General features: G+C 41.7%; 2 protein-coding genes across 8 annotated transcripts; both read right to left on the reverse strand.

Annotated features, from left to right (window-relative positions):
• Positions 1 to 8062: 8062 nt before the first annotated feature.
• On the reverse strand, positions 8063 to 50225 carry LOC125014756 (septin-7-like). 7 transcript variants are annotated; one of them, XM_047596095.1, is made up of 14 exons: positions 49915 to 50225; positions 46277 to 46373; positions 31060 to 31166; positions 25122 to 25222; positions 23890 to 24024; positions 21390 to 21507; positions 20643 to 20735; positions 20060 to 20156; positions 17957 to 17968; positions 13418 to 13469; positions 12896 to 13021; positions 11973 to 12108; positions 10982 to 11127; positions 8063 to 9948 (listed from the first exon to the last, which is right to left on the reverse strand). In XM_047596095.1, exons 1-14 carry the CDS (start codon positions 49951 to 49953, stop codon positions 9909 to 9911), a joined length of 1299 nt encoding a protein of 432 aa, XP_047452051.1. In that variant the 5' UTR covers positions 49954 to 50225; the 3' UTR covers positions 8063 to 9908. The 7 variants fall into 7 exon arrangements, with proteins under 7 accessions (XP_047452051.1, XP_047452050.1, XP_047452046.1 ...); XM_047596094.1 differs by having other exon boundaries at positions 46277 to 46376; XM_047596090.1 differs by lacking the exon at positions 49915 to 50225 and adding an exon at positions 46876 to 46940 and having other exon boundaries at positions 46277 to 46376.
• A 3011-nt stretch (positions 50226 to 53236) lies between these two features.
• On the reverse strand, positions 53237 to 55195 carry ccl35.1 (chemokine (C-C motif) ligand 35, duplicate 1). The gene is made up of 3 exons (XM_047596755.1): positions 54974 to 55195; positions 53905 to 54022; positions 53237 to 53788 (listed from the first exon to the last, which is right to left on the reverse strand). The coding sequence occupies exons 1-3, from the start codon at positions 55038 to 55040 to the stop codon at positions 53680 to 53682; spliced, it is 294 nt and encodes a 97-aa protein (XP_047452711.1). The 5' UTR covers positions 55041 to 55195; the 3' UTR covers positions 53237 to 53679.
• Between the last annotated feature and the right edge of the window lie 5026 nt (positions 55196 to 60221).

Here is a 60221-nt window from a genome sequence, read left to right on the forward strand (position 1 = left end):
TATCAAAGGTTTTCAATTGGAGGAAGAGGAGCGGAGCCCATCATCACCATCCAGGGCCTGGAGGTGGAAGTAGTAGACCACTACAAGTACCTGGGAGTCCACGTGAACAACAGACTGAGGAAGTTCATGTCTTTTAATGTGTGCAGAAAGTTGCTGGAGACGTTCTGGTCTGTACTTCATGGCCGTAAAGGAAGGGAGGAAGTAAGGCAGGAAGGAAATGAGGAAGGAGGGAAGGACGAAAGGATGATAATATGTTGTTATATGTTGAATTAAACATGTTCATTTAAATAATAATTAGTTTAACACTTTATGTGTTTGCAAAAAACTGATTTAATAGTGAAATTTATTTTAATTTTGCATAATTATTTAAATTAAATACACTTTGTTACTGTATTTTGCAGTGGTTTATAGTAGGGGAGAGCACATCCTCTGCATTAATATTTTAGAAGGTAGTTGGATGTGTTACATGGACAGGCCCTGACGCCCCCCGGGTTAGGGAGACCACGGGAAGAGGGACCCCCCCACCCGCCACAGTGGGACCCCGGCCCCCCACAGAAGGGAGAGGCCCCCAGGGATCCACCACGGACCCATCGCCATGTGGCGCACCCCACCCACAGAGGACCAGGTGCCGTGGCAAGGGGTAATGAAAAGTGTTTCCGTGCTTCCTCAGTCCCCGATGTGGAAGCACAACCCTATATGTGGTGTGGTGCATTAAGAGTCGGGGAAAGCGGGGGGGGGTCAGAGGACTGCAGGCTACCCTGACCCATCCTGGGCAGTCCCCCATGGGGAAAACTTGGGGTGGGTGCATGTGGTGCACCTAGCTGTGGCTGTGATAAAGTGACGTAGTGGAGAGTGGAGCGTGATGTGAGTGTGATTTATGGGGCAGATAAGTGAGGGCCAAACGCAGCGGCGGGGGCCGCAGGCAATCAGGAAGTCCCCCAACCAGACCCCGACAGGGGCACAACAGCCCCCCAGAAAACCACCAAGAACCAACACCGAGGAGAAGAGTAATGGAAATGTCTGGAACCCCCCCATCCACCCGGAGGCGGACGGTGACCCCACCCACACACATATATTCACATATATTCACATATATTCCACACTCATATATTAATTCTGCACTTTTATTTTGCTTATACTATTTTCTATTTTATTTGAATAGGTATTACTTATATTTGTTTTATTTTAATCTTAAATTATCTTTCTCTCTACTCGTTGTTTTTATCTGATGCTGAGCTGCTGCCATTGATATAAAATATATTATTTCACTAGATTTTTATTTGTATTTCGTTTTATTTTATCTTTCTTTTTTACTCGTGGTTCTCAGGAGGTTTTTTTTTATGTGCAACTCAGCTATTTGTAACCAAGAAATTTCCCTTGTGGATACAACACGAGCAAAAAAACAGCCGAGATAAAAAAAAAATCTACCAACAACCCACATTTGGTTTTAGAAACCTGATCTGACTTCTACATGACATGTGGTGTAATTCTAAATGGAGCAGAGCTGCAGGGTTTAAGAACAATATTAAAGGAATAAAACAAAGAAATTAAAGTTACTATGAACTATAGAATAAACAGGTAACACACGCTCACCTTGTCTGCTCGTATTTTCATTTTTTTTTTATAATTTCCACAGACGCCTGCACCGTTCTTTCATTTAGTTTTATCTCGTTGTCATTTTAAATGTTACTGTCTCGTCCTGAAGGATGTATCTCTGTAATTTGCATGTTTAGTATTTATTGATTTGAATAAACCCCCCTTTCCTTTTCTGAGGCCCGGCTGCAGAAATATGCACCAGCACCAGGTCTAAATAGGTCACCGATGCTTTTCTGCGAATGTGAGTTTGTGAAAGTGGATCTGATAAGATCTACGAACATCTTGTTTTACCACATGCATCTGCAGAAAGAAGAGAACCGAGTCACATTAGTCACGCGTTCGAACCCCCTGAGGAGGAGGAGGAGGTAGAAACCTGTGGCATTTCTTACAGACCTTCTCCCCTTCCATTATAGTATTCTGTAATTTCCCAAAGCTTCATGTGGTCCCTTTAATCACCTCCAGAGAAGTGACCTTTGAACGGAGCCGTTCAGCTACATATGGACTGTTACACCTCAGTGTTTAAGTTCATGAAGGTAGAGAATGATTCAACGAGAAAACTGTTTCTGGAAAGACGGGAGAATTTTTTTTTAAAAAAGTATTTCATCAGTAATCTTTACATTTAAGTTTCTAGAAATGTTAGAAATGAATCACGACACATCGGAAACTATGTTCTTATCTTTTAATTGTATGTATAGGATGGAACAAGATAAATTTCTGTACTTGGTTTCAAGTTGATAAAGGATTTTTACCGTTAGCTAGAGTTACAGTTTGAGATTCTTCTTTTCACACCTGATCCATCTATATGATATAAACCTGGTGTTAATGAACTAAGCTGTGTCTCTTTATGTGTCACTGAAGATCAGGGACCGAATTTATCAAACTTATTAGAATTACGCCTTCAAACACTGTTCAGACTTCACTTATGAGTAAAAAGTTACGTTCTCACAGTTGCTCTTTAAAGTTGCTGATCAAGTGTCTCATTCACAATTTTTAGTGACGCGAATCTAAAGAGTCGATCTCTTTGATTTACGACAGAACTATGAGTCGTAAATGTTTTAGATGACGTCACTTTTAAGTCGGTAGAAGTGACCAGTCTGAATGAAATCATTTATCTGAGGCGGTTACCTGCTGCTGTTACTTCTTTCAGTGTGTCTCTATGTTAGTGTGTATTTTAACACGCTGTTGTTTAGCTGTAGTGGTGTGGTCATGTTTAGTTTTGCCGTTTGTGCGCTACCCTGGAACAGTAGGCTAACCGATTAGCCTGTTGCCTGCTAACAGGTGCAGCGTTGCTACGTGTTTGTGTAAGAATCTCCGTTAAACATATTATTTTATTCAGAGCTCTAATGCTCGTGGTTTGAGCTTTTATCTATTAATATACGGACTAATGGAGCTTCAGAAGCTGCATCTCCTACTTTTTACCGATAAGATGAACGGTTGCCGAGGCAACCATGACACGGACGAGTTGTGGTGCGTTCCATTTCCCCTCAGAAGTCGGAATTTCCAAAGTTCCAAGTTGGAAGTTTCAACTATTAGCTCTTCTGATGAGCTTTTCTTGTATTAAATCGGTCGTACAGACAGTATTTTATATAGTATATAGTATATTTTTCCCATACATATGTTGACATGTTGTTACAGTGTTATTTAAGTTTTTCTACAACTACAAGCCCAAGTCGCGCTAACAATGGCTAAAAACAAAAGCCCGGTGAAACCAAAGCTCAGCCAAACACCTCCATTTTTTTCTACTACAATTAAAACTTTTGAATCTTTTTGTAAATTTCTGCCTTGTGTGGTCTTTTCGATTTCATTTAAATTAAATAGTAAAATTTAATAGTTTAATGGTAAAAATCTGTAACTTCCGTAACTGGGACGCCGATAATTCACGTGTGACGTCATTCGCAGTGACTGGGAGGTGGAATGGAACGCGCCATTGATGCCGGTTCAGCTAATGCAGTCTGGGATTTGTAGTTCCAGTGGTGCGCACGCAAAATAGGCTTGAGTTTGACATGTGGACCAAAGGATGTGACCAAACAACTGATACTGGTAAATTTGTACAAAAATAAATAAGGAAACAAATCCAACAAATAGTTTGGTTCGCTGCCACGTGCATAATCAATATTATTTATTGGTTTATTGATCGTGTTTAACTTATAGAGCCATCACAGTGTGTGGTTCAATGGACAATGGGAGTGTATGTTCTGACAATAATCCACAAAATTATAGAAATTATACACTGTCAATGAATCAAAAGTAAATGTTTCCTAATTTAATTCCCTTTTTTAATTTATTGTACTATTTTATTTCCAGTGTAGAGTTTTTTTAATTACATTTCATGTCTTTCAGGCCTCTTCCGAGACGTTGTAGTTTGCATCAGTAAGTGTGAAATGGTTGTAAATCATCAGCGTTTCACTGTAACGAAGCGTCGTGATGACTCTTAATCCTGGTGTGACTGGTGACTGGTGAGATTAGATCCAGACATAGATAATATATCGATTTATCAGCTGATGGATGGACTGACACCAGATCTGGGTTCACACCTGGTCTCTAGAAACCAGATCAGGGAGGATGGATGAGCGACGTCTGAAGTTTATTCGTCTCTTGGTTCATTAACACGATTTAATTTAACTTCACATTTTCCTAAAGTGGCTGAAGCTTGTTTCCTTCTTTATTCAACGCGTGATTTCTTCCTTTATTTTAACGTTTCTTCCATTAAAACTTGCGCCAATTTCAAAAATCAGTTTTGTAAATTTGTAAATTTGTAATCTGGGCGGATCAGTAGACCTGTTGTTTTTTTGTTTGTTTTATATTTTCCACCACAACCTGTTTTTGTAGCTGATAAAAATCACTGAGGTTTTTCTTCCTTCTTTCTTTTTCTTTTTCTTTTTTTTTTTTTTTGCTCTTGAGGATGTTGCAGCATCACGTAGCATCTGCTCTTTCTTTTGTTTTTTCAGTGAAATGTTTGATAAATATTGCAGATAGTCGATTTCGGGGTCACACACATGCTTCACACATTACACTGTATTAACCCACAAAATGACACCAAACATTTCCTTTTGTTTCAGTGCAAAGAAGAACATTATGAAAAAGTTTAATGAACAACGGGACATTTCTCGGGAAAAAGAAGTCGCGTACGTTTCTTTTCTACGTCTCAGTTTTGCATCTCGTCCACGTCTCTTCGTTCCGTCTGTGTAAAACCCTTGAAAACTCGTCTTTTTCGTTAGAAAACCTCCAGTTGATGTAGTTTTTAATTGTTTGCACCCAGCGTGGGCCCGATTGGACCCTCGGAGGGGCTGCTTCAGGCCCACGGGCCTCATGTTTTGCCACCTGAGCTCTATATGGTGCAGAGCCCGGTGGTTCACGTTGTCCACGATAACATCAATGTCACATCAGATGCTTCTTCACCACTTCCTCCCATAACAGAGCGATGACCTTCTTTTAAATCCAGCGTTCACACACACGTATACACACACACACACACACACACATAAACACTTATAAACAAACACGTACACATCTCTAAAGATCAACTCAAAGGTTTCAGAAACTGCATCGTGTCTAATAAAACGACCTCTGACGTCAGCGCGAGGAAACAGAAATGAGATTTTATCCTCAGAGGTGAAGATGAAGAGAAGAATTTAAGAGACGACAAATAGACGAACTGTGACAAATGGATCAGAACCAGAGATAAAAGGAGGAGGAGGAGGAGGAGGAGGAGGAGGGAAATAGTCTTTCATCTGTTCTTTTCTTTTCACCCACAATGATCTGATGGGCGGAGCCTCTGGGCCACGTTTCTGACTATAAGATGCTCAGACGTGTTCAGTCTTGCTCATACCTCCTCCTCAGACCTGTTGAAACCTCCTCATTCCTCCTCAGACCTCCTCAGACCTCCTCAGACCTCCTCCCATCATGAAGACTCTTGGACTGATGCTGCTGCTGTTCACCATCTACTACTGCTGCGCCATGCGTGAGAATCTAATGTTTAATTCTGTCTGATTTTAATCACCTTTAATTATCCGACTTTACGCTGTGAGAGAGAAAATGTTACTGATCTTGTAAAAGAATTAACAAGTTAAAATTAACTGAAATCTCAGCAAGTTTTAAAATTATATTATTGTTAAAATGAAATAATTATATATAAAAAAGTTCCTGTAGATCCTGTTTAAGATTCACCACCAAATTAATAATTAAATACTATGATATAAATACACACATTCATAGTGTAACAATAGTAATAAATTATTAATAACGATGCCATTTAATATATAATATAATTTGCACTATTATTAAATATTATACAGAGCTTTTCTACGCAGAGTTTCTCAAAGTGTCGACCTGTTTTCTCTGGTTGTTCAGTTTCTCGCTCAAGGAAACTTCAGCATATGAGACAATCAGGGGATTGAACTTCAAACCCTTCGCTTAATACTAATAATAACTGTAATAATAATAGTGATTATTATATATTTGACTCGTTCTTTAATCCCTCATCTTACTTGTTGTACATATTCTGCTGTGACTTTATATTTGTGTGTAATTTGTGTGTAAAAAGGAAAAACTCAAACCTAGTTCAGTTCAGTTTTAAATATTTTCATTTATTGTTGTGGGTCGTGAAAGATGAGGTTGATTAGATTTTAGTCCGATAACGTTAGATAAGTCAGATACAACCAAACCTCAAACCATCCAGAGTGTGAATGTGTGTGAGTGTGAGTGTGTGGGTTATTGTACAACTATCTTTCTGAAACCAGTTTAAGTTTTATTCCATCAGATTTAGGACATTTTGGCTTCACTTTTTGGCTGTTTTGAAGGTTAAAACTGTGTTTTAGGGTAAATTAGGTTATGGTTAGTATTAGTGTTAGTGTTAGTGTTAGGTTTAGGTTTAGGCATTTAGTTGAGATGGTTAGGGTAAGGGGCTAGGGAGTTTATTATGCCAATGTGTGTGTGCAGCCTGACGTCCTGGGAAAGTTTTATTTTCCAACATGACGTCGACAGATTTTTAACTCACCGACATTATATATATATTTATTTCTGTTATAGAATCAGTTTTTACTTAAGCAGTGAAGAGTTTATTTTCAGAAATGTATTTGAAAGAAGAAGTTAAACACGACTCTTTTGTCGTCTTTGTGTGTTTGTGTGTTTGTGTTTGTGTGCAGCGTACGGCGTGAACAGCGCCCCCGACCAGTGCTGCTTCGTGTTCTTCACCAGCCGGATCCCGAAGACGGAAATCCGCGGCATCAACAAGACCTACCACGGATGTCCGACGGCTTCTTTCCTGTAGGTTTTCACTTCATCGTCTCAAATGTTTCAGATGTTTTTCAGTGTGAACGCTCATTTCTCTCTGTTTGCTGCAGGGTCGACACTCCCAAAGGGATTTACTGCGTGAAACAGGGCGTGAAATGGGCCGAGGACACGTTCAAAAGACTGAACAGCGTCACACAATGAGCCGCTGCTGCTGCTGCACCTCCTCCTCCTGCACCTCCTCCTCCACCTGCTGCATCATCAACTGACCCTATGAGCCCTGTTTATATTCAGAGTCCAGAAAGTCTTCAATCAGAGGAACTAACTCATGAATTCATCAGATTTTTCTCCACATTTCTGTTTCCACTGCATCTAAATATTAACTTCAGCTTCTCGTATTTACTCCGCTCACATATCTCATCTTATCTTATCTCATCATGAATTGTCTATTTTTATATTTGTAATGCATTTTTAATAAAGTACAATTTCTCTTTGATGTTTGAAGTTCAGTCTCTGTGGCAACACCTTCATGGTTTCAGGGTTTTTTCCCTCGAAAGAGACAAAATCAAACCGGTTCCCACCCACAAACCGAACCTTTTAGCTTTTTCTATCCATCACATAAACGATGAAGTTTATATTAACGTGCACATTGTAGAATCCGTAAAACGTGGTATTTTTCACCGGTTAGTGTTAGATGAGAGTAAATCACAGGCGACTGGTGGAGGCCTGAGGTTTAACCTGTGGAAGGTGTTAACCGTTAATGACCACACGCTCATGTCGTCGGTTTTGGATGTTGCGGCGCGACACGTGCATTAATCTGACGTCTAGTGACGAACACGCGCTCTGGCTGCAAGTTGTTCTCGTGATTTTACCAACTTACACACGGTTTCACACCCACGAGCGTTTAGAGTTTATCTCCTGAGACGATCAAAGACGACTTCCTGTTTCCACTGCAGCAGCAGCAGCAGCATCAGCATCAGCATCAGCATCAGCTCTCACTGACCACAACCTGCTGCAAACTCAATTTATTCCGTTTGCAAATTAGCACAAGTTTTTCCCAAGTTCTGCTTCAAAGAAAGTTCTTCTTTCCAGAAAAGTCCCATTTTACAAACGGATTTTTACACATTTTTGATGAAGCATCTGGTTTTTGTGCAACTGGAGAAAATATTCGATTGTTGATCATATTAGAGGATTATTTGCTAAATAAATAAAAATAAATACAGATGCACGGACACAGTTGAGAGTTAAAGCATAACCTCGTCATCTTTAATATTAACCATGTACAGTTAGAGACAGAGACATGATAAAAACAAGAAGAGAAGCAGAAAACAGTGTGGATATAGACTTATATATATTTATATATATAAAAAAAAAAAAAGAAAATATTACAAAAACAAAAGAGGAGGTTTAACATTTGGGAGGGCGACAGGCTCAGTCAGTTTTTTTTTTTAAAGTTTTATTTTTATTGGACCACAGAGTTTGATCCTGGATGAAACGATGTCGGGTCCTGAGGGCGACAGTTAATTAATTATTAGGTTTAAAAGGAAACGAAAAGGCCTCAGTATGTACAGAATATTTAGGCATTTCCCCCACACAGGTAACATCAGCATTATTATTATTATTATTAATTATTAATTAATTAATTAATATGTGCAGAAGGTTTCAGGTTTGTCCCTTTGCCTTTTTTTTTTTTAATTTATGTTTTTTTTTTATCTTTAAACAAAGACTGAAAACTAATCTAAAAACAACCGAGAGAGAGAGTTTAAGAAAACCACTACGAGATACAATATTAATATCATCATATGAAAATAAAACATGACAACTCTGGGTGGGGGGGGGAGGGGGGTGAAGGTGCAGCCTGAACACATCATACAGAGGATGGAGGGAGGGATGAGGGGATGGAGGGATGAGGGGGGGGGGGGCTCTGTGGTCACCATTGGCTTCGTTGCATAAGGTATCGATGAATTAACTCCTTCTAACCTCTGGTCACGTCCTCACACTCACATTAATAATTAATTAACCCGTCGTCTCTGAAGGAACCGGAACAAAAACCAACAAACAAACAGGCTCAGACCTGGTTTCAACCTTTAGTCCAGAAATAAAAACTAGTTTTAATTAAAGGAAGGAATCAGATTCAGAGAAGATGTTCTCGTTAACAGAAGATTTTTATTCAAAGTGTTTTATTTGAAAGTTATTATTGTTTCATTTTAAATGGAGAAAGTGTTTGTTTTATTTATTTAAAAGATCTAAAAGTCGAATTTATTAGAGTTTAAGAAGCTTTTTAACTGAAAAGACATAAGTTATGAATCTATTCTGAAAGTTACTTTACTTTCAAATTTTTCTTCCTGGAGAAAATTTAATTCAAACGTGACGTTATTATTTATTTTAATTTTGTCCTGAGAAAGTTCCAAATCTATTTTTTAAAGTTAATTTATTCTATTTGCAAAATGACTCATTTATTTATTCGTTCGAGGTTTTAACAAGAAAAAAAGTTCTGTTGCAAAAAAATGAATAAAACTTGAATGTTTTTATTTATTTTATTTAATTTAAAAGGTGAATTTCACAGGAATTTAGCATGTTAGCATTTTGTTAGCTTGCGCGTTGCTACCAAAGTTGAGCTACTTCCTGTTGAGACCGGACCTCATTTCATTTCATCTGTGACTGATTCAGAAACCGTCTTCTCCTGAGTCTCTCTCTTGTCAGAAGGAGGTTTGTGGGGGGGTTGGTTTGTGTTGGGGGGGTTTGTGTTGGGGGGGTTTGTGTGGGTCGGGGGGGGACCTAAAGGGACGACTACATGTCCAGGTGATGGTTCATGGTCCCTGACATCGTGTGTTGACTCTGAAGCTCGGAGGAAACTCTGCGTCTCCTCGTTGTCGGTAAATGTAGGAAAATAGAATCTGACGAACACATGAGAAGAAGGTTTGAAACCTGCAGAGACGAGTGTGTGAACGTGTTAAACAGAGGGTGTTGTCATGTTGAACGTTACTTATGTCTGTGTGTGTGTGTGTGTGTTATGAGTGTGTGTGTTTGAGGGTGGGGGGAGGGGGGGGGGGTGAGTTTGTGTAAAACTGAAGCGTCGATCTTCAAAAGATTTTTCCTTTCTTCTTGTTCTTTTCCATCGTCCTGTAAAACACGAATAAAAAAACGATAATAAAAGACGTGTTGTTTTATTTACTCTCAGCTGATGCTAACGGTTAGCGACGGCTAACGGAGAAAACAAGCAGCCATGTATCACGTACCAGGCAGAATATCGGCACATACGATACGTATCGCGATACACGATACGATACATTACTGTGATACTATGATATATTACAATATTCTACAAAGTTCATTGAGAAATTTTAAATGCAGCTTATGATAAAAGTTGTGTATTTGTGCAGCAGATGATGATTTATTGGACAAATTGTATCGCGGTATATTATAATATATATTGTCGATATTTTCTCCCAGTCAACACGATTCTCCGTCTACATCTAGAGGCTGAAACATGAGAAACGTGAAGAACTTTACTGTGACACGACTGAAGGACCAGTTTTATCTGGATCCTCTGGAAATTTGTAATAATATCAGTTCCTCTTTGATATTTTGATCTTAATCCCGTGAGAATCGTCCATGTCAGTAATTTATAAAGTAAAAGTTACACCTCTTCTTCTCCAAACACAGACGTCCTGAGATAAAACTAACAGAGAGTAAATCGACATCTCTGTGATTTCACGTTTGATTCTTTTTTCTCTCGTCTTTTAACAGTTATAAAGAATAAAGAACGAGCTGTAAATACGTCCGGATAAATGTCAGGAAGCAAAGTGGAGACTGAACGGACCCATTCACCTGTTTAGACGAATGAAATCATTAAATCAAGCATTAATGTTTTCATCTGTAAAGGTTCAGGCTGATTTAAACACTGACGTTATGGATTCTATAATGTGCACAATGGTAGAACTTGATCATCTAGAGGTTAAATCAAAATATTTGCTATATTGTTCTTAATATTTCCTCCTATTTATCTTTTACATAGAACTTTCCAGAACTGTTTGTTTTATCTGTAGCGCCTCCATACGTCCACTAGGTGGAGGTACAGAGCTCAGACTCTGCTGGAGGAGCTGATGCTAACCGTTAGCTCGTGGCTAACGCCCACTAGAGGCCGTTCACTCACTTGGAGGCGTCGAGTTTCTGCTGCTCCAGGATCCTCTGCTGCGCCTCCCAGTTCGCCTTCTCGTCCTCGAACACTCGCCTCTTCTCCTCCAGCTCCTTGTACTGAGCCTCCAGGTTCCTCTTCATCTGCTCGTGGCGTCGCTCCAGCTGTCGGTTCAGAAAGAGACGCGGGAAAAGACTCAAACAACAAGGACGGGACGTGTCTCATCTCATCTAAGAAAAGAGACGGCGTCTCCCTGACGTCAGGTCTGATTTAAAGCTTTAGAATGAAACCGTGACCTGGAGTCATTCACAAACACACAAACAACTACTTTAATTCAGACATTTAGAAAAACACAGTGGGGAAATTAAATAATGACGCTGGGACGTGATTGTTGCTGCAACATTATTAATCAAACTCGTTTCCAGCTCCTCTAACACACAGAGCTGCTTAAACAACAGCTGCTCCTCAGAATTTCTACATTTCTTCATAAAAATGAGTTTATACGTGAGTTTGGAAGCTACAGAAAAGCCTCACATATCTGTAATATTGGCTCATTTTAGGTCTAATATTCCTCTTCCATGTGTGTGAGTGAATCCTCTTTGTCTAATTTCACGTACCGAGTCATTTTTATGCCAAAACGTATTAAATTCTCAAGGCGTTCAGACGCTTAACTAACTTTGACGAGTCGCCATAGCAACAACAAGCACAAGCCGCCCACGTTTGTCGCTGTTTCTTTGTGTCAGAAACGTTTGTGTTTATTCTAAAGGCTGAAGCTGTAAAAGATGTTTATACAGTTTAAATGAAATTATTCTGATCAAACGCTGGCGTGAAGCTGATCATAAACCTATAAACTCTACGTACGTCTCTGGTGTTGAACTACAATCAAAGGGATGAAACTTTTATCTGATTTATTTATGCGTTAACGGTGATGATTGTGTTTTATTATGTTCTAAGTTCTGTCAGCCAATCAGAATGAAGAACACCCCTGATTGGTTCCCGTCAAACAAACCTCGGCCTCCGAGTCCTTCAGCTTCTGCTTCTTCTCCTTAACCTTCATCTCGAACACTTGCTCCATCTCCGCCTCCATCTTCTTCATCTTCATCACGTGCTCCCTGCGCTCCTCCTCCATCTGAGCCAGAGGACTCCTGGGGGGGGGGAGGAGGGGGGAGGTTAGAGGTTCAAACCCAAACACACACTGTAACATCCAGCTTTTATTTTGAAGGGATGTCTCCTGTTCCTCAACAAAACCTGAATATTTCAGAAATAAATATAGATCCTGGTCTAACTCCCAGGTTTGTGCCGGGTCGTGTTCTTCTCAACAAACATACGTCTGCTCTAAGCTAACGCTAAAATGCGCTAAAGCCATAGTGATAGCTAGCTAGCTAACATCAAGCTAGCAAGACGTCCACATATATAATGTTTGTCAAAGTTATTGTTACTATTGGAGAATATTAGTAATATTAGAGCCTAGCTTAATGTTAGCTAGTTAGCTAGCGAGTTCATGTTAGCTAGCTAACTAGCTAACTTAGCCGTTGTGTTGGGTTTTTAATGGTGGGAGCTTCTCTCTAACGTTACGTTTCCTCAGTTTACATCAAAGTTGAACACATTGTTCAGGTATTTTAAAGTTTTTGTGTTATTTGATGTTTCATGTTTCAGGACTTTGTGAATGAGCCTGAACTCGCTGTATTTGAGGTAGAGCTCAGATTTTATGCTTTCGCCACGATAATCGTGTTTTCTCCTTCGCTGCATCATTTAACATTTTGGATATTTCCCTCCAGTCCACACTGTTAAACCCCGTTTCCTCAACCTGGAGTTAGGTTTATCACCTTTATCTAACTATTTAAACTGTTTATCTGAAACTCTGGTTCTTGCAGCTCTGGGTTTGTCTCAGATAAACCCAGAGTGTGAGTCCTGAGGTTCTGTTTTCATTACTTGGTGAGCTGTCCCTTGGTCTTGGAGGTGTCCACTCCGTTACAGGTGACGGCCGCCAGCTTCTTACTGCGGTAGTTCTCATAGTGGACGTTGTTGGTGACGTCCTTCAGGTCCTGCATGTGGGTCCTGAGGACGGAGGACGGGGGACGAGAAAGGAGACACGAGTCAGGTGAGACAACACCGAGGATTATTTAAGGTGACAAACATGTAACGGTTTAAAGAGAAGATCAATTTAAAAGTTGTGTCATTTTCTTACAAAACCACTTTGAGTGATTCTGAGTTTTGTGATAGAAACTTCAGAGTTTTGTCTTTAAAACGAGACCAAGACCACGAATAAGCTCCATTTGAATATGTCTGAATTTTTTCCAAAGAGGCTGGAACGATAAGAGGTTGTGTATTTATTAAATGTGCAGCAGATCCCGTCCAGATCTTCCACCTTCACCTGGACGTGTGTCGGCCTCTAGTGGACGTTAAAGTAAAGACGTTCTGATGCAGCTAATAAAGAAAAACCCTGGTTCTCACCTGATGAGCATGTTACGCAGCACGGTGAAGTCGCAGTGTTCCCCGTTCTCCACTGAAACACACAGGAAACCACACACATGAACCACTACCTCCACCAATTAAAAGCTAATTAGCTACAGTGTGTTATTTACAACATTAACGAGTGTAGTGATTACACACGGATATTAAGATATTAACAGACACAGATGTATGAGAGCATGTAAAGTTCATCCATTCATTCGTCGGGGGAATAAGGGAGGAGACGTGGAGGTGTTGTTCAGGTCAGTGTGTAGTAGAGTCAGTTGTAGAGACACATTAATAGAAAACATCAGGGCAGAGACGTCGGGCCATGATCACATAGAAACGTTCCACATATTTCTGTTTTTAATCAGTTCTTCACTTATTACTAACAACCGCATTTCCATGAATAAATCCATGAACACGTTGAATGTTTCTGTGCTTGATTGGATTCTTTCTCTACTCTTGAGTGAAAATCTGCTGATGATTTGAGTCATTTTTATACAAAAATGATTCCATGTTGCACCATTAAAACATTTAAAAAAGCAACTAAAGCTTTTACATACTCTGCAATAACTTATTGTACACGATTTACCGGCAAAAACAATCCCCAAGATGAGAATCGGCCAAGTTGATGTTGTATGTGGGTGTAACGTACTTGTAGCCGTAGCTACTCGTAGCTACACGTAGCCGTAGCCAGTTGCTAAACAATGCTAGCGACGTGGATGTGGAACAAACTTGTCCCATATCCAGGATTTTAAAATTATTCCACCCCTTGAAGTACAACCACAAGCCTCCGGTAGATTAGAAGCAAAACTCAAAACCAAAACCCAAAACTGCCCCAGAGTTTAGTGACAGTGTCACAGTCAAAAATATGGATTAGAATTCTAATATTTTTTATCTTGATTTTCATCGTTTTCGCTGGAACGGCAAAATTTATCGGGATAAATTCTTCAGCCCCAAATATCGTCCACAACTACTAGAAACTCCTGCTCTCACTTCTAAAGCTCAAGGATAAGAAGTTTGTTCGTTTTGGTCACGTAATTTATATTTTAAAAGAAACGTTAAGTGTGAAACTCCGGGGACGTCCTCATAAGCCCCTCCCACACACTCTAAGCATTGTGGGAGACGTAGGAGACTTTTCTTATTGTTTTTCAGATGTCGACTGGTCGTTTTGACGCCCGTGTTCGTCAGCTTGTTTTATTTGCCACTTTAAGTCACGCCCACTTCCAATTTCTGACCAATCACAGAAGCGTTGGGGAAAAAAGTTATTCCTGGTTGATGTGTCGAGAATTAGTTCCCAAACTTCTCGTGGAGAGTTGTTGTTGTTACTGTTGACGTCTGGTCGTGTTTTGAAGCTGAACTTGTCGTTCAAAGGTTTGATTTTATTGATTTATTTCTGCTCGAGGACGTAGCTGCTGCATTGGGTTGTGACAAAGGTTAATTAAAGAATAATTTAAAAAAAACGCAGATTTATTAAGGTTTACATGAGGTAAAATATTTCTAACGAGCTCCTAATCGCCTCCTATCTGATCACAGCCTCTCACGGTTAGAAACAAACACGACTTCTTCCAGGTCAGACGACGACGACGACAACGACGGCGGAAAACAAACTCATTTTCAACATGGCGCCGTTAGATGATTGTGAGTTTTTTTTTTTTTTTTTTCCATCTCAACAACAAAGACAAGGTTACAAGGTGAGATGGGATTCTGGAAAAGGACCGCAGATAAATAACTGCTGGTGCTGGGGGGGGGGGGGGGGGGGGGGGGGGGGGGGGGTGGTGGATGTCCAAAGCCGCCTCCTTCTTCATCAAATACCGCTGCTCCTTCCTCATTGGTTACCCCACTTGGCAACATCAATCATCATCATCAGGGGGGGAGCGAACAAGGAGGACACCTTACCATTGATGAAACTTAAGAAGTCCTGCCCCTTGGCATCCCAAGCCAGCCATTGACCTCCTGTCTCTTCTAGAGGAGGGAGCTCTGACGGAACGGGAAGGGGTATGGTTTTTCAGTTACTGTCTTGGGGGGGGAGGTGGTGGGGCGGGTTAAATCTGGGTCTGGAGCTGCTGGGTTTGTTTGTTTGTTTGTTTGTTTGTTTGTTTGTTAGTGTTTGGCCCAGATTCAGCCCAGATTTGGCCCGGATCAACACCATAACCTGCATGTGTCCAAGCTGACTGGCTACAGAGCTGGAGTGGGGGGGGGGGGGGGGGTTGTTATATTAGGATCTGTGCATGACCAGCAGGGGGCGCAAGTCTCAATGAGGGGGAATAAGTAGAGGAGCTAAAGGGGGGGGGGTCAAGGGTTCAGGGAAAAAAGAAAACAGGTTGTAACTAATAATAAACAGCTCTTATTTATTGATGAGTGGCAGAAAATACCTGATGAACCCTCCAGCTTTTACATCCGAGTCTATTTTATTTATTTATTTATTTATTTTTAAATGAATCAGAATTAAAGGTCTCGGTTCATCAGGTGTTTTTGAGCCTTTGGGGGGCGGGGGGGGGGGTCTTCATCTAAAGCAGCGATTGTTTAGGCCGTGATGATGAACTGCTTCAGTTTAATGCAGAAAAAGCACCTTTTTTTTAAAAAAAACATGCATCAGAGAATTCAAACACGTTAAAGTCCTACGTTAAAAAGTGTCGCTAATGAGTGACCAAGCCACATGTTACCTTCATGCCCCCTTCTGGAGTTAAATGCTAACGCCGTCCTACAAGCGAATGCGTTAGGATGGTGGATCCCGGTCCTGGGTCCGGTGATGCAGGACGGTCTGAACGTGGTCAGATTTTAAACGCATCACCAGAGCTAAGACGGGAACCGCGGCGTTAAACGAGTGATGTTTTATCAAAGCAGCTGGAGCTCCAGAACCAAACAGCCTCTAGTTTTCTCCATGACTATTCACAGCATCAGACCTGGGACACGGCGTCAAGCTCACGTTGAGTTCAGGGTCTTAAAATGAACCTCAGATTTTGGGCATCGTTGCTCATCATTTTTTAGATCTGGGAACGAACTGATATCACTTAAAAGTGACGGAGATGCTTCAATAACTGTTCGTAACAGATGTGAAACCTAAACTTCTCACTTCTACAATGGCAGCTATGTTGTAAACTAAACCTGTCCATCATCACATTAAGCCCCGCCCACACAATCTGATTGGCTGAGCAGCTCTTTGCATCAGGGCTAAACATGATGAGGAGATTCAGGTTAAACGTAAAGATAATTTTACATCAGAATACGACTTTAGTTCCCTCTGGTTTTCAATCACAGATCTTCTACTAAACCCTAAAAAAAGTGAATTAATCAGGCAAAACTGTCTTGAACTTGAACTGAATTTTACTTTTTTAGGTCATTAAACGTTGCCTTAGTATTTGTTCCCAGATCTTAGCAATGAAAAAAAATATGTAAATAAAACTCAAGTTTTAACGTTTGTTTTTCTTGGATCTAAAAAAACCATTCATGTGACTCTCCTGCCCTTTGCTAATAACATAAACTATGATGTTAGATCCATCTAACCAATATTCACCCACAGAGAAGTGGCAATAACAGAGAATAAAGCTGGATTAAAAGTTAAAATATTAGATTTTATATAGAAAAATAAAGTCGCACCATCATTAATGTGAACCTTGATCTCAGAAACACCACTTTACAAATGAATGAAGTTTGAAGCTAGCCTAGCCTTATGCTAGCCTTATGCTAGCTAGTTATCTAGACTAAAGGCATTTAATTGACACGTAACTTTACCTCAGTTACTACTAAGTTATTATGGCTAGCATGCTAATGCTATAATGCTAACACTAAATAACAATGAGACTAGTTTAATAGTTTTTCAACCTTTTAACGGTGATGGATGAACACGGAGGCTGAGGAGAAGGTAAACACAGCTCCATGACTGATGAGGTGATTGGGCTACGAAGCATTTTACAGCTCATTTAAGATATTTAAAGGAAGTAGACGCTGGGATATTTAAGTGAGGACTTTTTACATATTAATAACATTTATAGGAAAGTTAATGGTGGAAATAAGACATTTATTTTAACATAGGGTTACACTGTAGAATCTAAGCTCTGATGTAGCAAACATGTGCGACTCTATGGCAATTTGAGTTTTGTATTGAGACGTATGAAATTTTATTTAATTTCTTGTATCGTGACATCCAAGAGGAAGTAGTTGTAAGATATCGACTGTGGACAAAACAGAGGATCGTCAGTATTTTTGAGTTAAAATAACTTCTTTCCTATTTAATAATAATGCTATGCTAGCATTAGCAAAGAGTCTGTGAGAATCACATAAATGGTTTCATGTTGTATTTCCTTCGAATGAATTCCAGTGTTGGTGAGAGTTTGAGTCTGTGGCCCAAGTCTGATTAGAGCATTGGTTTGACCATCAGCCTAAAGATGAGACAGCACAGCAACAGAAAAGTGAAGGGGAAAAAGGAAGGATGGGGAGATCCTGACAGGAGGAGGAGGAGGAGGAGGAGGAGGGAGGATACTCTGAAGTGGGAGGAGAAAATGAGGTTGAAATTAAGTGAAAGATGGTTTCGTTTACCAAAAATGCCCTCTGTCAGTCATGGAAAAGAACAGACAAAAAGAAAACAGGAACAAAAAAAAAAAGAAAGAGAGAAAAGAAAGAATGAAATAGTGAAAGACTGATAAACGGTCAACCACAGAGCAACACAAAGGTCTTTTTTACTGGATATAAACACAGAGAATCAGCTCCTCAGGAGACTGGGAGAGAAATGAAAGAAACACACCAGTAAGAGCAACAACAGTTCATCGAGGCGACAACGCTGACAGTCTGACTTCCCATGATGCACTGCGTCTAGCCTCCTTTTCCAGAATCCCTATCGGGGTCAAAGCTACCAAACGGGCCGTGTGTTTGTCAGCACGCAGGAGGTGGGAGGAGGAGGTGGGGAGGAGGAGGTGGGAGGAGGTGATAACTGCCAGGTAACGTCACACTTGTCAGAATTTAAATAAAGCGTCCGGAGGTCGAGAGGATTCAGCTCCTCAGAAAAAAAAGATTCAATTTATAACCGATTAAAGGAGGAGGAGGAGGAGGAGGACGAGGAGAAGGAGAACAATGAGGAGGAGGAGGAAGAAGGAGGAGGATTAGAAGAAGAAGAAGGAGGAGGAGAAGGAGAACAATGAGGAGGAGGAGGAGAAGGAGAACAATGAGGAGGAGGAGGAAGAAGTGGAAGAAGAGGAGGAGGATAAGAAGACGGAGGGAGAGGCTGAGAAGAAAGAGATCGGATCAGATCAAGAGGAGGAGAACCATAGACAGACGGAGGAGGAGGATTAGAAGAAGAAGAACAGGAGGAGGAGGAGAACAATGAGTAGGAGGAGGAGGAGTAGAAGAAGAAGAAGAAGAAGAAGAAGGAGGAGGACGAGGAGTAGAAGAAGAACAGGAGGAGGAGGATTAGAAGAAGAAGGAAGAAGGAGGAAGAAGGAGAACAATGAGGAGGAGGAGGAAGAGGATTAGAAGAAGAAGAGGAAGAAGAGGAGGAGGATTAGAAGGAGGAAGAGGCTGAGAAGAAAGAGATCGGATCAGAACAAGAGGAGGAGAACCATAGACAGACGGAGGAGGAGGAGGAGGAGGAGGAGGAGAATAACAAGAAGAAAGACGACGAGGAGAAGGAGGAAGAGGAGGAGGAGGAGAAGAACAATAATAAGAAGAAAGACGACGAGGAGAAGGAGGAGGAGGAAGAAGAAGTGGAAGAAGAGGAGGAGGATTAGAAGAAGGAGGAAGAAGGAGAACAATGAGGAGGAGGAAAAAGTGGAAGAAGAAGAAGAAGAAGGAGGACGAGGAAGAAGTGGAAGAAGAGGAGGAGGATTAGAAGAAGAAGAAGGAGGAGAATGAGAACAATGAGGAGCAGGAGGAAGAAGTGGAAGAAGAGGAGGATTAGAAGAAGGAGGAAGAGGCTGAGAAGAAAGAGATCGGATCAGATCAAGAGGAGGAGAACCACAGACAGACGGAGGAGGAGGAGGAGGAGGATGAGGAGGAAGAGAAGAACAATAAGAAGAAGAAAGACGAGGAGGAGGAGTCCTGACTGTCTAGAGTCTTAGACTCAGACGTCTCATTCGTCTCCTTCCTCCCTGATTCCAGCCTCTGGTTCTCCTTAGTTTTTCTCCTCCATGTTTCTGCTCCTCGTCCTCAGGTTTTTTCCTCATTGATCTGGTTTAAACCAAACCAGGACCAGGGTTAAACTCTGACCAGGTCCATCTGGTCTCCAGGTTCCTCCTGGGTCCTGGTCTCTTATTTAACGTAAACAATCTCTTAAACCACGAGAAAAAAAAACGTCCTAACCAAAACCCACTGGTGATGGTTCGTCTCTGTGAATCCTTGTTTACGTTTTGACAAGTCGTGTTAGCTGGTAGTTAACACCCTGAGTGGACACAGAGGGACGGGGGACAGGGTTCATCGCTGTGGAGAACATGCATCCAGTTCCAAACCCTGAGGAACGTCATGCTGCATCCTTCCCAACAGAGGACACTCAGTCACCTTTAAAAGCTTCACATGCTCCAGACTCTTTCTCACGTCGTCCGTTATCGGACCAAAGATCATTTATAGTTTCGAGGCTCCAAGTTTGGCCCAAAAAAAAAAGAAAGAAAGCGGCGTCGTTCCTTTGAGGCGGCGGAGCCTGAGTGGACCTACCTTCGGCCACGCCCCACGGATACTGGCGACCTCTGACCTTCTTGCCGTTCACCTCGATGACCACGTTGCTGCCGACCACCGCCAGAGGCATCTTCTCCTGGAACCAACACAGCTCAGTCTCAAACAAAAACGCCACATTCATCAATCACACAAACAAACTCTGGAGTGTTTTTAAACCGGAGGAGACTCAGGACGGTTCCACATCTAATCAAAGAGTCTGAGAAGGTCCCGTCCAGATAAAATCTAATCTTTTGAGATGCACTGAGACATTAATTTGTATTTGTTTTTGCCAAGTTTTCCCAAAACTGGATTGAAACCTGCGCCACAAATGGAAGCAACAAAGCTACCGGTCACTTTTTTTAGAGTTAAATATTCATCTCACACATATTTGATGACAGAAAGTCACATGGACGATAAGTTTTCCGGTCGGCTCGTCCATAAAGCTGATGATCAGTTACTCAATCATCCTGTCAGGAGGTGGAAATGGGTCAGAGCCGGCGGCGTGGGGGGGGGGCAGACTGACCTTTAGCTTTAAACCGAACAGAAGTTTTAAACCCGCCAACAGATTAAAAAGGTTCGTTACCTTGATCTTTCGGATGAGCTTGTTGTCCTCGTCGTCTTCTGTGTCTGGGAACTCGTAGATTTTGATTTTGTGCTCCTGTATTTCTTTCATTATCTGAAGAAAAGAGGAAGTTAATTATTACACAACGTAAACATGCAGCTAAAATGTGACTTTTTGTTACAGTTTCGTTGAATCACGCTTGTTCGGTTGTTGTTTTGGTAATAAGATCAATGCATGAAGAGTTAGAGCCAGGAGGTCATTAGCTTAGCTTAGCTTAGCTTAGCTTAGCTCCCACCGTTAAAACCTTCTCTAAAGAGAGTCGGACAGACTGAAGACCAAAGACACTGTTCTCTGTCCAAGAAGGACATTGGGGACAATGTTTAGTGGACAGATGAGACCAGATGTTACCACAGTATTCAGATACGTAATATTGGCTCATTTTTCCAAACTATTGCACAACTTTCCTCTCGTCTGTGCAGACAAATTCTAAGGATGTGAAAACCTTTAAGTGGCACCGTGGATTTAAATGGATTACAGCAACATTACTTCACCCTTCCTTCCATCATCTATGCCAACTTTGCACTCAGACCATGTTTTGCCAACTCACGAATAATTGAGCTTCAGAAAGTCTCGACTGATTCACAGTCTTCCTGCCCTCGTGCTAAGCTAAGCTAAGCTAAGCTAACGACCTCTCATCTCCGGCTCCAAACTTGGATCGATCTTCTCGTCTTTATTGTCTCAGCTTGAAAAGCATCCGTCCGCACTGACCTGTTTTTTAAAAAGCTGGCACTCCTCGGGGGTCAGGGTGTCGGCTTTGGCGATGAGAGGGATGACGTTGACTTTGTCGTGGAGTCTCTTCATGAACTCGATGTCCAGGGGCTTCAGACTGAACGGGAGACAGAACAACAGGTCGATTCTTTAGACGTACGGGTGAGTAACGGCGAAGGAACGTCCCATATTACACTCATAAAAACAAACAGTGCAGGATTTAAAGTTGTGTGCATGAAGATGAATATATTTAATGTGGGTCAGCGTCACTTTTTAAGTGGATGCAGTTCAGTGGGTCACCAGCAGAGGGACACACAGAACCAGTCTTTACATGGAGGCTGCAGCAAAAAAAAAAGACACAAAGAAGAAGAGAGTCTGGCTGGAAACGAGGCCAGAGTTCCCCTCAGTGAATACCAAGTGTTCAGTTTGGTGGCGGAGACAGTGGAGTCTGTGGTCGGTTTGTGGGAAGAGGATTAGAATTATGTAAAAATATTACTGTACGCTGATGTGATCCGATGCCAGACTCACGTCTCCTACTGTACAGCTGACGTTTTTATTCTTTATCCTGCACTTAATTCCATTTCATTGCTGCTGTATCTGTGCATCCTGCATGTGATAAATAACGAAGCGCTCGAACGAGAGTCCTTGTTTGTGTTTATATGCACGGAAATGATGCGTGTTGTTTTGACACGGCTCCATGAAACTTGGCTTTCGGTTGCTCTTCGTGGCAGGAATGCAAAAAAACGCAACGAGGGGCAGCAAAACAGGTGTCGGCCCGGGTCGCTAGTTCATTCACGGGGAGGATGAACCGGGTTCAGAGCGAGGCCGGGTTTCTGGAGGGAAACCTGGAGTTAGCGAGCGCTCGGGCACTCGTGTGATCTCTGCGTCGTAAATCTGCAGGACGACGACGAGAGATTCATCACCAGAACGCTGGACGCGCTGCTGGAACTTTTTCTTCACATCAGAGAGAGGCTGAGCCTGGAAACATGAGCGCACGGTTTTACTTCTAACCCAGGATTTATGGGATTTTAAAACATTTTACGGCCACGTGTCAGCGTCGGCCGCTTTCCTGCAGATTTAAGATGTAAAAACAGGCGGCGCAGAAACTGTAATCTGGCAAATTCCTGAAGAGTGACAGTTCTTTTCGAGCAGATATATCTTTATGTTCCCAGACACTAGAGAGAAAGAATAGTTTCATGCACGGACGGCGTTTACAGCCTTTCTACGGTTTCTGTTTGCTAAATGCCAAACACATTTCCATGCTAATGTGTAGCTGGTATAATGTCAAGGGAAGATTCGTAGAAGACAAACGAAGGGAAGATTCATTTGACCTGACGAGACCAAACTAATGTCCCGTCTCTAATGGTCTGTGAAATAAAATGCTTGACATTCACAGAGTCTTTGTCTCAGAGTTGTGTTCTTGTCTCAGGCTGAATGTGGAGAAGAAGCAGCGATTTATTTCAAGCAGAGTGAAGCTAATCACTCAGATTTTTCTTTATTAGCTCGTTAAGACATTTTAAGACGTTTATGGGTTAAAAATTTAAGACACGAAGTAAGAAAAATAAGGAAAATCAGAGACTGAGAATTCGTCATTCAGCGATCAATCAGGACGTTCCTGCAGGGGGCGCCACTAACAACACAAATGGACGTAACAATTTAAAATTTGACTAAATGTCATTTAAGGTGAGAAACGACAGCAAAAACACTGTTTTTTCAACCAGATTTTTTTGCTTTTTTGCTTCATGAACATGTTTTTTGTCAAACTAGTATAAAAAAAAGATGTAAAATGCACATTTAGGTGTTTATTTCACTACACTTTGTCTGTGTTGAGCCTCTAGTTTCTGCTGTAGCCTCGTCTCTATCCGGTGTATGAGCTACTGTTGTGTGTCATATATATCATCATACATCAGTCAGAGCCTGATTTCTAGAACATTTCACTACTAAAAACATGTCAAAAACAGTATTTTGTGATTTATATCAAGTGATAAAAAAAATCCTCTTTAAATACCTGGAAAATCTAATGTTAACAAAATGAAACAAGAATTTTGAGCCACATTTTTCAGATTTCTGTTGATGCAAATACGCTCCTATTTAAGTAGATAAATCTTCATTTGCATATTTAAATATAAATCCACAGAAAACTTGTGTTTATGTAAGTAATCACCTGGTGACACCTGATAGTTAAACATTTTATCCACCTGCAGCGTCTCGCCTTTTTTAAGGCCTTAAATCGAATGTAAGACTCCACAGAAACCGTGTGAAGAGTTTGTTTGTGCAATTAAAATGGGAGTGGATGGATCAAATCCAGCTGTAGCTGTAATCTGCATGAAGAGACAAGACTCTGGGTGTTTTTTTTTTTAAGATGCTAGCGGCTCCGAGGCTTCGCTCTGATTGGTCGGATTCAGGATCTGGAGAACGGCTCCACTGAGCATGAGCAGAACGTGGGTTATATAACATATAATGTGGGTCACAAACATCCTGGTCTACGCTGAGTTCCTACCCGTGTCCAGAGGGAGCGATGAAGTAAAGGCAGCAGTGGACTCGGTTGTCGGGCATCGACCTGCGGTTCACCCTCGACTCCGCGTTCAGGAAGTCCTCACATTTACTGTCGATGTAGTTGATGACCGGCTGCCAGCTGGAGGAGAATAATAAAGAATGTATGAGGACAGAAGAGACATGTTTCAGGTTCATAACATTCTCTACAGTCCAGATGTGAACACTGATCCAGTCTCAGTCCACATGTGGAGGCGGTTTCATTAAAGACGAGGAGTTGAACTCATTCATTCAGACACTGGTAGAAATCATCTCGTTCATTAGTGATGAGACTAAACAGCTGTTCGTGGTTCTCAAACAGCAGTAGGTAGAGATCCCTCAGAGACGCCAGCTGACACAGTTCGTTAATTATTGATCAGGAGCTTCCAGGAGGGTTTAATAATGATTTAATAGTCTGAACGGTGCCTGTGTCGTCACTAAAAATGCTGCCTGGTGATCATCTGTAACTGTGACAACATGAAAATGTGGACAACTAATTCAAACTTAACGTTAAACGTTACTTTAAGTCTTCATAGGCTCCTCCCACTGCAGCACATGTCACACTCGCTAAGCATTGTGGGAGACGGACGAGGAGAGACACTATTATTTAAATTATTTGCAGACGTTGGCAGTCGTTTTGATGACGCCCTTCGTTCAGCATCTCTACCCAGGAGGTTAGCTCAGGTCACACTGCTAACTGTTAGCTGCTAACTGCTAACTGCTAGCATCTAGATGGTTTGGTTCCTGGTTATTTATTCTCATTTCTTCAAGAATTAAAAGCCATAGGATCAAAAGACGTTTGGCTCAGGGTTTAGAAGGAATCCTAGAGTTGATCTGACTACGTTTTACTGCCTCTGCTCCTCGTGTTCAGACTGAACTGAGTAAAAAACCTTCTAGTTTCTCTGCCCTCTGCTTAGAAAACCGTTAAATCTGAGCAGAAAATGTCTCTAATCGCCCTATTCTAAAAGACTGATGTCTATTTTTACTGAAGTCATTGTTCCTGCATTTTATCTGCTAAAGATAAAATGGTTAATAAAGATGAAATTAATTGGGTGGGAGTTCCCAAAGTGCCAGTTTCTGACCAATCACAAACATTCTGCCCGAGTTCCTCCTTTAGCTCCTCCTCCTCCTTCTCCTCCTCCTTTAGCTCCTCCTCCTCCTCCTCCTCCTCCTCCTCCTCCTCCTCCTCCTCCTCCTCACCAGTTGCTGTTGTCCACTGCGTCTCCAAACCCCGGCGTGTCCACGATGGTGAGCGTCAGCTGGACTCCTCCCTCCTTGATCAACACCTTGGACTGCTCCACCTGGAACACAAACAAACACAAACACAAACACACACAGCGATTATTTCACACCTTCACCACGGAGCCGAGCAGCAGCGTGAACGAGCCCACACTCCGGCCCACATGGTTAATGATGTGACGCCGTCCTCTCCCACTCAGGGCAGCGATGATGCAACGTCACGCTGCCGTCCCACCCACGCAGCCTGATTCTGAGATGCACTGAAGCCGATATGAGCCGGTTCCTCTCAGCAGCCATGTTTGTATTTTTTTTTTTTTTGCTCCTGAGAGGAACTAAACGGTAACGTGCTGCAACAGCCGTGAGATTAGGTTTGGGTGGAGTTGCTCCTGAAAAGCATCGTTTGTGAGTCATGAACGCGTTGCAGAAAAACTGTGCAAATATTGTTGCAACACGGGAGATATTTCCTACTGGAGGTTCATGGTTTTCATACGCGACGCTGAAAAGCCGAGTTACGTTACATTAATCACGTCTCAGCTGTGACGAGTTCCCGTTTGCTGGAGCAGAATCAATTCCCAACGGAGAGACTCCTGAGCAACTTTCCCAAAAAAAAAAAAAGAATAAATATGTGTTGGCAGGGGAGGTGGTGTGGGGGAAGGATGGAGCTAGATTTATTGATTTGGATCTTCGGTGGGTTTTCTATGTGGAGTTATAAGAGTGACAAGCCAAACCGAACTAGAATTACCCAACATCCCTCAACAAAACTCCCCAAATAACTTTCAATCTTTACTTTTTTTATTTTTTTTTTGTACAATTTCTGAACCAGTTATAGGAACAGCTTTTAATCATGAGGACAAAAAACTCTTATTACAGCATCAAATGGTCAGTCAACAGTAAACTGATCAGTTTTTGGTCATAAAATCTTTGTGGAGCTTCATGCGGACGAAAATAATAATTTATTTACGCCGGGTGTTGGCTACGTTTATGACTCTGACCTGCCACCAGGGGGCAAGACGTTTCTGGATTTTTGAGGAGCTGCCATCTTTGTTTTGAATGTATTTTCTTGTAGAGGGATAAATCTCTGAGGTTTAAAAACATTTTTTGCAACTATAATGATAACGATTTTACTCATGCTGGGGATTTTTTCAGGGCGGTGCCTCAGAAAATGATGATGAAACAGGAAAAGGTTTAGAAATGTGCATGAAAGATTACAACTACGAGGTCGAACACAAGTTATTCGACATATTTATCAAGATTTAACCCTTTTGAGTAAATGCCGCATGATTTAATATGTCATTTTCTTCTGGTTTCATTCAGAAAATACATTATAAAAAATTCAGGTGAACCAAACACCTTGTTATTTTTTTTAACTCTGCGCCAACTTTGATTAGTCAAGAACAAAACCACTTAAAGTTTTGTCTTTCAAAAGAGACCGAGACCATGAATGAGCTCAAAAAATGTTTATGAACAGTATTTAATTTACTTTGTCCTAAATAGGGGTTTTTTTTTGCAAAAAGTCTGGAATGATCAGAGGTTAAACTGGTTCTTTGTGTCCGAGGTTTGAAAACGTCTTTTCCATTCAGCTTGTGTTTCTGTCTTTGGACACCTTTTAATAACTCGTAGTGTATGAAACAGAAAAATGTGCAGAAACATGCAGCAATTCAATCATAAGAGACAACAACTATTGTTGCATATTTAAGAAGATGTAAAAAGTTTAAACTGACTGAACCAATCACACAATGAGACATAAAGACAAAACAAAGTGAATATTCCATCATTTCCTGAAGTTGCCGGCCGCTCCCCCGCTTCGCCGCATACTTTCACAAGGCCGTCTGGTTATTTTAGGATCACCCCTTTAACTCAAACTACAGCCCTTCCACTCTAACACAAACATTCCTCGGCTTCCACAAACCTTCAGATAATCTGTCCCACTTTTATACCACACGCCGCAGACGTTTGACATACCCAGCATGCGAGTGTGTGTGTGTGTGTTGAGTGTGTGTGTGTTGAGTGTGTGTTTGCGCTGGCGAAGTGTTTGTGCATGACATGTTGGCCGTCTCAAAACCAAAACTGCTATTTTCACCGCTTTCCAGATTCGGAGAAAACCTCAAAAATGCCGCCGGACTCCGAACCACCAAAAAAAAAAAAGGGAAAGAAATGTGATCTGAGGGGGGAAAGAGAGCGAGCGACATAACATGGGCAGCATAAATACTGCGGACCTGGTCTCCGCCGGCCTCGGCCTCAGACCACAGCGCTCTGTTCCAGCACATTTACCAAAGCACGCTAACTGCGCTAACTGCTAGTTGCGAGGAGACGAGCGAGTGCCCACGTTCGACGGGGTTCAGATGAGGATACGACGTTTTCAGTCCAGTCCAGGGGAGATCGTTTTAGTTCCAATAAGATGCCAAGAGGCCGGACCAGGAACATAATAATAATACTAACATATAAATAACCACAACCTCACGACAACTTTGTTAACTTTCGTTTACCTCGGAGCTGGGAATGACGACCCGAGTTATTGGCGTTCGAGTTAAAGAAGTAGGAAAACAAGATGGCCGCGTCCATGAAAGTGTGGAAACTTGGTGTGTTCAAAGTTTTAATTGCAGAAGAAAATACACGATTAATCATAATTACCGGGCTATTGTTTTTAGCCACTGTTAGCACGATGTTCCCTTAGAACACATGATGAAATACACTATAACAGCATTTCAACGTATTTATGGGGAAAAATCCTGCCTGTACGACCGGTTTAATGCAACTAAAACTAATCACAAGTACTAATAAATGGAATATTACGGGAGCTTCTAGTTACTGTTTACATGTGGGGCGGCCATCTTGGAAACTCGACGAGTTTCTGAGCAGAAAGTCTGACTTCGTGGGACGTTCCAGTTGGAAACTCTGACTTCCGAGTATAAACATGAGGCACCATTAGAGTCCACGTTCTTCTTCCTCCTGCTCCTCCTCATTTTCCCCTGTTTCCACTCCTCCTTCTTCATCTACTCCTTCTCCGCATCCTTTTCCTCTTACTTCTTCCTCCTCCTCTTCCTGTCTCCCCTCATCATTCTCCATCTACTTCTCCTCATCCTCGTTTCTCTCTTTCTTCTTCTCCTCCTCTTCCTTCGTACATTCGTCGGGTGGAGGCCAGTGTTTTGCCCCCGAGCCTCATGTTTGACAGCTCTGGTCTAGACGGAGTAAATTTAGCCGTTGGTGTTGGAGCATCGACTGGATCAAACCGTGAATGTTGGCATCACCTGATTCACTTAATTTAGAATTTAGGACAAGAATATTGAAATGAAAACGTGGACATGAACTCAGATAATTTAACTTTAAAGATGTTCTTTCATTGGTTTTATCTTTATTGTCCTAATGTAATATTTATTTTAATGCTGTTAGTTATGAAGAGATGGACGATGAGGTGACTGTTTCAAACGAAGACAAATCCAAGTTAATCTCATGTTGACGATATAAACTTTTACATGAGGGCAGATATGTGTTAACGCTGGTTATTTACTAAACAGCCACAGGAACTCGGCTCCTTTCTGACCTCTGGACGTCATTTTTCTTCTTTTCTTCCTTGACAACATTTAACATTTAAAAACTTCAGCCATGTGTGAAATATAGGTCCTAGTGGCTTGTGTAGAGGCAGCTTTAATGGCTGAGTAGGCGAATCGCTGTAATTGGGAAGCTAACTGCTAAACCATTAGCCTCCCATGAGCATGATACAACTGGTTTCTTCAACGGGGATGTAACGAGTGGTATCAGGGCAGATCCAGGCTTTTCTAAAGTCTGACCTATGGTTGTTATTTCTTTCATGTCCGTCATGAACCAAAACCACGACCCTGCAGCATCAGAACTTCTTCTTCTTCTTCTGTTTTAATGGCAGTTGGCATTAAATAGAAATAGAAATAGAAGAAAGTGTAGAAGAAGTAGAAATAGTAGTAGTAGTAGAAGGAGAAGTAAAAGTAGTAGAAGAAGAAGACACAGTAGAAGTAGACATAGTAGAAGAAGTAGTAGTAGTAGTAGAAAAAGAGGAAGTAGTAGCAAGAGGCGGAGAAGTAGAAGTAGTAGAAGACGACGCAGTAGAAATAGCAGTAGAAGAAGAAGACACAGTAGAAGTAGCAGTAGAAGAAGACGCAGTAGAAGTAGAAGTAGAAGAAGAAGGAGTAGAAGAAGTAGAAGAAGAAGTAGGAGAAGTAGAAGAAGAAAAAGAAGAAGAAGAAGTAGAAGAAGAAGAAGAAGAAGAAGAAGAAGAAGAAGTAGAAGAAGAAGTAGAAGAAGAAGTAGAAGAAGAAGTAGAAGAAGAAGGGCTGCACCAAAACAACAACAACAACCACTGAACGCTGCAACGTTTCGAAGAAAAGTCCTGGAGACAAATCTTCCAGAGAGAATTAGGGAGTTTATGGCGGCGTTGGAGGACCAGAACATTAAGTTCTGAGATCAGTAACGTAGTTTTATCCGTCTGTGGGTGTGTGAATGTTGTGTATATTGCAGCAGTTTTTTTAAGAGATCACTTATCAATTAAAGTAAAGAAGTTTCTCAGCTGTGAGCTGGAGGTGAAGGTTGTTGGGGGGGGTTGGACTGGGGGGGTTGAGTTTCATGGGAACATTCCTGCCCTGATAGCGACCCCCCCCCCCCCCCCACACACACACACCCCAGAGGGAAACCCTGGGACTCCCACCCCGTCCTCTGTTTGTCTTTGTCTCCATCACGGCCTCAGGCTTCAGGTAAAACTCTTCAGGTCTGACTCCTGCACACCTCCTCCTCCTCCTCCTCCTCCTCCTCCTCCTCCTCCTCCTCCTCCCACCTCCTCCTCCTCCTCCTCCTCTTCCACCTCCTCCTCCTCCTCCTCCACCTCCTCCACCTCCTCTCTCCTCCATCATGATACTCACTCTCCATCTTCCACTCTCCTTTATTTCTTCTCTTTCTTTTTCCCCAACTATTTCTCCTCCTTCCTTCTGCTCCAGATGCAGACTCCCCCCCCCCCCCCCCTCCCTCCTCCCTCCTCCTCCTCCTCCCCCTCCTCCTCCTCCCCCTCCTCCTCCGTTTATAATGACCATAAAAGGAGAAAACCAGGCCCTGTGGCCGTGCTGCTCCCCTCTTTCTTTTTTTACATGATACTCCTTCCATCCTGAACCCAGTCCCATGCTCCCTCCCTTCTTTCCTCTCTTTACCCTCGGCGGCTTAAAACCCGATGACACAGCCTATAATTTAAATCTTTGTGTTAAACTCGTCATAAAATGTGATCGGCAGAGGGAGGACGCAACATCACACTGACAGTGATAATATTTAATATCCTTAGTGCTGGCGGATAATATAAATAACCTAAATAACACAAATAAACCGATGCGATAACGTTTGACCTTTTTGTTTGCGGGGTTGTTTTAGTCCAGGAAGTCATAGGTGTGAACATCTGAGGCTCAAAATATCCACCATGTTGCTTATTCTAATTTTAAACAGGTCAAAATACGTCCTGTGAGCTATTTATTTACTGGATATTATAAGAGCTTAATAATCTTTGGTTGAGGTGCAAATGAAATTGCCGTAATGACACAACGTCTCCTTCAGAAAGCAGCAGCCAGACACCACACACAGCTTCACCAGTGCTACTGGACTATGTTTACATAGCTCAAAACCAAAAGTTCAAACCGAGGGCTTCATGGTGAGTTTGGCAGAAGCCTCATAAAAGCAAACATTAGACAAGGTTTTCTTCAGATCGGCTTCAGAAACCACCAATTTGTTTTTAACGACAGCTGCTGGTTTTTGTGGTTTCCTGCACCACCTGACTTTAGGTATTTGTAGCTGGAATTTAAGAAATCTGCGTCAATCAACGAAACCTGTGGCGTTTGAAAAACAGTGTTTACGCTGCAGGGACAGAAGGATCCTGAACGCAGCCTCGTCTCACCTGTACGGTCTTCTTGATGCGCTGGGACGGGCCGGGATAATCCTTGGAGTACAGATCAGTCAGGAACAGAGAGTTGATGAGCGTTGATTTCCCGAGACCGGACTCTCCTGAGAACAAAGACGCCAAATAAGGGGTTAGAAATGTTTTAAGAACACGATGTCAACGCTTCCTCAAAGGAGGTAAAGAGGAAAAACAGCCAGATCAGTGTTTGATGTCAAACTAGGAAATGAAATAAGTTTCTTCTAAGTTCTTTAGTAGTTGATGTTTTGTGCTACATGACTTTTTATTGACACATATTTAACCTCCTCTGTGACCATGAACACGGCTGCAAACCACATGTTATTCACATGCAAACTGACCAATGGACATTTAACACGTATGAAAGCAAACAGAAGCGTTGTCACGTAGCTTTATACGCACAGAGCCTGAAGGAATGCGAACGCTGCACAAAAAGCAAATTCATTGTCTGAGGGAAAAGGTCAGGAGCTCATCACGCCACAGAAAAAAAAAAGGCTGCACGTATAAGGAATAAAACATTTCCTCTTCACCTCCCGCTCGCTCTCTCTTTCTGTTTCACCGCCCCCATCCATCCACCCCGCCTCCCTCCCTCCGTCCGTCCAACCCCGACGCTTCCTTTACATATAAATCTCCCTATTCGTGTCCTGGCGGTGCCAACTTTCCGTTCCCTGCTCCCATATTGATGTTACCAGAGCTGCACAAACACACACACTTAACATTTACTTGACAAAAAAAGAGCACAGCCAGTGCAAACATACACATTGCATATGCACACACACACACACAGGGCTGTAATTAATGGCTGAGCATCTGGCTCGTGTCTCGTGAAAGGGCGTCGGAGGGAAGGAGGGAAGGAGGGTAGGAGGGAAGGAGGGAAGGAGGGAAGGAGGGAAGGAGGGAAGGGGGTCCGTCTGTCCCGGGAAGACCTCTAAGTGACGACCACTGCACCACAAAACCAGCTAGTTTGTGATCAAACATCAGTGGAGGCTGGAATCACATGGAGGCTTTAAGGGTCTTATAGAGTAAAATCTGAGAAATAAAAGAAAAAAATAAATGTTTTAAAAGGACAAACCAGGAAGAAACCACAGCAAAGCGCTGGATGCTGTGGATGAAGAGTCTAAACTACGGCTGAGGCTAATTATTTTTATTTATTATGGATGTGGCCACAGATTCTTCACTTCATCTAAAGTCTGCAACCGTCTTGTTTCAGTGGTTCTGCACAATCAGATTCCCGTCCAACCAATCAGAGCCATTCAGCTGTAAATTAATTAAAATCTCCACCTAAAGCCCCGCCCCCAAACGTTCTGATTGGCCCGACAGATCTTTGCAGGATCTTTACATAGTAGGTTCTCAATAGAGAACTTATTAAACTTCACACAATTCTCCTGTAATCAACCAATACTTTACAGTTTAGGTTTAAAAATGAGTAAAAAGACTAAGTTAATTTTCTGTAGATCTAATAATCGACTGATCGACTTATTGTTTTGGATCTTGGAACCGATTATGAGTCTAGAAACATAAAAATCTTGTCTTTGTGTGTCTGTTTGACATTTCAGTTCCAGGAAATATCCACAGCAGCCACTTAAAATAACACATAAACTAAAATGTGGAAATACAGTAAGTGACTACAGCATTAATCAAATGCTGTCGAGTCGGAAACACGGCACAGATCCAAATTTTTCAAAATAAAAGACAAAAATGTCTTCTTACGAGTGCCTTTTATTTCTTTTGTAGAATACACAGAATCATGGACTTTATGGTTTTATGTCTCTGTTAATCAAATGGTCTGATGCAAGTGATTTTTAGCCATAAACAAATAAAAACCCAACGATACAAAAGGTCACGTCCTGATGATGTGGAGTCAGACCGAACTCTCTGCAGCTTGTTGATCTCCATCCAGAGCCCCTTGAAATCAAACTAATGCTCGGCCTTGGAAGTGAAAAATATCTTTGTGAGAGTGTGTGATTGCAAACAGACGCGACACAATCGCGCTTTTTAGAACCCGAGAACCCGCTCTCGACAGCGCGAGATGAATGTGTTCGGCTCTAAACCACCACAGAGCAGCAGACGAAGGATCTGGAGCTTTTCCATCTCTAAAATCACCATCAGATGTTGCTCCAGTTGTTTTAGATGGATGAGCAAGTTTTCCAGAGAGTGTTGTGTCTGCAGCTCGGGCGTCTGAGAGTGTTGATCAGAAGTTAAAAGCCAAACTGACTCTGATAAACAGACGTTTTCTTTCTCCACAGGTGTATGCGTGACCGTCCTGGTTAAACAGGCCACCTGCAGCAGGGATCCATTGCTTCTGCCTGCAGGACATCTGTGTAGTCCATCAGTCCACGACGACCCGGCGTGAACACCCCTTCTTAACCCCTCGGCCGCCCCCTGTGTGTGTTTGCTCGGCCTCGGATGATATTCTGTCCCGTTCTGTGTGAGTTATGAACCAGACGACGGGCGACTCACCCTCGTCTGATGGACTGTTTGGGAGGTAGAGGTCAAGCATGAGCGCGCAAACACACACACAGACCTGTGCACAAAGACAAAGGCCGGTTTCATGGCGAAGCAGACGGGGAGAAAAAAGGGAGGGGGACGCTTCTCCGACACATCTGCTCCGTCCTGAGACTTTCGACAAAAAACAAACGTCAGGAAATGAAGTGAAGAGTCACGGAACGATGCAACAAGATCAACCACACAACAACAATCAGAGAAATATCTGTAGCCACGATGAGAATCCATGCATCACACAGATGTTGTGTTCTCAGTGCTCAGATCATCTGCAGCCACAACAGATTTAAATTTATTAGATGTGAGCTCCAGAAATAGTTTTAGCCCAGAGATGGCCTGAAGCTCCCGCATCGATAAAACTGCAGATGAAATGTTTTTTTTGGGGGGAAGAGCAGAGTACGAGAAGAGTAACAGCGACGTGGAGTTAATATTAAAGAATAGCTGCCATTCAAAAAGTAGGATGTTTAGAGTCTCCTACTTTCTACTAGCGTCCTGTTGTAGAAGATACTGACAACAAAATAACTTTAGAGGCATTTGTTGAGAAATATATGTCACACAAGTTGTTTCTCTGATTCTGATTTCTCAGTTCTGAAGCTTGAAGGTTGTGGAGATGATACAAATCTCTAGATTTCTCTAGGTCCCGGTTCCCTCTGCAGACCAAAGGTCGGAGGTTTTTAGTTTTTGCGTCTTGGTGCCTCTGAACCCGGATCATTCGGGGCCGTGGGGGCAGAATGTGGCGCGGAAAAATCTAAGCCGACCTGAACGGCAAACACTTCCCAGAGTACACATGGAAACCTCCCGCTGACCAAACTCCTGAGTGGATCCTTGGCAAACAGTCTGACTAAGCTAAACACTGTAACGTTGGACAAACACAGCAGTGAGCTACTGATATTGGTTCTTAAGGACGATGTCAATATTTGTGGATTAAATACTGGGCACCACAACAACCTCCGTTCCAAAACATGACAGTTCCCTGTTTTTCCCACTGGCTTAAGTTCATTTCTATGGTCACAGTTGGTGCAGTAGTCTGACCCCCCCCCACCTCACCCCCCTTAAACCCCTGAGGGAAGGTCCGTCCCAATTAGCCTCCCTGGTTCAGCTTTAATTAAATATTGGTTCAGCGTGACAAGTGGAAGCTCAGTGGCAGATCTCTGTAAATAGACTCATGACCTGAAAACCAGCGATGGACGGACGGATGCTCAAACATCCTCCTCCATCATCATCCATCTCCGGCCTGAGGTCGCGTATTCTGACAAATCTTCCCTCTAACTTCTGAGACAGACTCAAACTAATGTGATTGACTGATTGATGAGCCCTATGAGAGACTAATCAGTATTTGTTATAAGTCTGCCATAAACTAAAACCACGTCCCTGTAGCATCGAAACGTCTTCTTTGTCAGTTTTTATGGCAGCTGGGTAGCATCAAAGGTGATGATGATGCAGATGATGAAGAAGAAGTAGTAGAAGAAGAAGGTGAAGAAGATAAAGACCACAAAGAAGAAACAACATAAGAAGAAGCTTGATGATCACCATTCAGTACCACCAATGAAATGACTAAAATGCTGCAGCCAATCATCAACAACAACAACAAACGATGCAACATATAAAAGAAGAGAAAGAACAGTTTCCTGGAGACGGCGTCAAGGAGAATAATATGAACTTGGGGAGATGACACATATTTTGGAACAAGCTCTGGAACAAAGTCTCTCTCCTTCACCCAGTGACAGAAAAATCAAGCGTCCCGGACTTTAAGATGATGACTTTATTGTCCGGTTCGGACGTTAAAGTCGGATCTAAATGTGGTTAGATATGTTCCTATTAAAATCCCACCAGAAACTCTAAAACTTGACATGTTTTTGTTTCGGTGAGAACCTTCTCAGACTCTCAGCTTAAAATGATTTGTAGTTGTTTTTTCAAACCAACAGTGCAGAACTCAAAGCACTTCTGCTTAATTCAGGCTTTAAAAATTAAGAAAACTAAAAGCTGCTGTTTCCCTGCTCATTAAATGATTGATATCCTACTATACGACGCTTGGTTGTGTAGTCAGTAGGTATCATGTACATACTGAGAGCCATACGTGTTAAATATGAATCTGTTGATGGGGAGTTTTGGGCGAAGCTGGACTACGAGGGACACAAAAAACAAACATACAAATGGTCAGAGTGGGTTTCCCATGGGATTCCTGACATTCCTGCCTCTGTCTTTCCCCTGGTCGGGTCCCGGGTCCGTCTCTGGCTCAGCCCCGAGGCAGCAGCAGCAGCAGCTGGCCCCCTCACATCCTGACAGGCCTGTTAACTAGCACCCAACACAAACACACAACCCGTGGACATGATGTGTGAGGCCCGGGCGAGAAACGGAGCATCTAGGGGGAACTATAACGGGGGATAAGGGAAAGGAAGACGACGTGGAAACCGTGGATGTGAGGGAAGTTGTGTTTGTGGACCTCCATTGTTGGGGTTAAATGGGGACTGGATGCAACACGGGGCAAAGGTCAATGTTTTGGCTAAAAAGATAAGAATCTGTGATGTGATGCTGATGTTCTGGTCCTTCAACGCTGCCATAAACTCCCTCTGGAAGATTTGTCTCCAGGAAAGTTTCTCTTCTTTTAAACATTGCAGCGCTCAGTGTTTGTTGTTTGGGTGCAGCCTGTTAGCACGAGTGGATTCTGTTCTACTGGTTTTATTGTAGGTATGATGATGATGATGATGATGATCTCCTACTATCGCCTCACCAAACATCCACATCACACTCGTTACTAACCTCATGCTCCAACAATGGTCTTGGTCTCTTCTAAAAGCCGAGACTCTGAAGTTTCCATCACAAAAGTGAGAATCTCTCTAAGTGATGTTGTGTTAAAAATAAGTTGTTGTATCCTATAATAACTTGTGCAGAGCTCTGATTGCTTCAGCTTCTGCTGTCCCACGGTGCTGACCCAGCAGAAAGTCAGAGGATTCACTGACATCTGACTTTTTCTTAATTTTTACACAGGAAACGCTTTTTCTTTTTCTTTTTTTTAATTTTTGACAGTTTTGACACAAGCTAACCGCCTTAAAAACCAAAGAGGAAGGAGACATTTTGACACTACAGCGACTTTAGGGTTTTTGTTCATGTCAGACCTAAAACAAATAACTTGCAGCTTCGGCTGAAGCCTGATACCGATCGGATACATTTAAAAATAAATCATTTCATCTGCAGAGTCCAGCAGATTGATGGCAGCTGCAGGAGCCTCACACAGACACACACACACCCAAGGTTCCTTTATTTTTATATTTTTATATTTTTATATTTTTTATATTTTTATTTTTAAAGAGGGAACGAGTGTTCTGCTGCGACCCACCGAGCCCGAGACTAAATCTGACAGAACTGGCACGTGCTGGGTCACGGGAGACATGTGGCATCTCAAAATAGAGACGAGAGAACGAGAGCACGGTGCAGAGAAAGAATGAGAAACTTGCCTGAAGTAATTTGACTGAGCATGCATGAACATGCACACGTGCACGACCTCGTCCTGACGCACACAAACACACACACAGTCCGTGAGTGTTGCACCCGGAGGCGATGGGGAGTCTTAGTGAACTGGTTAGTGAACCGGCTGCTGTCCAGCTCTTACATGGGCAGCTCAGTGCATCCTAACTTGACTTTCAGCTGAACAGAAAGTGGGTTTTGGAAGCTGCAGGACGTGACTCGAGTTCTGTTAATGAGCCGTAAAAACGACCGATAAAAAGGTTCCCAGCAAATCAAAAATCGGAACCATAAAAGGCCAAAAAAATAAACGGCACAAACAACAATCTCCAGCATGTTACCGACTGAATCCCTGAGAGCTGAGAAGCTGTCGCTCTGTAACGGAGGCTTGTCGTGATGGATTTGACAGAGCTGAGAGGTTTTGTGGAGAAACTGACAGAAACTGAAACCGGACCAAGACGTCTAATTTACGACCTGCACCACAGCTGTGTGGAGCCTGTAACGAGTTATACGGGGCGTGGGCACAATAAAACTAACACCTGTACAATGTAGCACAATGCAACACAATGCAACACAATGCAACACGACATTCAGCCGGTTTCAGCTGCACATCCAGGTCTGAGGAGAGTTTTGGTCGGTACGCAGAGCTAAGAAACCCCATGAACATCTTCCAGAGATGATAGACATGACCATTCATAAGGTACGGACACAAGACTGTGACATCTCCTCACATCTCCAGTGTCGTGACCAAACATTTGCACCTGAACGCACCAGAAAGGCTACAGTCGAAGATCAGGCTAGGAAGCTAGGAAGAGCGACTATTAGCTGGGAGGCTAGGAAGGGCTACTCTTAGCTTTGGGGCTAGGAACCATTACTATTTACTAAGAGGCTAGGAAGAGCTACTATTAGCTGGGAGGCTAGGAAGGGCTACTCTTAGCTAGGAAGCTAGGAAGAGCGACTATTAGCTGGGAGGCTAGGAAGGGCTACTCTTAGCTAGGAAGCTAGGAAGAGCGACTATTAGCTGGGAGGCTAGGAAGGGCTACTCTTAGCTAGGAAGTGCTACTATGAGCTTTGGGGCTAGGAGCCATTACTATTCACGGAGGGGCTAGGACCTAGGAAGAGCTACTATTAGCTGGGAGGCCAGGAAGTGCTACTATTAGCTTTGGGGCTAGGAACCATTATTATTCACGGAGGGGCTAGGACCTAGGAAGAGCTACTATTAGCTGGGAGGCTAGAACAGCTACTATTAGCTGGGAGGTTAGGAAGAGATGCTATTAGCTGGGAGGCCAGGAAGTGCTACTATTAGCTTTGGGGCTAGGAGCCATTACTATTCACTAAGAGGCTAGGAAGAGCTACTATTAGCTGAGAGGCTAGGAAGAGCTACTATTAGCTAGGAAGTTAGGAAGTGCTACTATTAGCTTTGGAGCTAGGAGCCATTACTATTCACTGAGAGGCTAGGAAGAGCTACTATTAGCTGAGAGGCTAGGAAGAGCTACTATTAGCTAGGGAGTTAGGAAGTGCTACTATTAGCTTTGGGGCTAGGAGCCATTACTATTCACTGAGAGGCTAGGAAGAGCTACTATTAGCTGAGAGGCTAAGAAGAGCTACTATTCACTGAGAGGCTAGGATGAGCTACTATTAGCTGGGAGGCTAGATTAGCTACTATTAGCTAGGAGGCTAGGAAGAGCTACTATTAGCTGGGGGGCTTGGAAGAGCTACTATTAGCTGAGAGGCTAGGAAGTGCTACTATTCACTGAGAGGCTAGGAAGAGCTACTATTAGCTGGGAGGCTAGAACAGCTACTATTAGCTTTGAGGCTTGATAGAGCTACTATTAGCTAGTAGGCTAGGAAGAGATACTATTAGCTAGGAGGCTAGGAAGAGATACTATTAGCTAGGAGGCTAGGAAGAGCTACTAGCATCATTCTAGATGATCGTACTGTCTTTTTGGTCTCTTCTTGTTTTCTGGTTTTCTTTGACTCGTTCTGCTGCTGATTGAAAACGATGAATCAACTAAAAAGGTACGAAACCACAACACTAGAGCCGCATGTGCCCTGATGGTTTCAATGGTCTCAGGACTTTGTTGGAGCAGGAAAAACTTTCCTTCTACTAAACATCTGTGTGTGAGGGAGCTGGTTGTTGATGTCGTGCTGCTGGAAACATTTGAGCCTGGTTTGTATATATTTTTGTTATACTTGTCGTTGTGTGCGTCATTCACAGCGGACCTGTTGCAGCAGGTAAAGGAGCAGGTGTTCCTCATAACTGTTGCTCAGGTAGGTTCAGCTGGACCAGTAAACTGTGCCAGGTAATGTTATCAGTGTTGCACCTGTGTATCTCCTGTAATGACACGTCTTAGTGTCGGTTTGAGCTGAAACTTTTCCAAATGTAATAGAAGCCGCCGGGAGAAACACGAAAGACTGGCAAGACTCCTGGGAAATGAAACATGTTTACATCATTTCTTTTTTTTCTTTCTTTAATTATGACTGTCAGGCAACTATTATATTCAGTCCTTTTGAATTGTTGCTGGAGAAACATTTTAAAATTCCAACTGTTTAACTGCTGCATTTCTGCAACTTTTAACACATGAAACTGTTAAAGTGATGACGTTAGTTCACTAAAAGATATTTATACCACTCTGACAATGACTGGATGGAAGGAAAAGAGGAAGTATCTGAGAGCGGCTGATTTTATCTGATCTTTTAAAGGTACCGACAGCGCTTTAATAATTCCGTATTAACACAATCATCACTCGCCTGCTGCTGCTGGAGAAGCAGGTCATGGGTTTAAGAAAAAAAACGCTTTTCTCAAACTCATCAGGTCCGTCTGCAGGCGTGAGAGTTTAGACCGAGAACTGAAAACTAAAATGAGGAATTACCGTCAGCCACACGTTACAGCATGCCAGGAAGTTCGCTCGTCACTCTAGTTGGTGGCACAGAAGGTTTTAAATACGCTCACTGACTATTTTATCACATCAACACAGTCCCTCAATAAAACCTGGTTTGTTTCGGAGTCATGGACTAAACACACATGTAGGAAAACCAGCTTCTGAAACTTCTGTTGCTGACGTCTGATGCATCTAAAACATGCACCGTCAGACCTGAAAGCTGATTGGATTTAAAAAGGACGACTGGACAAAAGCTAAAGACACATGAACGATGAGGAACTAGAGCATCGGTGTCAAACTCGTTTTAGTTACTGAGGTTTGATCTCAAGTCTTTATACCAGATTAGACCCGTTGTTGAATAGAGTTTTATTCTAGAATAGAAAATGAACGCCTTCCTCCTCTTGGTTGGCGTCACAGCCGACGCATTTGGCTTCACACAGGCCTTTTCTTGGCTTCCATCTCTCCTGCACAACAACGAACCATTTTTACACCATTTGTTTTCCATCTTCAATGTGCAAAGAAACAAATCCTCATCAGTTTTTTAACTATTCATTGGTGCCATGGAGCACGATATCACAAGATAGTGGCCATTAAAATGACAGCATCCACACTCAAGACTTTGCACCACTCACGTTTATATATTCTCACAACATAAGCCTCGTGTCCAGCCTAATATAGTGTGTGTTCGTGAATGAATTGCGTGTATGAACGCATCTGTCTAAGCCGTCAGATTAGCTCAGCCATCTTCCTCCATTCTGCGAGGTCAGTAGGCAAAGCGGTCGATCCTAAGCCTCGTCAGATCGTCTTATCTGGACACACATACCGCACAGTGTTACTACACACTCACAGCTCACGAGCTCAGAAACACACAACAACAACAACAACAACGACGGAGCAGACGTGAGGACGGACGACCGTGAACAGTTCAACCACACAGGGATCAGCGCAGCAGATAAACAGATCCTGGATTAGCTGACATGCTACTACTGAACTGTAAAGGAGATTCAGGTTCGACCAGCTGCTTCATTCAGGAGGTGAATCCGTTTCCTTCCACACATCACAAACGTAATAATCTCCATTATCTAAATACCTCATTAATGAGTTCAGCTCTCGTTTGACACTCGTTGTTCCTCTTGTACATTCTCGTCCAATCCAAGTCCTGTTACCGATGTTAAATAACCTAAAGTCGACTGGATTCAGTCCAATAAATCTTTCTTTTTCTTTAATTCTAAGTTAATGTGGAGAGGGAAGTTCGTACCTTGAGTTCTCTACTCCAGAAATGTTCTGGTCTTCCAGCGCTGCCATAAACTCTCTAACCCTCTGGAAGATTTGTGTCCAGGAAACGTTTCTCTTCTTCTAAACGTTGCAGCGTCCCGTGTTTGTTGTCGTTGTTGTTGTTTGGGTTTGGGTTTGGGTGGGTCAGCTTTGACGCTAACCGACCGCACTTAAAACAGAAGAAGACGTTCTGACTCTAGGGGATTTCGTGGTTTTCGGTTTATGGCAGAACTAAAATAAATAACTACAGAAGATCAGGTTGGGTTGAAGCCTGATGCCAATCTGATGAGTAGAAAAATGCATGGGACACGACACCACCGATGCAGATCAGGACATTCCTACAACCTGGGAACCTACAACATTCCCAATCATACCTGCCAACTCTTCACATGACAAGAGTAGATCCAATCCCAGAGTTTTCACAATAATTAAAGCGCTGAACAATAACAGGTCCAAGGATATGTGAAGGCAGCAACTCTTTCCAATTAAATGTTGTCTTTTATGATTGAGACGCCCGACTCATAAAAGGCTGCTTTAGGAAAGCAGAGGCAGCGGGCGGGAACGTTTTCTGGCCCGGTTGCAGATCAGAAGCAGCGTGAAGTGGGCGCTGCTTCCCCTCTCGGCTCTGAGCGCCGGAGCTGGATCTGGCTAATCTTTCCAGGAGTTTCTATTCAGGCTGCCAGCTGGACAAAGAGGGGGCAGGAAGCAGCTTTCTCCCCCCTCAGAGAGAAAGAGGGGGATGGAGAGTTGGACGGAGAGAAGGAAGAAAAGACGACACTGACTGACAAACTCATAGAGAGGAACAGCACAAGAAACAAGAGTGGTTTGGTTTGTGGGTAACAGTTCAGCAGAAATCCATAAATGAATATTAATTTCGTTAACACGGCCTCAGGACGTCATTATGAGGCGAGTTTAAACCAATACTGGGAAAGAAAAATACGTCTGCAATTAATCAGAGCAACACAACAACAACAAAAACTAATCACTAAAACGTTTGTGGTGACATGAAACTTCAGGTTGTACAACAGCACAGATCAGACTCCAAACTCCGAACAAGATGGCGTCGGCCGTATCCCCAGGATACGAGCATCAGTCTGACCAAAGATTGGGTTTTCTATACTGTAAACGGTGCTGCAGCTTTAGAGGCTAACTGCGCTAGCATGCTATATCCGAACAACATGTGATCTGACAAAATGGTCCGACCAGATCTTCACCCTGACCCCTAAAGTTTCGAGGTCCAGGCCGACTTCAATGATGATTCTACAAAAACGTTTTATCTATTTATTATTTATTAATTGTCAGTGGGAAAAGTGGGTGAGAGCTAACTATGTTAGCATGCTATAGCTGAACAACATGTGTTCTGACAAAATGGTCCGAGCAGATCTTCACCGTGACCCCTAAGGTTTCGAGGTTCAAGCCGACTTCAATGACGATTCTACAAAAACGTTTTATCTATTTATAGGGGATAAACTTAAAGTGGGTGAGAGCTAACTATGCTAGCATGCTATAGCTGAACAACATGTGTCCAGACGGAAACTTCCTGTAGAATTTCAGCTCCAGGAGACGAGTACGTTGACATCACAGAGCTAATAATGTGGGGACGAATGCATGTGTCTTAACAAACACGTCATCAACTACCACACCAATAATCAAGAAGTCAACATAACGATATTTCATAACCAGAAATGGGGAGCGGCCTCTCCTTCGTATTTAAATATACCTGGTGGAGGATGGAGCCCTGGTCTCTGCTGAGATTACTGGAATCTGACCTGCAGCCATCAGCTCAGCCGTCTCATGTTCCACCATCTGTCGGCTCTGAAGCTGCAGCAGAAACAATACCCGGCCTCCGAGCTTTCACTCTTCTCTACGACGCCAAGTACAGCGGCGCTGAAGCCAACCTCCAGTCTTTACAGTCTGCCGTTTTTACTGCAGCTCCGTCTGGCTGCGGCTCAAATAAAACACAATCAGCTCTTCTGCCGCTCTTTCCAACGCTGGTATTTCCTTTTCTTCCTCTGTCACTTCGACACTACATTAGATTGTTCTCCGCTTTGTGGTTGTATTCATGCTACTTTCTGTGTTGGATGGCGCAGGACTTTCTTTAGGATGTTGATTGCTAACAGGTGCACAGGACAAGATTTTAAATTTAGTACTAAATCCACATTTAACTGGACGTATTAACCTTTTAAGCTTCTTCTTTGGCTGCTCGCTGCTGCAGCAGAAACACGACTCCCATGTTTTGATTGTTATTTAGCGTCCAGATAGCCCCATTCCTACAGCTTTGTCTTCAAACATCCCTTTATCTCCTGAAACAATCTGCACCAAGACAAAACTCTAACTCTGATTCGGATCGTATTACTGAGACTCACATAAGTCATTTATGGAGGCTTGATTTGGTTTAGTTTATTTTAGATTTACAGGATATATACGACAGGAACGGAGCTAAACTGGGTGATTTTTTGTGTTGAGCTCAAAGGACAGAAACTCATGATGTGGACAAAGAGCCAGAATGAACAAAATGGTGGAAACTCTCCAGCCACGGAAAGACAGAACTCAAAACTTTTACATATGAATGTCCTTTACATTCAACTCTTTGCTAAAGAATATACAACAAAGGGTAATTAGAGTTTCTTGAAGAGGTTCCTTTGCTTCACTAAAGAAATAGCAACACACGATGCTAATTAGGCTAACAAGCTAACAAGTCGATACTTGGAGTATGGATGATGGTTATTGTTGTAACTCTGGTTCTTTGAATTCACAACAACTGGCAGCCAGAAAGAATGAAGCCCTGTTTAAATGAAGGACGACAGTCTAAAGAAAAATACAACAAACACAACTAAGAACTGGCTGCAAATATTGCATTTTATCAGAACTCTATGGCGACTTTATCGACGTGAGAACTGTGAGATGTTTCAACAAGGAGTCGTGGAGAAGAAGAAGAAATCTTTACTGGGCTTCATTTCACCAAAAAAAGATTTTAAAAATGTCAGAACATATGCTGGTTGCTGAGATTTAATAAGAGGCGTGTTTCTCATTAACTGCCCTGAATATACACTAACAGCTTTGTCTCAGTGATGTGGTGAAAAGTGAAAGTCATCTTTGTGAGTCTGATGTGTTCACACCTTGCTGTCACCACATCCAGTTTACAGACACATAGCGAAACACCTGGTTTGTTGCTGAAAACCACGTCAGACTAGTTTATTTTTGTCTCCCACACAAAGAAAACTTATCAGAGACTGATTAAGAACTGGAACAATAAGTAGAAATTACAATAAATGAATAATACATGATATACACAATTAATCAGCTTTTAATTGGAGATTCCATTAAAGCCTTAAATTCTGATATATTTTATCTAATGTCTAATGATTATGACTGGGTTTAAAAGACTAAATCATACCAATCGTCATCTGCATCAACTCATAGTCGCTCATCAAGTCGATTTTTAAAAATAAACGCCACTTCCTGCATCCTCTCGCTAAAAGGACGATGAGATTAGTCAACACAAAACAGGACGAAGCTCGTACTCAGACGGGTTTTCAGAGGAGAGCTGCACATGTGCAAAGATGACATATGAGGAACTAGAGGGAGAATCCTGCAGAGACGCCACAAATCTCTGGAACTAATGACGTTAGTTTTACGTAAAATCGTTTCTAAATTGATTCAGGAAAATCATCAGCGACGGTTTCATTGAACAAAACCGGGTTTTATCAGCGGCACATTTGCGCAGTAGAGCTTTCGGAGAAGCTTCAGTGGGATGAACAAGCTGAGAACCTTTTCCCCCTTCAGCCTCCTCTTAACATTTGTTATGTGTGAAATCTGGATGTGCCGGGGTTTACATGACTGCAGGCCAAGAAATGTGGTTATAGAGACGGAGGGGCCCATGAGAGAAACAGGATCTAGCTGTGTGGATCCGCCTGGTTCTCTCCCAAACCATCACTCGGCAGCTCTTAACCAGAGGCTGTTTACTAAACAGGAAGCAGAAAAACCCCAGGCCGAGACAATAACGAGTGGACGCCACTTTATATCTTTATGTCCTTCTCCTTCCCCTCAAACAGCTCGGGGGGGCTCAACCTGATATGGAGCCATGTTGTATTATTAGGAATATTTCTAACAGGAAGTTAATAACCTGAGTTTTTATGATACTTTTAAAGTTTTAAAACTAAATATTTCCTTTATTCATGATAATAACATGAAGCTGTGATTCGTGTAAAGAGCTGGAGTCCAGAGGTAGCTAGCCTAGCCTAGCTTAGCATGAAAATAGGAAGAAGCAGGAAACGGTGAGTTTGAAACAACAACAACGCAGACAGGAAAGAAGGAAAGTAAAGCAAATAAATACAGCCCTGCTTTCTAGCCTTTTATGCTAAGCTACGCTAACCATGCACAGTTTAAACATCTGTTTTTACAGACGTGAGTTTGGCCTCAATCTTCGTCTGACACTAATGTATTTCCTGAAAAGGTGAACTTTAAAATCTCTATTTCCTTGTTGCCGTCTTCAAAGTCCAAAGATCCAGTTTAATTGGACGGGAGTCAGGTGGTGTCACACACTTATAACAAATATCCAAGAAAAAGAAAAAACGTATTTGCTTTAAAGTGTCTCCTGATCACATTTCTTGGGATACGTCTTCATCTAAAGACTTAATTTTAGAGTATTAACCAACTTAATCCCAATTTAATACTCGGTGTTGTTGTTAAAAACCCAGCGATGCGTCATTTAAAGGTCTGTGCACGTGTGAGGGTCACACAGTAAAATCCATATCTGTTCATTACAGACAGCGAGCGCAGTTCAATACGTCAAAACAACACGAGGACCGAACCCACGGCTCCGTCCACTTCCCGGCCTCTGGAACGTCGTCAGCCACATTTTGCAACCGACCTTCATTCACACTCAAACCGACATCCTGCAAACGAAACCGCCCCAAACACACGCACGCATGACTCAGTGTGTGTGAGGGTAACACCAGCGGTAAAAACCAACATCCCAGCTGCTCTGCCAGAGACGCTTCATCTCCTTTTTTAACACGAGGACACACACTCGGAACCAGCCGCCGCCGACTGGAGGAATCAGGTTTCAAACTCACCTACGACCATTAACGTGAACTCGAACCCTCTTTTCACCGACTTCCGGTACACCTGGTTGGGGAGGTTGGCGAAGCCCACGTATCCCTCCAGGTTCCGCTGCTGAAAGGAAAACACACACAGACACACTCTTAAAACGTGTTTGTAATGACTTAAATCTGCACGTTTGGAAAGAAAAGAAAAACAAAACAAGACGATGGTAGTTATGAATGTAACCTGGGTTCTATGAATGCACAATCAATGGGCTGAGGAAAAATGTTACATGCTTAAGATTTGAAAAATGAACTTTTGCAGGAAGCGACCGACAGCGACGACAAACATCGATTACAAAACACACACAAACGTGTTGTTTTGAACATGCAATTAGCATTTTTGTGTCGTGCAGCTACAGCTACAGCCTCTTTTGAAGTGAAGTGCAGCCGAGATAAATACAAGACAAAAAGCTGGTTTGAAGGGTGGAGGAAGAGAAATAACACACTCCCTCCCTCCCTCCCTCCCTCCCTGGAAAGAGGAAGAGGAGTCAGAACAGAAAATGCAATAAACGCCACTAAATGAACATGTTCCTCAAAAGAATAATAGAATAAAAAAAAAAGAATCCTACGTGCTGAATCATGTCCATCGTGTTCCTCATCCACCACCGAGCTACGTCCTCATCCCTTCCCCATCTCCACCCACTGCCTCCCTCTGTCACCCAGCCTGCTGTCATGATAACACCCCCCCTCCTCACCCCTCCTCACCCACCCACCTCCAATCACTGTGCACGCTACGCGAGGCAAACACAATCAATGCCGGCCTCTCAGGCTCCGTCATGCATGGCACCGACGGAAAATGTGCAGCACAAAGAGGTTTGATGACAAGAGGAGGCTACAAGCTGCAATACAACTGAGGTCAAGTCACATTTATTGACACACAGTGAGTCTAGAAATAAAAGATGTGAATGTAAAACCTGCAATCGTGGCGTTTAGTTAAGGTCTAAGTTGGTGTTAGTAGCAGATCGATAATAACATGTGTGTTACAGTCAAATCGTACTCGTGTGTTTGCTAATAAATCACAGAATATAGTGTGAATGTTTCCATCATGTTTTTTTCCTCACAATGTTTTTTTTTTATATCGGGTGTCGGCTGATCCCATTAATCATCTGGTCTCTGGAATATTTATCTCTGTAACGTCAACTTTCAGACTCAGTCTTTCTTCTTCTGTTAATTCCTCTGACGTCATTTCTTCTTCTATTAATGCAATTTCTGCTTCTTGCTCATCCAAGTCTTCTTCTTCTATTTTTTGTTTTTCTGTCGTTTCTTCTTCCTCTGCTGCTCGTTCTTCTTCTTCTGCTGCTTTTCATTCTTCAACCTCTTCTGCTTCTTCTTTTGTTATTTCTTGTACGGTTATTATTCAGCAGTAAGTTAACCAAGCGATTAACAACCTATTCAACTGCTAGATCAGCCAATTAAAAGCAAGCTAACGTGTTCAGAGGGGACGTTTAGACGCGTGTAATGTGGTTGTAATTAATAACGTGGAGTATCAGCTGATCTCCCCTCAGCATATAGTATGTGGGTACCAGGGGAAACAGGAGGAAAGGAAATCTATTGAAATCGTCGATAGAAGCCTGAAGCACTTTCCAGCATTTTCCACGTTCGATCCACCCACACACACACCAACCCGCCTCGTAATAGAGCGTTACATAAAGTAATCACGAACAGGTAGCGTTAGCATTTAAAAACAAATTACTGCATCGTCGGTATAATTCTGCAACAGCAGCCTCCTGTAATGAAGTAAAGTGTGACTAACGTGGTCATCTGTCAGCACAGAGTGACTAAGACAGAGCAGCAGGGAGAGGACAGAAAAGCAGGAAGTAACGGGGGGAGGCTAGTCAGTCCGTAGCATTCATAACCACCCCCCCCCCATCCCCCAGTGCAGCCAGTGGTGATAGCAGCAGCCTGGTTCACTGACATCATCTGGAGAGTCAAGCCCAACCCTCTCTTCCTCTTCCTCTTCCTCTTCTTCCTCGTGCATCCAAGCAGCTGATGCCAACGCTCATCAGCTGCTGTCTTTTATTACACGGTTAAAACTAATGTTACATCAATTAGCTGCCATTTTTATTTTTAGCACACTGAAATCTCAGATTCCATCGCCCACGGAGACAATGTGTGCTGTGTTGAATAATGATGAATAATCACTCCCTGCTAAGTGTAAGTGACAGCGAAGCTGGACGAAGGGTCCTACCGGGCACAGGGTCCTAGAGGGGCCCCTGAGCCGGATGGGACGTCTCTACAAACAAAACAACGTGAAGGAGATGCTAATCCAACGCAAAGAGATGTAAAAATCCCTCAGATAAACAAAATAACCTGCAAAAAATGACCAGGTAAATGCACAAAACTGGATAAAACACAACCCCAGCAACATGCAGACTTCAAATTACGGCCTCTGCTCTATTATCTTTTGCAGGTTTGTATTTAAAGGATCCCAGAATCTCATAGCTTGGCTGGATGTTGTGTGCAGCTGCATGGACGGTCACACCAACCTCTATTCAGAGTTCAAGCTATTTTAGCAAAACTAGCTTTTAGATATCACGTAGTACAAACTGCAGCTGTAAAATATTTCTAGTGAATTCAGCCAGGGGGTAAGAAAACCACAAAGACGAACCCAAGAGATGCAAAATAACCACAAAAATGAGCAAATGGATGCACAGCACTGTTCAAACGATGTGCAAGAGTCGGATTAAAGGCTCCTGCACAAGGTGTGGATGATCTAATGCCAAACTGTCTCATAGCATGGACAGATGAGACTTTAGGAAGAGTAGCCTTTTGCTAACATTTCTATGCATGCAGCTTTACAACCATCTCTAGTCGTGAATGATTCAAGGCAAAAACTGACAACTGAGACGCCCTTTACGTCATGTCCACTCTCACCAGGTCCACGTCCAGGGGCCCCATTGTCTCATCACAAAAAACAAACCAAACTCCACTGAAATATCAAGCGATTTTACGAGAGCTAGCCTCTATTTGGTAACATCCACACACAGGTAATTTAGGAATAGCTATAGCAGTGAGTCATTTATTTCGGCTCATCTCTTTCCCAGCTGCACACAGCCTTAATTGAGACCAGACCACGTCCCAATGATACGTGCCATTGTGTGTAACGTTCAGGGACTCCTCACGCCAGCCTCCATTCAAATAACTGACATGTTTTAATGTCCTTTCATTGCGTTGCACACAATGTAATTTACTACTTGTCCACATACGTATATATATGTATCATAAATTGTAACAAATGCAAATTATGTTGTGGCTTCACCAGAATGAGGTTACACAGAGAAAGAAGGCGTGATTCGGCTTTGTAAACGACAATATTTATTAAAATCTACGTTGATAAGTCAATGTAATTACGCCGAAGTTATTGATAGAGAGTATATATTTTGCAGTGGGTGTAATTTAGGTTGTATTCCGATATATTTTTTTGTGAATTCTGAAAATACTCTTAAACTGACTGATTTGTCAAAGGAGTTTGGCACGAGATGCTCCATCTCGGGTGCCAGCGAGGATACGACACACGGGCACCGTTAAGTGATGATGATTTTTTTTACGTTGATGAGTAAATTGTTAGTTTTCAGTAAAAACCGATTGTTTTATTTTAATGGACTTACAGCGATGCTGGGAACCGCAGTGTCTGGTCGCTCGATCATTGTGCTGTCACCACCCCGCCTGCGACGGACCCTCACAGCGGCTCACACCGATAACCGTCCGAGGAGGAGGAACGACGGAGCGGAGGGGGAAAACGCGCAGCTACTTCCCGTTGAGAAGAAGAAAGGGGGAAGAAAAACGTCGTTTGGTGTCGACAAAAAAGGAGCAAAGTCCGCCTGGAGATGAATGAATGAGGATAAATTACATATGGCCGCTGACGGACCCTGAGTGAAGAAAAAACGATCCAACGGCTGGTTTTCTTCAGGCGGAAGTTACACGCGGCTACATCCGGTGGAGAATTTCAAAACAAGATGAAATAAATCCACTTTAAAATACAACACATTTTTAATGAAAGTAAGAGACTTTCTAAGTCTAAACTAATCTGTTAAACTTTAAATGACAAAAATTAAGCTGCAGAAGTGGCAATGTGAGAATAGAATAATTTATACTATATACTAACGTTATATAATAACGTTTTTGCTACTTTAGTGGCCCTTGTTGTTCATAAAGTGCAGATGTTGATACAGTTTAAAACTTAAATATTAATATATATATATAAAAAAGGACAATTAAAGGTGGTAAACAAAACCTAACAATTAAACTGTAAATATTAAACTTTAATATTTAATGATTCTGATCAGGTACCAGAGAGTAAAACCTGCTGCCTTGAAAGACCATCGTAATCATTAGTTTCATCTGAGACTAAATCATGCGACTGATTTGGAGCCCTTGAAATAAAAGGGGGATATATTAGAGCAGTATTATTCCTGTGGAGATCACCTCATGACATCTGATTTAATAAAGACCGGATCTCATCTTTCACGTGGACGATCACACACGATTTAAATATGAGGAGGATTTTTGTGGCGAGGGTCACAAGATGCAGTAACGTTTCCATCATCTTCACATTGTTATTGGCTGTAATCATGGATGGACCACGTGGGCAAGTGGGACACTGACTGATACATGTGTGGATGGAACGTCAAGCAACTTAGAAACATCAGTAAATACACAAAACAACTACACTACAACAAATAAAAAGAAGCGACATCATCCCGAGGAGCCACAAGTCAAGAACAAAAAGACACAAAGATACGAAGTGATTGAAAACTACAATACAAATGAGACAATATCCAACTAGAAAAAGATACAAAACAAGTAGAGAACACGACGACAGAGACACAGACAACAACTATAAAGACGTAAAATAAATAAGACTCAGTGATTAAGGCTGACACACAGACACACAACAAGTGGAATAAATAACCACATGGAAGGAACGAAATGCACAAAAGTAAATAAAATGACACCAAGAGACTCAAAATTACAACAAAGACACACAAAACAAGTAGAAACAGCAAGAGAAATGACAAATACTAATAGACAAAATGACTAAAAGGAACAAAACTGCAACAAAAATGCACAAATGAAGAGACAAAAACCAACTACAAAAAGACACAAAACAAGCACCAGCAAAGACCAAACGTCTATAGGAGACACAAAGACATCACCACAAAAGACACAAATATACCAGAGAGACACAATATGACAAAAAAGACAATGGCGCTAACGCACAAACTAAAATAAACAAAGCAAAACAGCAACAAACACACAATCATTAACAAAAAAACAGAAACATGCACAAAGACACACAAAACAATTAGAAAGAGCAATAGACAAATACAAAATGACTAAAACGGACAAAACTACAACAAAAAATCACACAATGAAGTGCAAAGACACAATATCCAACCACAAAAAGACATAAAACAACGACAAAGAGACACCTGATGGCTACACAACCACACAGCCGCTACAGCAAACACAAAGAGACTCAAAACTACAACAAACCAACACTTAACAACTACACTGAAACTTAATAATTCACTACATCAATATAATTATCAGAAGTACAAGTAAATATGTCCCTGAGGACAATAACTTATCAGCAGAAGCAGATGGACGCAACAAAAATGATCCAGTAGCGTCCTCTAGTGGAGAAGAAAGAGACACACACACACACACACACACACACACACACACATTAAGAAAACTAGTAAAAGTTAGTTTATGTAAAACTGTTTCACGGTCACACCAAACTCCATTCAAAATTCAAGCAATTTTAGGAAGACCAGCCTTTCGCTAACATTTCAATACATGCAACGACACAACCACCTCTAGTCATGAGTGATTCAGCCAAAAGGGACAAAAACTGACAACTGAGACGTCCTTTATGTCATGTCCACTCTGGGCCATGCATTTAGCAGGTCTACGTCCAGGGGCCCCATTGTCTTACAACACAAACACACCAAACTCCATTGAAAAATCAAGCGATTTTACAAGAACTAACTTCTATTTGGTGACATCTACACAAAGATGATTTAGAAACAGCTCCAGTATTGGCTCATCTGAGCTAAACATGTTCAAATAAATTATAACTTATTATTTATCTTTTACACAGTCAACTCTTTATTGTTGTCTTTATTTTCTGCCCCAATGTTGCTGTTGCAAACTGCAATTTTCCTATTGTGGGACAAAAGGTTTTTCTATTCTATTCTATTCTATTCTATTCTATTCTATTCTATGTCTAGGTAATGGATGGACTAGACAAATATATATATATACATATATACAGTTGCACTCTCTACTGCAGGACTGGCCAACCCGCGGCTCCCGAGCCGCATGCGGTTCTTACGTTCATATCGAAGTTTCGCTTCGCTTCGCTTCGCTTGAGTTCAATGCGGTATTTTCATCCAACGCGCATGTGCGTTGGATGAAAATCCCTCAAAGTTTCCCAGTAGGAGCGAGATCGTTTGAGTAAACAATTTGTGTCAAATGCACAGCAAAACGAAACTTTTAACAAAGTGAGAGAGTTTATATCTTTCTGTTAAGAGTAATGGGAAACCATTCTGCCTTATGTCAGGCGTCATTAGCGCATTTCAAAGCTTCAAATCTGCAGCGCCACTTCAGCTCACTATGTAAGTAGTAAGTAACATGCATAGTAAAAGGAAAAAGCTATTGTAAATTATAATATTTTTGTTGTTGTTTGTGGACTTGGTTGAACTGAGAGTTTGTCTGTGTGAGACAGTAACACAGTGTAGGAGTCAATTTCTGTCATTATCATGTTGGTGTGTGACATTTACAATAAATCTGGCTGAGCAAAGGTGTGTGTGTGTGTGTGTGTGTGTGCATGCAAATTAAAATAATAAGCTAGACTGAAGCTAGTTTATGTAAAAAGTCTATATTCAGGTTGTTTTTTTTTTTTTAAAAAAAGAGTCAAACTTGTTCATCTTTTTCTTCATTTTATTGAAAAGGGTCAAATTAGCAACAAAAGCGCACAGAAATAAATTATTAGTTTGTCAAAACCGGGTTCCTCGTTTAAGCTCATAGCTTATTCTCTACTGATGACCATGGATCCTGTGCTGTTGTGCAGTGACAAGCTTCTCAGGTCAGTTTCATTGTTCGATAGCTCACAGTGCTGACGGTCAGACATTCAGTGTTTGAGTGTACTGAGCAAAAAAAAAATAATAATAATAATAACAACAGAAATAAGATCATAAAATAAACTGCCGTTCAATAAAATGACAAAAGTATTTGTAATAAAAGTCTCGCTCCAGCGTCTTTAAAGACTAAATATATACGAGCAGAGAGACAGCTATAGTTTGAAAACACAGACTGGCGTGATGTGGTCCACAGGCGTTGCCATGGCCGACCTCCCGTTGCCGCGGTTACATGGTGGATGACTTTCCCGGGGCAGTCTCCAGCTTGGTGATGAGCTCCTTCACCCAGGGAGCTGAGGCCCTGACGCACAGCTGACGTCCGGCCACGGTGTTCAGCCTGAATGTTCAGAGAGAAAGAGAAAGAGACGGGGTCAGACAGGATGGAGGTCAAGGACCAGGACGTGGTTTATCTGGACCAGGATGTAGTTTATTTATCTGAGGCCCTTCACTCACAGGATGGCTGGGTTGGAGCAGCGCTGGCTGGTCTTGGTGTAGCCCACCACTCTTTCTCTGGCCACCGGGCTTTCATTGAATCTGAAGCAGCATTTCTTCGGGCCGGTGCCGCGCAGACCTGCAAACGCAACAACGACGATTTGAATGAGCGACGCACACAGAAACCACTCAGTTCCACTTTTTAACTTCCTGTCTGGTCGTACGTTCAACCCTTAAATAAAGTGGTAGTTACTCAGTGGTGAAACAAACCAGTCGCACACACATTAGCTGCACTGCTTCTTTGTTTTTAACGATAAGTTTAGATTGAATGCACAAGAGCACAGAAAAATATGTTTAAATCATATAAAAAAGAGGAAAAACTTGTTAGATGTAAGGAAGCAACGTGTTTATTACTCTAGAGATTTATTTTAGAGAGTTCTTGTAAAACTTTTAAAGCTGCATTATTGTTTTATTTGTATGATTTCTTTTAGCGAACGTTACAAACACAGGTATTACACAGCTAGCAGATAGCGAGCTACTTGGTAAATATCTGTGCAATATTCACTTTTAACTGAGCTCTTATATGAGTTTTAGAACAAACCTGGACTTTCTTGTTAATAACATGCAAAGCTTGAAGCTGAACTCAGGTTAGCTTTACTTTCTTTTAGCTCTGTTTTGGTCTCCTCCGGAAAATGAAATCACACTAGAAGCTCTTTAAATGTGCAGGTTACATTCCACATTACAATATGATGCATTATATATATATATATATCATAATTATATAATTTATTTTGCATATTTTCAATATTCTTTTTTAGTATTTTAACTAATTATTTTAAATCTTTGTAAATAATGTTTTCTTTGCACTATTTTTTATACTTTTTTGCATTGATAAGGTTTTTGTTATACACTGAATAATGACAATAAAGGCTCTATTCTATTCTATTCTATTCTTAGTGTAAATATATTTATTGATGCAGCTTTAAAGGGTTTGTGACCTTGTTCTAGGCTCATAAACGCATCCTGCAGGAGGCTGTTTGCTGTTTAATGACTGATGTAAAAGGATGAACGGTGGAGGCCCAGTTCTTACCTTCAGCCAGAGCGATGGCGGCGACCATGACGACCAGCACGGACAGAGCGAGGCGAGGAGGAGCCATCCTGATTGGGTTCGATTGGTTTGTTGGTTTGATTCGGTCTGAAGTCTGAGTTGAGCTGTAGAAGCCTGTTCTCTCTGCTGTGAAGTCTCCATCCACCAGCGTCTGTATTTATACAGAAGCCAGAGGCGCGGGGGAGGCCCTTCGTCCATTCTCAGGGTCGCCCATGACGTTACAGTATCTGTCACCTTTGCATGCTATGCTGGACTTTTTTAACACGCTGGTGTATTTGTGTCTCGCTTTCACTTCCCCACTACATGTGGGTTCCCCCTCCGTCACTTGTGTGGCGCGAGCGTAGTTTGTGTTCATCGTGTCGTCTGACCTCATGGAGCGCTGGGCTGCGTTACACTGTTTAACGATCATTAAATCGTATTAACTAGAAAAGATGCAAGAAGAGAATGAAATATCAAATGATTCTGGGGAGTAAAGTTTGAACTGTTTGAAGTTTGAAGAAAATAAAAAAGGTCAACGCCTTGGATGAGCTGGACTGACTGGTTCATGTTTCAGAGGAAACACTCAGGGAATTTACACAAAGATTACGGCTCCAAAAAAATAACAGCAGCTTGTGCCATTCAGGTGAAACATGTTTATGTTGAAGGGAGGTTTGTTTTTAACTGAATGACACACAGAAAAAAGAGACACGGCAGGTTGATTTATATCATTGTTAGATATATTGGTCAATGTACAAGTGAAATGCAGATGGTGCAAAACCATTAGATGCAAAAAGCCCAAAAACACAGAAAAAACTTGCAAAGTGGGTGATAATAAATATTGCACTTGTGAATGTCAGAGTTCAGGAGTGGGATGTGAAAACGTGAAGTGAGACAAGTTAGATATGAAACTCTGATAGCTTAGCTTTAGCTTTTCAGGCCTCGTTTATTAATGTCTGAGCCAGATTTAACCTCCAGACACACGAGCGTTTGTTTTCAAATCCATCTCATATTCTTTAAAATAACATTAAGACTTTTTTTTTTTTTAGGTATTTAGGATCAGTATAAAACATAAGCGTCATCTTTGAACTGGAAGTAGTTTTTGCAAAAGATTATGTGGACACAAGGATTATTTCAGTTTATGTTACAATTTAAGTCTTAAATCTGAACCAAAAACATAAAACTGTTTATTTTAACCCTCAGACAATTAAATTAAATCTATTAACATAGACTGAAAATGAACGATATTTAATCGTAATTAATCGTATTTCTTAGTGTGGACGTCAAAGGGTTAATGCAAAAGCAGAATTGGAAACAATGACTTTCCTACATCCTTGTCCAGCAGGTTAGGGCGTAACAAAAAAAAAGAAAAGTGTGATGAGGCAGGAGGTCGGGGGAAAAGGTATATAATGATAATTAAAAGAAAAGCAACAAAAGTGGTGACGAAAAGCAGAACTAGAGCATGAACATGGAAAAATCATGGACGACGCAACCAGGAACAAAAGGACGGAGAGTTATAAATACACACAGGGGCTGAGGGACGACGAGACACAGGGGAGACAAATCAGCATCACACGGGGAAAAAACAATAATCAATGAAAGGACACGACGGAAACACAGACAGGAAATAAAGACGCTTAATGAAACAGGAAACTCAAAACTTGACACAGACAAACACGGTCATCGCGTCCTCAAAACGAGTTTCATGACGTATCAAACTAGAAAAGTGTGTTGACCCTTCGCTACCGAGACAGAAGTGTCCCCTTCTGAGGACAACAGGTCTAAATGAAGCAGAAACCTGAATCCTAAAACGTAACGTCCCCGTATGAGGACGCCGGGTCTCAGGGCAGCGTTTGCCAGAAGGAGAAGAAGAAGGAGAACGATGACGAGGAAGCGGAGGAGGTGGAAGCAGGACAGCGGGGGAGGACGGACAGGGAAGAGGAGGAGGAGGAGGAGGAGGAGGAGGAGGAAGGGGGAGTAACGTGGAAAAGATGATGGTGACGATAGAGGAAGAAGTAAAATCTCCTCCTCATCTCATGACCTCAACGTCCACACCACAGGTGTCAATCAAACATGCAGAACTGGAAAAAGGACATTTATGTTTGAGTCAAATAAGACGACTAGACCGAGGACGAAACAGACACGAGCCCAAATTACACTTAATCCTCTTAAGAAATGTCACTTTTAACTCATGTTTTATTAACATTCTTCTAAAACACATGAAAAAAAAAGTTGTTGTTACTCGTAGCTGGTTGTGTTATTATTGTATTACTGGTCCGTCCTGCTTGAAAACAGATTAGCTCTGTTTACTAACGAGTAGGAAAGGACCCGTGAATGTCCAGAGTCTTAGAAAATGTCCTCACGTCCTCCTGGATGCCAGCTTTAGTTCATCTGTTCAAACATTTGCTTTGTTTTTCTACCTCCCCCTTTCAGTCCCTCCAGGAAATTCCTCCAGAGCTACAGAAGAAAAAAACATTTTATTTTAGTTTTTCACAGAATGAGAAGTATTCTTAGATGGGTTGTCCCCTCCAGAGGGACAGAAATATAAGGACATAAATGTAGATGTAAATAAAAGTATCAGCGCGTGTGGGTGCGAGGTTCAGCTGGTCCTGATGCAGGTGAAGCTTCATGAATGACTCACGTTTTTAGTCATAAAATCCGGTCTGATCGGTCATGTGTGATGTTCTAGTTTCACTTTCACAGCGTGATGCATCCAAAGGCTCATTTCTAAACTCCAGACTCCGAAAGTTTGGAAGGAACTTTGAGTTTGTGTTCACAGTGTCTTTCTTAAAAACCAGAGTTCTGCATGTTCTGGGATGAATTTACTGAATGATCACACTTTGCTTTCATTGATATGAACCATTTTCCTCAGTTTACTTTTAGGTGAACGTTAATTTTACCAGAACATTGGTGAATAAATGTCAGCAAAGGGAAAGAAGAAGGGTTTAGTTTTAGGGACGAGAAGATTCACAAGAGTCACGACTTCAGTGCAAAAGTAAAAACATAAATCACAGTTTGCATTATTCACTTATAAATATCCCCGGTATATAACATACTGTTGTTAAAAAAAAAAAAAACTCAAATACGTGATAATTATAGTAAAAATGTCTCCTGATACGTTTCTCTCTACATAATTATCATGTTTATGTGGAGGCAAAGAATAAACTATGATCTGGTTTTGTTGTATGAATTAATAAGATGATGTTCATCTTGAAATATTCAAATAACAATGAGGCTGAATTAACCTGAAACACAGTTTAATTTTACTAAGAAGCTACTAAGAGCTACTGTTAGCGGGGATGCTAATTATTTATTTATTTGTTTATTTAACAGGAACAAAATATCCAACATTATCACAGACAACTGTGAAAATGTGTTTAAATAGATACAATAAGAAAACTACAAACTAACCTGATCAGATTTACATTAAACAACATAAAAAATATTCATGTTCACGTCTCTGTGTTGGATCAAGTTTCTAAAAAGTTCCAGACGTTTGTTTCTTTCACTGAGAAATTGATGATTAATGATGTTGTTTTGGGGTTTTACAGTTTTGCTTAATTGCTCATCTTGTCAACGTCTCAGGGACCGGCTCATTTAAGGCCTTAAAACCAAAAAAGAGAAGTTTGCAAAACTGGAGAATCTCAACAGATTCTACTTTTTAATGATTTTTGCTGTGACGTCATGTTTGTGGTTTCTGATGTGAAGTTTTTGTAAAGTTTTCAGGTCTTGTTTGTAAAGTGAAGACAGAAACAGCAGCTGTGTTTCCGTTATAGTTTTGTGATATTTCTGAAATTTCGATGCACGTGTTTCCATTGAAAAGTGTTTTGCAAAAATACAAAGTCTCATCTGACCTCATGTGATGAGAATTTAAGAGAATTATGGGATAATCGTCTCTGGGAAAAGCCAAAAAAAACAAAAAACTGTTTCTATTCCAACTTCGTGACAAACGTTTGGTTTTTAGAAATGTAGGTGTTTTATCATTTACTCATTTACCACCTCGGTTCTTTAGCATCACTAGTGACGGGAAACTTGACGTTCTTTCACACCGATAACGCTTTGATACAGTTTAATTTATAGTTCATTGTTAAATGATTAAATCTTCTTCAGATCTCTGAGGTTAGCTGGGGATTCTTAGCTGATACATAAGACACTGCATCATCAGCGTACATCGGACATTCAAAGTCATCGCAAAATTTGGTGAATCATTTATGCAGAAGCAAAATAGAACAGGGACCCAGATCAGAAAAAAATAAACTCATATCTTATGAGTATTTTATGACTTACAGAATCAAAGGCCTTTTTTAAATCCAAAAATACTGCAGCAACCACATAACCGCTGCTGAGTGAACTCTTCTTCTACCTTCTCAGCGAAGTAGCAGCCGAATACGTTTTGCAGAATCTATATTGTTTAGGATGAAATATTGTTGAGCGATTATTCTCAAGAGGGACCATTAATTGATTAGCACTGACTGACATTAGACAGAACTGGAAGAACTGACATTGGTCTGTAGCTACTGGCCTCAGTTACCACAGCACCAAGCTTAGAAATAACAGCTGCTTTTAATTATATTAAATATTATATTATTTATATATTAATAGATATTCTCCTTAATAGACAGATTTATTGAATAAAGTAATGGTCTGTATGCATGGTGCTGTAATTTGCATTAATATGCATTAAAATTATCTGTCTACAGGTGTTAGTTTGTTAATTTGTTAATTTCTAGGAGTGGGCTGTGGGTGTCTCCTCCTTAATCATCCCACCATAAACAAAGAAAGGCAGGAACCAAAGTTCCTCTATAAGTCAGCAACAGTGAAATAACCGTAATCCCGCAAAGTCCTAAAATAATATTACACAACATAAATTATTATGATAAAAAGAATCCAAAGCTCAGCATACTTTCCTTTACTCTTTTCTTTTACATATATGCACAAATGTTTTTCATTTCTTTGGAAACCACGGTCAGTATCTGTGTTCACTGATGTCCACCTTTTACCTTTTACATGTGATATATTTTTATTTCTTAGTTTCCTGGCAGGCCTGAGATACTTGTAAATGGTGTAAACTGATTTATTTATCATTATTATTTATATAAGGACTCATATGTGGACATATGTTCTTTAATCTGTGTGTATATGAATGTGCAACATGTAATTTCCTGTTTTTCTGAATGAAAAACATTTAAATAAACAAAATAACTATATAATAATGATAATCTATAATAATAATAACAACACGATACTGTTGAGT

The sequence above is a fragment of the Mugil cephalus genome, chromosome 10 (assembly GCF_022458985.1).
Source record: "Mugil cephalus isolate CIBA_MC_2020 chromosome 10, CIBA_Mcephalus_1.1, whole genome shotgun sequence".
NCBI classification, from domain to species: domain Eukaryota; kingdom Metazoa; phylum Chordata; class Actinopteri; order Mugiliformes; family Mugilidae; genus Mugil; species Mugil cephalus.

Coding starts and splice junctions, on each gene's coding strand:
- LOC125014756 (XM_047596094.1), bottom strand. CDS start 49,953: ATGATCGAGCGACCAGACACTGCGGTTCCCAGCATCGCT. Junction 20,736..21,389: donor GCCAGCTTTTTAAAAAACAG/GTCAGTGCGGAC, acceptor TCTTTTCTTCAG/ATAATGAAAGAAATACAGGA. Junction 12,109..12,895: donor ACCAAGGGACAGCTCACCAA/GTAATGAAAACA, acceptor CCCCCCCCCCAG/GAGTCCTCTGGCTCAGATGG.
- ccl35.1 (XM_047596755.1), bottom strand. CDS start 55,040: ATGGCTCCTCCTCGCCTCGCTCTGTCCGTGCTGGTCGTCATGGTCGCC. Junction 54,023..54,973: donor CGCCATCGCTCTGGCTGAAG/GTAAGAACTGGG, acceptor TTGCGTTTGCAG/GTCTGCGCGGCACCGGCCCG. Junction 53,789..53,904: donor TGCTCCAACCCAGCCATCCT/GTGAGTGAAGGG, acceptor CTGAACATTCAG/GCTGAACACCGTGGCCGGAC.